The sequence below is a fragment of the Bubalus bubalis genome, chromosome X, assembly GCF_019923935.1.
Source record: "Bubalus bubalis isolate 160015118507 breed Murrah chromosome X, NDDB_SH_1, whole genome shotgun sequence".
Taxonomy (NCBI): domain Eukaryota; kingdom Metazoa; phylum Chordata; class Mammalia; order Artiodactyla; family Bovidae; genus Bubalus; species Bubalus bubalis.
In genome coordinates, this window is record NC_059181.1 from 141,954,999 (window position 1) to 142,027,087 (window position 72,089).

The window sequence follows — 72,089 nt, forward strand, 5'->3', positions numbered from 1 at the left end:
CTTTGTGAGGACAGATTGCCCTGGACTAGATCCCTGGGGCTTTGAACTGAGAACTTCATCAGGTTTCTGCTGCTGCTGCTGAGTCGCTTCAGTCATCTCCGACTCTGTGCGACCCCATAGACGGCAGCCCACCAGGCTTCCCCGTCCCTGGGATTCTCCAGGCAAGAACACTGGGGTGGGTTGCCATTTCCTTCTCCAATGCATGAAAGTGAAAAGTGAAAGTGAAGTCGCTCAGTCATGTCCAACTCCTAGCGACCCCATGGACTGCAGCCCACCAGGCTCCTCCATCCATGGGATTTTCCAGGCAAGAGTACTGGAGTGGGGTGCCATTGCCTTCTCCGTTACCTGTCTATATGATACATGGTCTAAAAGTGAAAAAGTCTTTCAGGGGAGCAAGTGATTGTTTGATTGATAGCAAACAGTTTGGTTTTCTGTTGTTGTTGTCACTGTCATCTGCCAAGGTGAATGGTTGTTCCTGTTGTGTAAACACATACTATCACCTCCTTTTCCTTTTTCACTGAGTTGACCCCAAAGTGAGCCCCCTAGCTGGGAGACAGTATGCTCTGAGCAGTAAAATTATAAACTCTGAAGCCAAACAGATCTAAGTTTAGCTGTGGAGGTCTTTAAAAGGCCGAATAATATCTCTGAGCTTTAGCTATCTTGTCTGTAAATTGGGCATGATAGCATCTGCCTTGAGGAGTTGTTGCAGGATTCTTAGGATGCTATGGTAAATGTCTACCCTGGACCAAGGAGTCAGTGTGTCTAAACTTTTTGGTTACCTACAGATCACCTGGGGGATCTTACTAAACTCCTGACCCTGATTCAGAAGGTCTGAGGTGGGGCCAGAGAATCTTCATTGCCAATAAGCCTCAGGAGATGCCCACGAGGCTGGTTCATGGACCACACTTGGAGTAGCAAGGGTCTAGATAACATTTGCAAAGTACCTTAGCACAGTTAATGCTTAATACATGGTCACTCCAAAATAATTCAATCACTTGCTTAAAAATCACTGAGAAGAAACTATTTTCCCCCAAAGATAATACCAGTCTGCTTATAGCTCCATTCTCATAGCCTTTGCAAAAGTGCCTCATTGGGATTGGCCATGGTTGGTAATTTCTGAAAGCAGATAATGGGTAAATGGGAGAGGTTCATTATACTATTATCTCTGCTTCTGAACATGTTTAATATTTTCAATAATATGACTTTTTAAATTAAAAGAGATTTTTAGGGTAGTGACATCATTCTATATGATACTAAATATATATGATATTATAATGGTGGGTACATGGCATGAATTTGTCCAAGCCCATAGAATGGACAACAAGAGTGAATCCTATTGTAAACTATGGACTTTATTTGATAATGATTTATCAGTGTAGATTGATCCATTATAACAAATGCATCTTTGTGGGATGTGGATGGTGGGGGAGGCTATGCATGTGTTGGGGGTTAGGACAGGGATATCCAAGAAGTCCGTACTTTTTATTCCATTTTGCTGTGAACCCAAAATTTCTCTAAATAGTAAAGTCTATTAAGAAAACTCCACAAACAAGAACACCTGTTTTCTAACAGCCTGTGCACAGTAGAAGATACAGGTGTAGAAGTACAGTCATTAGCTAAAAAATCACCTTCACTAGGGGAGAGAGGGAGCTTTTGTTTCAATTCCCCCAAATAAACTCATTCCTAACCTGGCCTGCTATGACTTAGGATTTTGCAAAAGTAATTTACCCATCCATCTCAGGGTTTAACACTTTTTTCCCCCTTAATATTATCACAGTTTACACTTTATTTTGTCAAAATGGGTTTTGAATTGTTTTTCTCTACCTTGGACTAAAATCTGTCTATGCATGCATGGCATCACCGACTCAATGAACATGAGTTCGAGTAAACTCTGGTAGTTTGTGATGGACAGGGAGGCCTGGCATGCTGCAGCCCATGGGGTTGCAAAGAGTCAGACACGACTGAGAGACTGAACTGAACTGAACTGAACTGACTGATGCATGCATGGTCAGTCGCTAAGTTGTGTCCTACTCTTTGCAACCCTATGAACTGTAGCCCACCAGGCTGTCTGTCCATGGGATTTTCCAGGCAAGAGTAGTGGAGTGGGTTGCCATTTCCTCCTCCAGGGGATCTTCCCAACCCAGGGATCAAACCCGCGTCTCCCGAGCCTCCTGCGTTTCCTGCATTTACAGGCAGGTTCTTCACCACTAAATCACCTAGGAAGCCCCCAAATCTGACTATATCCTCAGGAAATAACTTTATTTACTCTTTTCACTTTATTGAATCAGGGCTTTTCCCCACCTGCCCAGCTTGTGTGTTCATTAAGTCGGTGATTCACGAAGCAACCTCCCAGCTAATTGTAAGATACATTTAGTGAGCTGGACATTCCCCATCATCATCTTCCTTGACCTGGGCCCAATTTTTATTAGGTACTGAGCTGACTTAGCTCAGGGCAGGTACCACTTTAGATTTTTAGACATGTTTTGATAACAAGGTGACAGGGGAAAATTAGGAACTAAATGAACAAAATAAAGGAACCAGCCAGCTTGAGTTTAGTCTATTTGCATTTCTTTGTCCTCATGGTCACATGAAGCCTCTCCAAACCAGTGTCCTAATTGAATCTTCTTTTTTCTGCCTATGGCTTACTTAAAGAGTCTTTGATGTGGTAACTGGACAAGGTATCATCCCAATGGCCCGAAGCTGGGTCAGCTCTTTGTTATTTTGTTTGGTATTTAATCCTGGAGAGTAATGTTCTGCTCTGGTATGTTGTTTATCACTTCAAGATTATAGGTGTAGCAAATATTTTCCTAATGAAATAATCACTAACTTGACATTCTGGTGCTGGGACAATACGGTGAGTTTCCCTCCATTTGAATCTTCTGCATGCATGCAAGTATAGCTACGAGTTCCCAGGTGGCGCTAGTAGTAAAGAACCCACCTGCCAATGCAGGAGATGTAAGTGACGCCGATTCTATCCCTGGGTCATGAAGATCCCCTGGAGAAGGAAATGGCAACCCACTCCAGTATTCTTGCCTGGAGAATTCATGCGAATGGTCTCAAGCCTACCCTCAACTCCAATTTCCTTTACTGCTGCTGCTGCTAAGTCGCTTCAGTCATGTCCGACTCTGTGCGACCCATAGATGGCAGCCCACCAGGCTCCCCCGTCCCTGGGATTCTCCAGGCAAGAACACTGGAGTGGGTTGCCATATTTTAGGCCTGTTCTCTCAAATGTCAGGGTTTTAGGTGCTACTTGAAATTTTCTATATCCTTCATAATAGCAAAACTTGAAACCTCAGAGTTGTTTCCATGTTCTTGTCAAAACCCTGTATGTGTCTCCTTGGCAGCTGTTATGCAGTCTTTTTAACTTAACTGTTCCCTGAATGAAAATATCAAGGAGATGCTCATTTCCAGAATCCCTTCTTGAAACCTGAAGCTTTTCATGCTGACTTTGTGTAACTCCTTCTGAAGTGAATTCAGGTGGCAGAATTGTTAAGGCCTAACCATTTCAAGGTGGCAAAACACCTACGGTGACAGATAATTACAACTATTGCCGTGCTTCTTGCTGTGCATTTCCTGTTTGCTAACTGCCTTCACGATGAATCATACTCATTTTCACGATGACAACTTCTTTACTTTGTTCCTGATTAAAATTTGTAATGCCAGTGGCCCCTTGGCAAGCTTGGGTCTTTCCTCTCTAGTCTGTGATCAGCCTCTTTAATCACAGCAGAGAAAAAAGTTTTCTTCATAATAGACAGGAAGCAATCACACACACATCACAATCTCAAATATCTCCACAGAAATTGTTTCAAAACAACTCCCCCCACCTCCTGGCACACTCATCCTTACCTTTGCTTGTGAACCCAAGCCCTCTTCGTGTATCAAGCAAGCCCATCATTTAAGGTCAGTTCAGGCCTCTTCAGCTCCGGCAGCATTTGTCGAGTACGCCATGCATTTCAGCACCAATTGGATCAAAGGGTGTTTGAGGCGCATTTTCTTTTCTACCCTTCCTCCCATGCCACCACACACTCAGATATGGACTGTAAATCCAGACAGTGCAGACACACAATGTGTGATCACTTGCCAGTCACCCAGTTTTGTTAATTACAGCCTGTCAAAATGCAGCAGACTTGAATTAAAAGGGAGAACTTAAGTGAGTTCAATCAAGTCATCTCTAAAAGAGAAAAATCCAAGTATTTTTATGATTCTGGGGATCTAACATTGAAAACTAGTTGGCGGGGGGGATGTTTGTACAAAACTGGGAAATTACACACTGAAGATGGGAGGATAAATAACTACTGTCAAGGGGTGACACAGATTACCAATTTAGTCTTTGATATGAAATATTGTTACTGAATCATCAAGAATTAACCCATTCTGAGTCTGGGGGAGAATGGATATGTGTATATGTATGAGTCCCTCTGCTGTCCACCTAAAACTATCACATTATTAATTGGCTATACTCCAATATAAAACAAAAAATTTAAAAAATAATAAAGAATTAACCCCTTCCAAGATTATAAAGAAATTAATTCTCCATACTGTTGCCTAGCACCTTGATGGTTTCATCTTTTTACATTTAAATTTTTTATTCATTTGGAGTTCATCCTGTTGGAATGCATCAATCCAATTTCATTTTTTTTTCTAGATGGCTATCCAGTTTTCATGCCATTTATTGGCCAGTATATTTTTTTCTCCACTGTTTGGAGGTGACACCTCTACCTAAATTCCTGGGTATATTTGGGTGTATTTCTGTACTTTCAGTTATTTTCCTTTGGTCTGTTCAAGGACCAATGGCACATTATTGCAATTATTGGAGTTATATAAAAGCTTTAATTTCTGGAAACATTTCTCCCTTTACTCTTCAAGATTTCCTAGTTATGAGCATTTCTTTATATGAACTCTAGAATCAACGCATCTAGGTGGAAAAAAAAACACCAACACTTTGTGGTATTCTTTTTGGGATCATGTTAAATTTATACAAGTTAGAAAGATAGGAAATGTTTATGATGTTAATACTACAATTTCCATTTGTTCAGGTCTAGTTTTGTGTTTCCCTGGATTGTTTTATTTTCCTTATAAAGGTTTTGGGACTTTAAGTTTAAACCTAGGTTTTTTTTTTTTTTTCCTGATATACTTTTTTTCTTAATTGAAGCATAATTACTATACAATATTGCGCTGGTTTCTGCCATACATCAACGTGAATCAGCCACAGGTATACATATGCCCCTTCCCTCTTGAACCTCCCTTCCACCCCTCTAAAACCTAGAGTTTTAAAAATTTTTGCTATTGTAAATGGACTCTTCTTTATATATGCTAACTGGTGCTTGTATGCATGTGTATCTATGATTTGTTACCTTGGTGTGGGGTAGTGTTTTCTATGATTCAAAATCCAGAAGTCATAACAGATTCATAAATGCAACTACCCCAGAATAAGTTTTGCATGGTAAAGACACCATAAGTAAAGTCAAAGAAAAATGATAAACTGAAAGGAAATATTTGCAACTCACATCACAAAGGGCTCCTATAAGCCAATAAGGAAAAAAAACACCCACTCACCAGAAAGCAGGGGATGGCGAACCAAAAAGGTAAATAAATAGCTCTATGAAAAGATGGTCAACCTCACTTTTAAGTTAATAAAAATTAATAAGAATGAGGATACTCTTTACTGATATAGAAAGTTCTTCCGGGATATAGTGTTAAGTGGGAAAATAGCTGGGTGCAGAATAGTATTGGGTTGGCCAAAAAAGTTTATTTGGGTTTTTCTGTAATAGCTTATGGAAAACCTGAACGACCTTTTTGGCCAACCCATATAGCGCATGTTACCATTTATATATAAAGCACTAAAATAAGAATCTGTATTTGGAGAAACAAAATATATTTAAACTAATAAAAGTGGTCACTTGTACAGGGCTGAGTGGATAGGCAATGGGGTGGGCAGGGATGGTGAGCAGAGTTTTCACTGTATACCTTTTTAGTTTTTTATTTTTGAAGCACGTAACTGTTACCTATTCAAAAATTTTAATAACAAATTAACTCCCTTGGTAAATTTAAAAACTTAAGACATTTTGGCTCACATATTTCACTTCTCATTTTTGCTTATTTAACTCACAGAAACAGGAGACACCTTTAGGATACAGGGCTTCCCCGATAGCTCAAGCAGTAAAGAATCTGCCTGCCAATGCAGGAGACACAGGAGACCTGGGTTTGATCCCCGGGTTGGGAAAATCCCCTGGAGAAGGAAATGGCTACCCACTCCAGTATTCTTGCCTGGAGAATCCCATGGATAGACAAGTCTGGCAGGCTACAGTCCATAGAGTTGCAAACAATTGAACACAGAGACAAAAATTTTGAGTTCCTCACAGACATACCCAAACAAAATGTGTAAATCAATGTGAAACTTCAGGTCTCCATTTTCTTTTATTTTTTAAAGTAATTTCTGTTCTTTACAATGTGTGATCACACGCACACAGGCACGCACGTGCGCCTGCACTCGCACACATACACATATACACGATTTGAGATGGACAGAGAAACAAGGATAACTTTCAAACACAGACTTCCCTGGTGGCTCAGAAGGTAAAGTGTCTGCCTATAATGCGGGAGACCTGGGTTCAATTCCTGGGTTGGGAAGATCCCCTGGAGAAGGGAAATGGCAACCCACTCCAGTATTCTTGCCTGGGAAATCCCATGGACAGAGGAGCCTGGCAGGCTACAGTCCATGGGGAAGCAAAGAGTCGGACACAACTGAGCGACTTCACTTCAAACACAAGGGTAATTTTTTTTTTTAACAAAGTTCAAAATAGATTACATTTATGTGCTTTTTAGTCATTACACAATGTACAGACATGATCCATTTAATGATTTATGCTCCCCAAATGGTTAAACAATGAAGATTTTCTATGAAAGAGTATACATAAAAGCTTTGACTTTAGAAGCAAAGTACTGTTTCTTGCAAAAACCAACATCAGGCATATATCTTGTGTTTATCCTTGAGAATACTACAGTAGCAGTGCATAAATTCATTCTGTAAAAAGATCTGAAACATGATTTTCAAGAGACTCAATGCATTGTGCTCTCAGATAAAAATCCTAAGTCAAAAGATCAATTACTACAACACTAACAGTTAAAACTGCATATATATGTTAGAGATCAGAAGAGCTATAAAGAAATGTAAATAGTTGTGCTTCAGGGGACTTTTTTGGTAAAGTTGTTTTAATAATAAATACAAACTTATAAATACAACTTAAAAAATATCTCAGTGACTGGTATAAAATAGACAGATATCAAGGATTTTTTATGTTGATGCTTGGCTTAGAGTTTAAAGGTGAAAAATCATCTCCACACAAACCACCTGGCATTGGTAGCCCCAATCTGGGCTAGTACCTTACAGTCAGGCAGAGGGCTATGGAGAAAAGACAAGGGATTTTCCTCCCATTACCATAAAGCATTATCCAGAGGTAAAGCTAGGGTGTACCAAGTAACTAAACGAATGTCTACCTTCCTTTAGAATTCTTAGACCAAATAGAATGGTCACCCTACTTCTTGGTGGCTGGACCACAACCTATTCTGCAGTTCATCAAATGAATTAAATATGTCTTCTGTGAGAGACTAAGCATGATCCCTCAGTACTTTATCCTTTTAATTACTCTCTACATATTGACTGTAAAACTCGTATTTTAGAAACACCATGGCAACTGTTTATAATGGTAAAGGACAAGGCATAGTTTACATAGGAACACTGATGTTCGTACCTAGGAAGTAAATGTACTTTTACTTTTAGGCTGGTCAGTTTGCTCTTTTAGGCCTTTAACTTTGAAGAACACATGACTGCAACAATCAAAGTGAATTAGAAAAAGGATGAGGAAATAACAAATGTCTTAATTAAGTCTTTTGCATGGGTGGCTTAGATGTAAAAAGAATTTCTTCAAATAATTTCCTAAGTGTCACTCAGAAGCCTCCTTGCTATCTGTAACATAATGTGCTGGAGTCCTTGGAATAAAATTATAGAGTAATTTAAAATATATATTATACATTTGAAATGATTGTAAATCATTCAATAGTTTGTAGCATGTTAATGGGGTGAAATAGAGATAAAAGGCAGTCCACATTCATATTTTCAAGATAAATGTACTTTAGAAGTCAACTGAACTCCTTGTTCATGTTCTAAATATAGCCATTGTGATAAGACCTGAAAGAAAAAATTGGAGCACAGTTAAAGACATGCATTTTACAAAATCTTTACAGCACAAAGCCAGGCACTCTACCAAGAACTCAAAATAAATTTGAATTTTGATACTATACAGATACTATAGCGGAAGATATCCAATATATAGTAATTGGCAGTCATTGGATAGATTTAAATAAATCACTAATGTCTGGCCATAGCTAATTTTTTAACCATTAAATATATCTCTCACATTTTCCAGTCACATCAGCTATAATAATAGCAGACATGGCAGTTTAAAGTGTCAGTAGACGCAGCCAACTTTATCAACAAAAACAACGTAAGCCTATTTGTATTCCAGTGTCCTAGAGCCACAGAGAGACAAAAGCATATATTTCTGCTTAGCTTGTTCCTTTGGAAGAGACTCCATACATAAGAATTTTAATAATATAAGAATATACTCGGTCCTAAATGGTTCTTAAAAAGTGAGTGATAAAGTACAGAGAAGGAAAATAATCTCATAGGACTTGGGGCAAAGATGCCCCAAAAGGTTAGGCTGAAGTAAGCCTAAAAGATGAACAGGAAAGACAGAAAACAGTAAGATGGGCTGGCATTTCAGGTGAGTGAATGGCAAGAACAAGGGCATAGAGGTAGGACTGGGGCTCCAGATGAGCTTTGGGAGGTCAATAAATAACCTAACGGGCTCTAAACAAGGATTTACATAGAGAAGCAGCTAGACAAGATTAACTCAGAGAGGACTCGGAGCATGGAGTCTTCAGTGTCAAACTATGGAGTTATACTTCATTCTATGGATTATGGGGAATCATTGAAGGTTGTTGAGTAGAGTGGTGGTGGTGAAACCAACCCAGAATTGAAATCAACCTGACAGTAATGTGATGGGTGATTTTGGTTGAGGGGGAAATAACGGGGATAAAAGGGGGAGGAATAGGAAGAGAAGGGACACAGATAGAAGTCAGGGAGACAACTCAGGAGACAATTTTGAAGTTTAAAAAAAGTGAGCACACCAAGGAACTGAAAAGAGTTGGCATCTCAAAAGAGGTGAGAGGAGACAATGAGGAAAGAGTCATGCATCACCAGAATCCTAATCTTTGACACATGGTAGGTATTGAATAAATGTTTGTTCATTTGAACTAATTAACTATAAGATTTCAAGCCAGGATGACTGAAAGAAATGATTCAATAGCAGACAAGGGAACTAGTTTAAAGAGAAAGGACCACAATATTAAACAAAGCTGCCTTGGTTCATCTTTATCACTGTATGTGCTTTGTGTGTTTCCCTAAGGTCAATTCCTAGAAGTGGAAATGCTGTATAATGGAGTGTATGCAGTTTACATTTTATACATGTTTTGCATGCATGCTAAGTCACTTCAGTTGTATCTGATTTTTTGTGACCCCATGGACTGTAGCCCGCCAGACTCCGCTGTCCATGGGATTTCCCAGGCAAGAATACTGGAGTGGGTGACTATTTCCTTCTCCAGGGGATTTTCCAGACCCAGGGACAAACCTGTCTCTTGTGTCTCCTGCATCGGCAGGCGGGTTCTTTACCACTAGCGCCACCTGGGAATCCCATACAGTTGTAAATCAGCAAAAGGACAATAATGGAATAAATATAGTATTTGGTACTAGATAAATAAGTTCGAAAGAACCAAATGTAAGCCAACAATTAAATCTTAAAATACATTTTACCTCAACATGCTTCTGAAGCAATATTTTTTTGTTTTTCTTTAAAAAAAAAATCAAGCCACCACCATCACCCCATATACACATAAACCACCACTACCACCTCCAGGCCATAAAAATTGCCTACATAGGGAGGGGCAACATAGGCGTAGAGGACTAGGAAGTACAAACTGTTGGGTATGAGGCTCAAGGATGTACTGTATAACACAGGGAATGTAGTCAATATTTGTAATAACTGTAAGTGGAAAGTAATCTTTAAAATTGTGTTAAAATTTTAAAAAATTAAAAAGAATCAATTATAATCAATAGACCTTAGGCGAGCCATTTAAAGATTCTGGGCCTTGATTCATGTTAGGAATGCTTGCTTTAGGTTTAATATTAGTGTTTCTATAACTTTCATGTTTCTACAATGTATACTTTAAGTGTTTAGGATACAATTTAGTCCAGAATAGATTTTTTTAAAGAAATAATGGGATAAATAAAGGAATAATGTATTCTTCTTTTCAAGAAAAAAACCTGCCTATGCTATGCCCTGGTGGCTCAGAGGTTAAAGCGTCTGCCTGCAATGCGGGAGACCCGGGTTTGATCCCTGGGTCGGGAAGATCCCCTGGAGAAGGAAATGGCAACCCACTCCAGTATTCTTGCCTGGAGAATCCCATGGAGGGAGGAGCCTGGTGGGCTCCAGTCCATGGGGTCACAAAGAGTTGGACACGACTGAGTCAAACTAGTACTAGTAGTATGCTATGCCCCAATGCATCTTTAAAACACTTACCTAAGATATAAGCAGCCACTAATTTTTGATTCACACTTAAGTGGAGGTAGAGAGGCACCAGCGATTCCACATCCCCCAGCGTGGGAAGCATCAGAGCTGTAATACACACCACTGCCAGGAAGACAGTCAGTAAACTAGGTCCTGAGGAGACAGTTCTGTTTTCTGTAAAAAGACAAGAATTCCTGAGATTTCTTCTAAAAACAACTTAGATAAAAGTTCATTCATATAGACTGGCCACCACTCACCAGGATTCTGGTTTTGTCTAACTTCTCTGATACTTTCTCCATCATTCCCATCCCATGGGACCTTATCTGTTGGACTTATCTGGAAGCCCATTACAGGATGGAATGTTCTAGTGGCCATCATCCTTTCCCCACCACCCCACTGGAATTTGTAGAAAGTGTTTGAGCATGTATCACCTGTGTATGTTTACAAATTATAGGCATAAGTACTGTACTATTACATTTAATATGAAATATGCAAATAGAATTTTAATAGAATGGGCTAAACACAGATAGAAATTGAAGTTCTAGCATTGTCTTCCCATATCCCTCATGCACTACTTGTGTGTCCACTTTGGAGCCCACTGCAGTAGAGCTACACTACCTTCTGGGAGTATCTTTGGTAGACCTTGAGACAGGTTTGGTCCTAATAACTGCAGCATCCTGCTACCATTTTGGAAAATGTTAAGGCACCAGAAAAGGTTCAACTTTAATGTTATTAAAACTGCCTATGAAAATTCTTGCCCTCCACTCTACCTGCATTTATAGTACAGAAGAAAACAGCAGAGACAATATCCGGCAAATAGTCTGCTAAATGAAATAACTGAGTCACAAAAGGACAAATACTACACGATTCCATTTGTATGAGAAATCTCAAATAGACAAACTCATAGAATCAGAGTAGAATGTTGGCTGCCAGGGGCCAGGTTGCTAATCAATGAGCATAAAAATCTCAGTTATGCAAGATGAGTAAGTTCTAGAGATCTGCTGTACAGCATTGTACCTACAGTCCACGATACTATATTGTACACAAAAAGTAGTTAAAACAGTAAATATCATATTGTGTTCTTACTATAATAATATAAAATTTTTAAACATTTATTATCAGGTCTGCCCTTCTATAGATCTGGCTGTACAGAACTATATAGTATTCATACCCATATTTTTAAGAAACCCACCAGAATTTTCTGTCTTACAGCTTTTCCCACTACCCTTCTTTTCATTAAAAGAAATAGCCAACAGCAACACAATCTTTGTGTTTTATTAATGAAAAACACTGTTCATTTTATTATTAGATGCAGCTTTTCTAAATTATTAATACCTTAGCTGTTGTGTGAAGCTTAATTGAGCCTCACCAAAGCCAGATAGCTGAAAACAAATTCAAAGTTTACAGTGATTATTGCTTGAGATGAAACAATAGCATAAATGCCTAAAAACAAGTCTGTCTTTTGCTAATGAATATAGTACTTTTTGTCCTTGTTGCAAAGGTAAGTTTTCAAGGCAAATATTTCTGACAACTACACTGCTCAATGCAAACCCACAGTTTTATTCCTTGAAAGATAATTTCAAGAAATTTTTACTGTTTAGAGAAATTTCAAAAACATTCACATAAATGCTTGACATTTTTCAAAGTGGAGAGTTTTTCTGATACTACAGGGTTGTAAAAATTTCACAGATACAGAAAAAAATAAGGGTTCTTCAGTAATCCCATCTTCTTAGAGATAACACTGTTAATAGCTTGGTATATAGATCCTTGCAGATTTTATAAATGCCCATATAAACATGTAAAATGATTTTTTACTTAAATGAGACCATATTATACATACTGTTCTTAACTTTTTACTCTCACTTGGAAAAATATTTGACTCTCTTTTTATGTCAATAAAGGACCATTCTATTGTGTTGTTGTTTAGTCACTAAGTTGTGTCCAATTCCCATGGACTGCAGCCCGCCAGGCTCCTCTGTCCATGGGATTTCCCAGGCAAGAATACTGGAGTGGGTTGTCATTTCCTTCTCCAGGGGATCTTCCCCACACTGAGCCACCAGGGAAGCCCATTCTATTAAATCCTTGTAAATGTCTGCATGACATTCCATCTTTTGAATATTTGTAATTTAATCAATCCCCAATTTATAGACTTTTAGGTCATTTTCAATTCTTTATTATTATAATCAGTAATAAAGAAAGTAGTTTTCTTAAGCCAAATAGCACTAGCTCAAACCTGGCATCAGGCATAGCAGTTTTTTAGTAATATAATTAAGATAAACCCACTAAGATTCAGATGAATCCTTTTAAAACACCTTTTTAATGACCTGGGCTTTGGTATTTTGTGAAAGTATGCTTTGTGGGTTTCTCTTCAATTTCTGTTAAATGAAATATATATATATGTATATATTTATATTTATGCTCATAGACAAGGTCTAGAAAGTAACACGGAACACATAAAGGCAGATTTGTTAAGTGTGTGGGATTATAGGTATTGTTTCCTTCCTTTAATTTGTTACTAAGATGTCTTTTATACAATACATAAACTTGAGAAGAATTCCTCATTTTTACTGCCTTTCACTACATTTTAAGATCCAAATATCTTGAGATATAGCCTCTAACCATTTTTCCAGCAAAACTCAAAGAGAGAACCTCACAATATTGTTGTGCCTATAACATACCTAATAAACATTTTCTACAGCTAAAGACATGCAAAAATAATGACTCCCATAGAACAATTGCAATTTCTTTCAACATTTTGATTCAGAGAAACATAATGAAAAACCTAGAATTCCATATACTGGAAACCATACATAATTTACTATTAATTTAATAAACAAGAGAAGCTAAAAATATCACTCTGTGAGCCTAGATTGAATAAGTTACTCTTACACTCTATTACTTTACTCAATTTCCTGCCATATTATTAGAAGCATTGGGGTAACTACCCACAAATGGGACTTGCTGGCCGAGACTGTGGGGAGTGAGGAGCTCTACTGTGGTATTGCCCTTGCTCTACAAAGGAGCAGGAGACTTGGAAACTTTTTAAGATAAAGAAAAACAATCCAACAGACTACCAGGTGAGAAGTCCAGCCTTTCTACTGAGGCCCATGTACATATTTCCTGTATAACTACTCTGTGCCGGGCACTGTGCTAGGTGCCAAGGACATAATGATGAACCAGACAAATAAGGTGCCTGCCTTCTTGAGCTTCCTGACAAGGATGGCTTAGAGAGGTGTTTTTCCCCCCAAAAACAGAGACTACCATGTACTATGCCAATATCACCGATTCTATTCATCTACTTACTCCAATTTTACATTAGAACAATTCTCTAATGTACCTGAGATACAAAGGTTTGTTACACACATAAAATAAGAAGAAAATGTTCAATTAATACACATTTGTATTTTAGGATGATTTTCACTTGAATTCTAACAAATTTAAAAATAAAAGAAAAAAAATATGTAAAACACTAAACCCTCTTGGGCATCACACCAGTCTGTTAAACACAAAAGTGATCTCCAATGACCACTTTAAATTACAAAATTAACACCCCAAACCAAACACTCAGATGGCCTTTCTTCTTCTATAGAAGGCATTTTAAAAGAGGAATCTTGCATTTCACATCTATTTATAAGTCAACTTCACAGTACCGATTGGACATCAAAGTGTCCATTTGACGTCATCAAATGTCATCAAAGTGACATTTGACAGAGATTCTCTTTCACCTTCAAAACATGAAAAACTAGTTCTGTCAGTTAATAACAGTTGCTGAGAAGAAAACAATCTACTAACTACTACCTAATTCCTAGTCTTGGTATCACCAGCGAACCTGGGCACTCCCTGCATGGAATGAGAAGACACTTGCCTCCAGCCAATGCCTGTCTTGTCAAAATAAACATTCTAAGATGAACAAACTGATAGGGATTTAAGAATTAATGTAATGACAAGTAGATGGTTTTTATTCCTTTATATATAGTGTTGCGATTTCAAGAACAGGTGCTATCACATTTATATATCATGATCAAAAAGTCACCATGCTTTTCTATGGAAAGTTTTCTCTTCCTCCCTTTATAATAGGGTTGAAGGGAGATAAGAAGAAGATCAAAGAATGGGGGAATGATGTCCAAAGAGTTGAATATGAGGATACTGTCGATGTTGAAAGAATATATCATAGCACTCCTGAATATCTAAGCTGGAAGGAAATGAGGAATGGAGAGGGATTCAATTAACAGTCCACAGGGGAAGGGGATATTATAATCTACTTAGTTTAATTAACTTCAACTTTAATGAGGTTTTTTTTCCAAAATAATATGAAAAGTGCACCAAACTTGGCCTACTGCCAAGCACAATTTCTCTCCTTCTTCGAATTAATTCAATGAGAAAGGATATAGGAAAGTCACAGAAACAAAAGTACAGAATTGCCAAATTGTGCTAGCATTGTAAAGTACAGTGCCTGCAGTCTCAGGTTTTATAGACTGAAAAGCTCTGGCAATGACTGCCCCTGCCTTACAGCCCTGTCTCAGTTCAGTTCAGTTCAGTCGCTCAGTCATGTCCGACTCTTCGCGACCCCATGAATCGCAGCACGCCAGGCCTCCCTGTCCATCACAAACTCCCAGAGTTCACTCAGACTCACGTCCATCGAGTCAGTGATGCCATCCAGCCATCTCATCCTCTGTCGTCCCCTTCTCCTCCTGCCCCCAATCCCTCCCAGCATCAGAGTCTTTTCCAATGAGTGAGCTCTTCGCATGAGGTGGCCAAAGTACTGGAGTTTCAGCTTTAGCAGCCCTGTCTAGTGGAGTTATTTTCTCCCCTAAAAGGCCAGCTTGAGGTCTCTTGTTCAATTCTAGGTACCTGATCTCTACATTCACTTTTGAAGTAGTCAACTAGGTTTAGAGTGGCAGGTTATTGTTCTAGTAATTATTCTTTGCTCCCTGATTCATTTAAAGTAAGAAACATGTAAGACCTCAAAAGGACTTTAACAACCCAAAGTAAAACAAAACAAAACAAAAAACCAACACAACGCAGTTACCTGGTTGAAACGACTGCTCAAAAAACAAACTTTCAGTTAAATGTTCTTTTATTCTTTTTTCCTCCTCTTCCTTTTGTTGTTCTTTTGCGGACGGGAGAAGAGTAGCCACAACCTCTTTCCTTCCTAAAGCCTTCCTCTGGCTTTGCTCGGAAACTTGGAGACGGAATTTGTCTATTACGCCATAGTGACAGGATCGGACATCTCTATGACGAATTACACTGAAACATTGAAAAAGAACAAATGCGGTTTAGGTTTCAAACAGAATTCTGCAAGAGATTTCATACATATTTACTGAGTGTAACCAAATACTCAAATACAGAAACTTGTTGATGATGTTTTTTTAAAAAAAAAAAAAAATCACAGTATAACCCCAAAAGAAATGGGTAATTCTTAAATATTTGATGAATAAGAGTCTAAAATAAAAGGATAGGTAAAGGAAATTCCTTTCCACAATGACATTTTTTCCTGGATATCTCTGTGTAGCAATATTTACTAAAGAGGATTATATATGAAATTGTTTCTTCCCCACAAAAGTCTCAAAAATTCCTATTGCCACTTATTTATTGTTCAAAAAACAAAATAACAAACCTCACCCTAGACTTCAATTAAAATTGAAGTCCATGCACAAAGGCAAAAATAAGCAATCGAATAAGTAGGTAATCCAGTAAGACCAATGCAACAGAAGGCTAACAATACATTTCTGTATTTCTCTGAAAAGAGTATAAAGCAGTGTAATTTTTTATGAAAGTTATCTTCAGTGCCATTCATTTTTACTTTATTCTTAATAGAGAACACAAAACAATTAAGTCAAAGGTAACACATTTATGGGGCAAGATACTATATTTCTTTGGAATAGTCCTTATCATGTACACAGTGAAAATCAAAGAAATATGCAAAAAAACATATCATCAAAGATACATCATTTTATGGCTCTGAGATGATGAAAATATATGCCAGAGAAAAAACTTCTGCTTCTCATTCTCATGGAAGATTTAAAGCAATACAGTTTACTTGGTAGCTTAAATTAAGGGCTGGTCATTAGATCCATCTGGTCACCTCTAGTTTTAAAGTGAAAGTTAAATATGAACAGCTTGAACAAACAATCATTTATCTGACACTTTAAGGCCAAATTATCTGGAAGAGCTCAGCTAACATTTTCCAGATGAGTAGTTATACACTTGCTTCCTGTTTGTATAGACTAACTCAGTTTTATTACTGAATCATTTCAGATGAATTTATATTACTATTTTTCTCAGAGTGTAGCATTATTAGTCCCTCAATTGTCACTATAATAGCAAGATGTTCCAAAGAAGACTAAATTCCCTATTATAGCTAGAGAAATGTACAGGATTAAGTTAGAACTTTAATTTCATAAATCTCTCTGCTATGACTAAACGCACAACCACGAGGAAATGTTCATGGAAATATTAACACACACCTTGGCTCCAACATAATGAATTATTATGTGGCCAACCTGTTTAGAATTTCTTAGAAACTTCTTAAAAAGAATGTTGACAGACAAACTCTCAGCAAAAATTCAAAATGTAATGAGTGCCAAGGTGGAGCAGCTTTAAGAAAAGATCTTTTGCAAGTTAAACACATAAATATCAACACACTGAAAATATATTACCAGGAAGTGCTTTTGACTTACATATCCATACAACACTGAGGCTTTACTGCACCTGCAGCGTCAACGACAACATACTTATTTGGAGTAGTACACAAAACTGAAAGAAAAAGTCACAATGGCCATTAGTGATTTTTAAAAAATTAGTTTCTACAAGTCAAAAATTAGTAGGGAGTAGTTCAATCCATACAACAGACCTAGGAGACTCACCTTTGAACTTCAAGGCAAACTCATAGGGATTATAGAGTGTCAACACTTGCTTATGTGTTGACTGGTCATCTGCATAAAATATTAGCTCTGTGGGAAACACAAAGACAGGAAGATTTCCTTCCACTAACTCTGGCTGTCTTTTTTGTTGATGCATTGGCACTAAATCCCCCTCGCTGAGGCGTCGGTTTTTACAGTCTCAAATCTACTTGGGGTTTTTCTTAAAAATCAGTTAAAAACTCCAAAGCATTTTGGCAATCTGGAAAGAGAAGAGAGAAAGCAAGCTGAGTGATAACTGTTTTTCATGAGCTAGCTGTGACTAGCATGGTTAGCATACATTAAAACAGTCCCCAAATCATTTAAACATGCCTTTGACTTTTCCTCTTGGTTTACTTATACAGGTTCTACTAAACTCTGCAAAGAAACTTATACATGCTCCTTTCACATTTGGGATATCAACCTATGATAAGTTACTTACAAACTTGAATACAGGAATAAAGAAGGCTTCCTATTTAATCACCCTCAAAGAGGTGCGACCAAAGGGTTGTCAGTATTTTAAAACCTCAGATTAAAAAAAAAGAATACATTTTGTTACAACATATTTTATGTGAGCCAATCAGAATTCTTAAAGAAGAAAAAAAAAGTAAGCTTCCATGATTTACAGGGGAAAAACACAAGACTCACTTTTTTAATACTCATTATTTAGTCGCTAAGTCATGTTCGATTCTTGGTGACCCCATGAACTACAGAATGCAAGGCTTCCCTTCACTATCTCCTGGAGTTAGCTCAAATTCATGTCCATTGAGTCAGTGATGCCATCCAACCATCTCATTCTCTGTCACCTACTTCTCCTCCTGCCCTCAATCTTTCCCAGAATCAGGGTCTTTTCCAGTGAGTCGGCTCTTCGAATCAGGTGGCCAGAACATTGGTGCTTCATCATCAGTCCTTCCAATGAATATTCAGGGTTGATTTCCTTTAGGATTGACTGGTTTGATCTCCTTGCTGTCCAAGGGACTCTCAAAAGTCTTCTCCAGCACCACAATTTGAAAGCATCAATTCCTCAGCACTCAGCCTTCTTTATGGGCCAACTCTCACATCCATACAAGACTACTGGAAAAACCATAGCTTTGACTATATGAACCTTTGTCAGCAAAGTGATTTCTCTGCCTTTTAATACATTGTCTAGGTTTTTCATAGTTTTTCTTCCAATGAGCAAGCTCTTTTAATTTCGTGGCTGGAGTCACTGTCGGCAGTGATTTTAGAGCCCAAGAATATAAAATCTGCCACTGCTTCCACTTTTTCCCCATTTATTTGCCATGAAGTGATGGGACCAGATGCCATGATCTTAATTTTTTGAATGTTGAGTTTTAAGCCAGCTTTTTCACTCTCCTCTTTCACCTTCATCAAGAGGCTTTTTAGTTCCTCTTCCCTTTCTGCCATAAGGGTGGTGTCATTTGCATATCTGAGGCTGCTGATCTTTCTCCTGGCAATCTTGATTCCAGCTTGTGCTTCTTCCAGCCCAGCGTTTCTCATGATGTACTCTGCATATACGTTAAATAAGCAGGGTGACAATATACAGCCTTGCCGTACTCCTTTCCCAATTTTGAACCAGTCTATTGTTCCATGTCTGGTTCTAACTGTTTCTTCTTGTGCATACAGGTTTCTCAGGAGACAGGTAAGGTGGTCTGGTATTCCCATCTCTTTAAGAATTTCTCACAGTTTATTGTGATCCACACAAAGGCTTTAGCATAGTCAATGAAGCAGAAGTATTTCTGGAATTCTCTTTGTTTTTTTCTATGATCCAACAGATGGCAATTTTATCTCCGGTTCCTCTACCTTTCCTAAATCCAGTTTGTACACCTGGAAGTTCTCAGTTCACGTACTGGAGAACAGTAATACCAAAGAAGTTCTCGCATTATTGCGGATGTTCTAGGCCCCATATTAGATTTCCCAACCTGGGGATCCAGCAAAGGGACTGGAAATCCCCAGGGAATCTGACTTTGGAGGTCAGCGGGATTTGATTACAGAGCTTCCACAGGACTTGGGGAAACAGAGACTCTTGGAGGGCACAAACAAACCTTGTGCACACCAGGATGCAGGGGAAAGGAGCACTGACCCCACAAGAGACTGAGCCAGACATGTCTGTGAGTGTTTGAAAGTCTCCTGCAGAGGAGTGGGTTGGCAGTGGCCTATCGCAGAGACAGGGGCGCTGGCAGCAGCAGTCCTGGGAGGCGCGTGTTGGCATAAGTCCTTTTGGAGGTCGCCTCTAGCCCTACCACAGAGCCTGTAGACTCCAGAACTGGGCCTCCCCAGGTCAAACAACCAATAGGGAGGGAGCACAGCCCCACCTATCAGCAGACAATTGGATTAAAGATTTTTTGAGCATTGGCTCTGCCCACCAAAGCAAGACCCAGTTTTCCCCATAGCTAGCTAGTCCCTCCCATCAGGAAGCTTCCACAAGCCTCTCATCCTCATCCATCAGAGGGCAGACAAAGGAGTCAAGAACTACAATCCCACAGCCTCCAGAGCAAAAACCACAATCACAGAAAGCTAACCAAAATGATCACATGGATCACAGCCTTGTGTAACTCAATGAAGCTATGAGCCATGCTGCGCAGGGCCACCCAAGAAGGACAGGTCATGGTGTAGAATTCTGACAAAATGTGGTCCACTGGAGAAGAGAATGGCAAGCCACTCCAGTATTCTTGCCTCAAGAACCCCATGAACAACATGAAAAAGCAAAAAAAAAAAAAAATCATCATTACAACAATGCTTTAGTTAGTGCCTCTGGCAGCGTGGGTGGGACAGTTCTCTTAATCATTTTTCTATTGAAACCCACAAACAGAAATGTCTTGAAAAGAAGCCGAATATCCAAACTTGCTGAGTTTTCTATGCAAATTCAAGTCAGTTAGCAAGCCTTGGCATGCAAGTGGCACAATGCCTCCCCTCCTACATAAGTACACAAGCTTTGTGAGAGCTATTTTCTTCCAACTTCAGAGACCTTTTTGGATTCCTTCTGGGGCTCTTGAATATGTTCCAGAAAGTTGTAGCTGGCAGAAGTCTGCCTGTCTGATAAGTAATGTTTCTGCATTTATTTCCTAATCTAATTTTGATCAACAACATTCTTAGTTAGCACCCCAAATATGGCTTTGTAAAATAAAATATGAAAGCAAAAATATACAATCACAGAAAATGTCTGAGTTTTACCTTGTAGATCACAGCTTTAGAATAGGCCACAAACCATTTAATACTTTGCACTCAAGTTCTCATACACTCAAAGAGAAATATTAACAAATGATTACATTGTTTGATTTCTACCAGCTATCAGGGCTGTGATTCTGACTGGGGCTTTGTCCACTTTTATCAAATAGGATACTGTATAATCATGTATGCACATTTTTATTCTTTTTTCCCAGCTGAACATTGTTGTTCAGTCGCTAACTCATGTCTGACTCTTTGTGACCCCATGGGTTGTCCTTCAACATCTCCCAGAGCTTGCTCAAACTCATGTCCATTGGGTTGGTGATCCCATGCAACCATCTCATCCTCTGTTGCCCCTGTCTCCTCCTGCCCACAATCTTTTAGGTGAGGAACTATGTCAAGAGCTGCACAGAGATACAAAAATGAATAATGCACTGGCCTTGCTCTCCAGAGACTCTAGTCTAACTGAAGAGACAAAACAAATATTTAAGCTACTTTTATTATAATGCATACTGCTGTATATAAAGTGCTAGGGAGTTAGAAGACTGCCTGGATAATTCTACCTGGAAGAGAGGCCAGGAGATAATATTTGGGGTGGCCCTTAAAGAAAAGAAAGGCTTCTGTGTTGGGGGGAGTGAGCAGGGAGGGCATTCATTCCTGGGGATCAGCATAAGCAAAGACACAAGACTGTGAAAGCAAGGCAGAAGCTTGGTAAGGTCAGCATCCACAGGCTGCCCCAGAGCCCACTTTCTGTTTGTACACTTACGGCATGCCTATAGCTCATATGTGTTAGGTTGTTGTTACTGTTTTGACTAAGCTCAAAGCACTCGACATTTTTATTAATAATAATATTTTACATAGGTTTAATTTACAACAAATTACAAACTTCTTATTAATTATATATACCGAATGAATTGATATATGTAAAGCCTTTAGCACTTGCTATAGGCAAGGTGCTACTCTAAGTATTCGTTGCTATTACTAAATTAGGAAAAGACCAGACAGACAAAAAAAATGCCAGAAGGCCTCTCTTTGTCCAGTATTCTTTCCACTATACCAAACTAACTGTCCATTTCAATAAAAGAAAACTAAAGTTATTCTGAAAAGCATCTGATAAAATTATTTTACTTCTAAGTTTTTATTTGCCATAAATTTCATTCCTTTGTTAAGAGCTATACACATTTCTATTTGGATAATGTACTCCTGGAAGTTTGGGATACTTTTTTGAATAGAAAATGATAAGCTCTACAATTACTTTCTTAATAAGCTTAGCTATCAGGAATAGAACAACCAAATTTGGCATCACTAAATAATATTCAACATCTTACTCTAAAATTCAAGGTGAGAATTTAGCTTATGATAAAAGGTAGCATCTCTAATTTGTGGAACATAGTTCAGTCAAATGTTGATAAAATCAGGTATCCACCTAGAAAAAAAGTTGATTTTATGCCTCACTCCTTATAAAATTCCAAAATTTAATTGTAATAAATCCCAAATGGTACAAAGCTTTAAATGTATTTTTAAAAACATAAAAGCACTAGAAACCATGGGAAATCTGTTGTTTTTTTTTATATAATCTTAGGCTAACAACCAGAAACCAAAAAGATAATAAATTCAACTATACAAAAATTTTTAAAGTTCTGCATGGCAAATAAATTTTATAAGTAAAGCTGAAAGAACATTTTAAATTCATATCACAGGCAGCGTGTAACTCCCCTACTATATACAGAGGACCCATAAATCATTAAAAAAAGATAATGCAATATAAAAATGAGCAAACACTGTAATATTTTATAGAAAAGGACATACAAATTGTTTTTAAAGTTACAAAAGTATGTGTAACTTCACTCACAAGAGAAATACAAACTAAATCTATACCAAAATACATGTTTTTACCTGTCAAATTGGCAAAAATAAAAATGTTTGACAGTACATGGTGGGAGCAATCAGGCATGTTCTTACATTGCTTCCAAGGATATAAATATAAATTGGCACATCCACTATACCTGCTAAAATTAAATGTATATAACTCTCAGATCTAGAGATTCTACTTCTAGGAATGTGTTGGGCATAAATATTCCCAAATAGTCCCCTTGTGTGAAATCCTGTATGAGGAAGGTTTGAGGGATTCTTTTTTTTGGAGGGGTTTTTTTTTTTTTTTTTCTTGCAGCACTGAGTATTAATAAAATAATTTATGTGAGGCACATAGAATGAAGCTTGGCATGCAAGAAGGGCTAGTTGTTGCAACAGCAGAAGATTGGAAACAGCCCAAATGGTCATTAATAAGATTTCATTAAATTAAGTATGATAAAGTCATTTGCTGGGATACCAGCTATCTATCAAGAAGAAAGGGGAAGCGCTTTGGCAGGGCGCAATGCAGACTATAGGATATGCTAGTTTTGGTGTGGAAAAGGGAGATAAAAGACTATGTAAACCTATTTTCTTGGATATGGGGAAAATATCTTTGGAAGGACAGCCAGGGCTGCCCCTGGAAGGACAAACTGAATGGCTGAGGACAGGGGTGAGAGGGAGTTTTCTCTGAATACTGTTTTATATCTTTTGAATTCTGAACCACATGAAGACCTAATTTAAAAGTAAAAAAAAAAAAAAAGGTTGAATCAAACAATAACTCTACTAGAGGCTAATTTGAGAAAGGTGCCAGTTTTGAAACATAAGGTATTTAGAAACCATGTGTGAAAAATCTGTTAACTGCTCTTTCCAATTTATGATCTTTTAATAACATTGAAAACCTTAACCTATGTGTTAAATAGAATGATTTTAATTATTTAAGATAAGTTAATATGCAACAGAAACTCAATACAATGAGAAAAAGTAAGATTTATTGAAGATGACTTGCAAACCTAGGAAAATATAAAACTTTGTCACAAAGGAATATGAGGCGGTTTGTAAATCTGACTGAGAAGTCAAAATTAAACACACAGAACAAGTGCTAAACTCTTGTTTCTAACCTCAAGAAGTTAGTTGGCACAGGTCAGAGTAGATTATTAGCTTTAAATGATGGCTTAGTAGAAATTCTTATTTTTGAATTTTGAAGCTTTCTCTTTATGAGTTAAATATTTTCCCATGTATCGTGAATAGGCTGGCTGTCCCCTGGTCACCATTTTCAGCAGTTTACTATTTCTTTTCAGATTTCTGTTGCCATTTTTCACTTATCTTGGCTAAGATATAAATCGCCTCCCAAACTCCAACCAGTGGAGATGAGGGAGGAATTAGCACCAGGTCACCAGTGCAATATTATAGACTCTGCCAACAAACACAATGGAGTGTGACACCTGCCTTTAATGAATGGTTTTCCGGAGACCAACACTTTCTTTTTGCTCTAGTCAACGTTGCAAAATGATAAAATGCAAAAATTCTGGGGACAGATTATACATTAAGCTGGTAAAACCTCACGGCAAATCAGTTAATAAGGTTGCTTTCTGAAAGTCAAATACACACAGAGTCAAAGAATGTCAGCTCCTAATCCTTCTCATTTTACCAATAAGAAAAGCAGGCCCAGAGTGGTTAAGGGTCTTACCCAAGGTTACACAGGATATTGGTGGCAGAACTCTGGTCTTCAGACTCACACTTCCCTATACAATAATCATCTCCTCTGTGTCTCAGTTCAAAAATCCTGCTTCCCTGATGCTGATGGCCATTCATGCCCTCATCTCTAGAAAATTCCCCTGCTTTTCCATAAAAGAAGAATTCTCAAAGGATGACCCAAAATTCAAGTCTTGATGCATGTGTTTCCTTTTTGGTTTTATCAAGGAAAAAAACACAAACAGAGAGACAATTTCACTTACTAAGTTGCATATAGTTTCTTTTCCTGATTGTGAAAGCAGAGCTATGGCTGTCAGTAACCCAAGTTCGAGCTTCCTTTGTGGTTCAGATGGTACAGAACCTGCTTGTAATGCGGGAGACCTGGGTTCAATCTCTGGGTTGGGAAGATCCCCTGCAAGAGGCCATGGCAACCCACTGCAGTATTCTTGCCTGGAGAATCCCCATGGACAGAGAAGCCTGGTGAGCTACAGTCCATGGGGTCTAAGTTGGACACGATTGAGCGACTAAGCACAGCACAGCACAACCAAACTTTACTTTATTCTTCCTCTCTGGACGCCAAAATTTTACACATTCTTCAAAGCCTACTTCAAATGTCCCCTCTTTGTTGACTTCATCTACTGCTCTAATCTACAAGGATCTCAGTAATTTTATAACATTATTTTTTAATGTACTTATTTCATAGAGTGAATAATTTGACATTTGTTTTATGTGGAGTAATTATGACTCTCCAGATTTCAGGCATAATGCTATATTGTTTTTCTCTGGGGTTGTGCTTGTTTTGTTTTTTGCATGTGAAGACTAGAGATCAATGTTAGGCATTAGAAGATACTGAACTCAGCAGTTAACCTACAGGTGTCCACTAATAACTGGCTCCTCCATCAGCTCCCTTTCCCCATAGCTGAACACCCTTTATCCGCAAAAGACAGGCAACTGATCCCAATTAGAGGAACAGTAAATCTATGGTGGCTACCTGCCACGGGCTGGGGTAAGAGGAGAACAGAGAGCATCAGCACTCCCAGCTGCCTCTCCCCTCCCCCCTCCCTCCCACTTCCCTCTCCTCACCATCCCTGCCTCCTTCCCCCTTGCCCAACTAGGCCAGCAGGGTTTAGAAATCTGAGGCTCTGATATACCCCGGACACTACAGAAAGACAACACCACTCAGAGCTCCTGGTACCGGAAACTGCCTCATCCTTTTCCTCTGTACCCAAAGCACAGAAATGCAAACATGAATGAAATTTGAAAGAAAACCTTATGTGTGCACACCACCTTGTGACCAGTTTGCAAACTACTCTCCCTCTAAAAAAAAAAAAAAAAAAAAAAAGAGAGAGAGAGAGAGAGCCTCAACACACTGAAATCGGCACCTATACTTTCTACCCGCACTTCTGGGAGGAGACCAATACTCCAAAGTGTGACCATTTGCTGTCCTTCTCACTTAGGATGGACCAGAGGAAGGGGAAGACAAGGCTCTGAGATACACAGGGACATTTGCCCTCCCCACCCCCTGCCCTTTTTGTGGGGGGGATAGGAGGCTGCAAGAAAAATGAAAAAAGTAATTCTTGGGGATTCTTGTATCAAACTGGTTCAAAGTTTGAAACAGTTATGCATGATTCGAAGTACAGCCTGCCCCAGACACTAGTGAGCCATCTGCGTGGCTACAGTGCACCGGCTACTTCCTACCTGTCCCTGGCTCTTGTGTTTACTGATTAGGGGACCCAGCTCCACCTTCAGGCCAGTCCCCTTTTATCTGGGCATAGGGGCTATCTCTTTCTTCCATACATCGTGCAGTCTCTGCCAATGGCCAACTAAATAGTATATAGTGAACAGCAATATGTTCTTTTGCTTTACTCTCACTGGTATCAAAACCTCTCTTTCCTTCCCATTTCATAAAGTCAGCTTTCCTCATCTCTGAGCTTCTGGTATTATCTGTTAGGCTCTTTAATGGCTGGTCTGTTCCTAAAACTGACTCTTTCACAAGCAATGTTCTAATGTTCATGCTATATTAGATGGTTCACTGCTCAATATTAGGCAATTTTGTTTTTATACACTTTCTGGTTTTTTTGTATAATTTGATATCTTACAAGATTGACTGCTATAAATGATATGTATTGCTAGGCTATTACATATTTAAGATGTAAAAGTTAAGTAGTGTACGTTTTAAGGTTTAAAAGAAATAAGGATGGGGAATTCCCTGGTGGTCCAGTGATTAGGCCTCTGTGCAGGGGGCATGGGTTTGATCCCTTGTCAGGGAACTAAGATCCTGCATGCTGTGTGGCATGGCCAATAAATAAAAGAAATAAGGATGCCCTCCAATAATGTCTTTTTAAAAACATTTCTTTCTAACTAGTTATTTGCAACCTTTGTTTTACAAAATCCAAATATGTCTTCAGTTATTTCAAGATGTATGTACAATTCTCAAAGTCCATATTAATTAACTATATGAAATACATATGTTGCTATGAAGAACACTCTCAGAAGTTTGAGGATCACAAATTATTTCAACAAACATTTACTGAGCACTTATTATATACCAGGCACTGTGCTAAGGAATATGGAGAAAAGATGAAATCATGGTCTCAGCCCTCCAAAAACTCAGTCTAGTACAAAAAATGGATATACATAGTAATTAGGATAAGATGTGAGAGAGTTAAAATGCTGATAGATACAAAATACTCTGGGATCATAAAGAAAGTGACAGTCTGCCTTAAATAGGGGTTTGCAGTAGGAGTGGAGGGAGATGGGGGTGAATTCCAAGGAAGAGTATTTGTGGAGGCATGAAAGGGACTCTTAAAATGAGCTTTAGCATTGCCTATGGTTAAAAAATAGCATGTGTGGGGGAGCAGCAAAAGAGAAGGCTGGAAAGGTAAGCTGGAGCCAGATGGTGAAAATCTTCTAAGCCAAGTTTGAGAGGTTTAGACTTGATTCTGGATGCCAGCGTTTCTCAAAATGTGGTACCAGACCAGCAGCTTCACCTGGGAACTTGCTAGAAATGCAAATACTTGGGTCCCACCTTAGATCTACTGAATCAGAAATTCTGGGGTTGGGGCCCAGCTCTCTGGTTTTAGTAAGCCCTCTAAATGATTCTGATGCACACAATGCTTTGAGAACCACTGCTGCAGGCCAAGGGAAACTTGGAAGGATTTAGAACAGGGAACTGACTGGATATGATCAGAAGGAGGAGACTGGTTGCCACTCACCACTCAAGCACAGGGCCTGACTCCAAAGTAGCTACCATAAAAAAAATATTAAATGAATGTGGCATGGAGAGGTGAGGGGCTACACTAAGGCAGGAGTAATGGAGAAGAAACAGATTGTAGAGATGTTTTTTAGGTAGCTCAAGTTGAATCAGGTGACTAGGATATATCCATACAAGAGTGACCAAAATGGTTTTTATATAAAAAGCAAGCTATAATCTTGTCGACTGTATCAATTACTGAATGTTTTAAGAAGTGAGCCACACAGACTCTAGAAAAAAGGGGAGGTCAAGAGCAATTTCTATGTGTTCCCACAGGGTCAAGAGCAAAGGGTGCCCTGGCATGTACATGAATTTTCTGATCTGCTTGGCAGTTCTACATCTCCCTTGAAGTTAATAAACTGGTATTCATATTAACATAGAAATCTTTTGTGAGTTTGGTTAGTATGAATCAATCCCTGAGACTGACTGATAGTTTCTGAATGTGCTGGCAAAATGCAATTTTGAAAACCTGATTCTTGTTCTGATGATCTAATCAAGGTACTGCCAAGGGGAAAACCTGCTACAGCCTTTTTACGCTACTTTCATCACTGATCACATAGCCCATTTAATTCAGGTAGAAGCTGGAAAGAGTGAAAGAATCAGACTTTGTACTATGCCCTGAAGGTCAAGAAAGTCAGGTGAACTGTTATTTCTAATTTTGGAGGCAGGATTTAGCTGAAGCAATCTTCAATTTCCTGACAGAGAGGAGGGAGAGAAAGGTACAGGTCAACCTACATGGTTAACTTACCTAATTACCTAATGAGAATAGGACTCTAGGTACTTCTTGTCACATACTGTATGTTCCTTTCAGTTGATAACCAACATCTTGGCTTATTTAACCAGCTTATTTTATCCAAGAATAGTGCCCAATCAAAAACTGCACTATTTTGTGGAATTTGAGAGCTATAAGGGGCTCTGGAGATTAAAACAAAACTTTCAGATTACAGATGAAGAAATGGAGGGCCTCAAAGAGTAAATCACTTAATCTATTTATTGTAGGGCAAGGTTCTCCACAATGCTACAAAGTGGCAAAACAAGATTCAGAACACTAATAATCTGTTTCAGACAAGATTTAAAATTTCTCTTTCATTTTAAACTTTTTAAAATCAGAAAAAAAATAATTACTTTATTGAGCTATTAGAGACATGGGAAGCTTTTCTTGCAGTTTCTTGTTTTCTGCTTTTCAGAAATTGGAGTTAAATGTAAAAGATCCATAAGAAAAAAAAATTGAAAGCAAAAAATTTAGGAAGAAAATGTGCAAGAGTAAGTTAAGGGAAGAAACATGCATTATGTTATAAGCTATTTGTTCTATTTTCTATCTTTGCCTATAACATGGTAATTTTGTACTGAATACTGTCCATTACATTTAAATATATTTTATAAATAAAAGGAATTCAAAAATTTCAAAGATCCTGGTATGTGAGTAAATGTCTTATTCTGAGAGTTCTAGAAATGCTTCAGAAACTACCTTAATCTTGAATCCTGTTTGGATAAGAAGACGTGAACAACTTGAAAGGAACATTTGGCCCTGTTTCCTGTTTTCCAAACTTCCCACTGCTTTATAAGCAAATATATGTGTAATCTAAAAGCTGGTGTCCATCCCCTATTCAATATCCTGTATATGGTATTTTCTCCGCAGAGATTTCCCAGCACTTAGAGGAAACAAGTGGACAAGAATTTCATCAAGAATATATTATTCCCGTGTGTGCCCTGCCTGAAGAAGTAGATTTTCCCCTTCTGCCTGCAATTCACATTAACACAATGCATTCTGAAAGTACACTACTGTTTAGGCAAGATCCAAAGGACCCAATTTTTCAGGTTTATGTCCTCTTTAGCGCCCTCAAAGATTAAAAAAAAAAAAAATCCGGACTTTTTCCCCCCAAGTTAGGTCTCCTCGATTCTACTGGGACAGAAATGCTACTTCAGTCTAGAGAGGAGAGATGTCAGCTACTTTATCCAGGGGGGACACCACAGAGCATTGACGAAGGGTTGGAAGGCTGAGCAGGGAGATCAAACGGTCCATCTTAGGACTTCAGCTCCACCAGGTTGGGGCCCTGCCTTTCCAGCCCTCGTCCCCACACCGGCCGGCTCCATGTGAAACCGGTCATGTGAGCCTGTTTACAGCCGAGCAGCTGGTGCAACCATCAGGATCCGTGCGGAGGTCCAGGAAAGGAAAAGATACAGGCCACGTACCCCTTACCAACCCCCCCCCCACCATTATTGATATTTCAAGAAGGCGTTTCCTGTCACTCCCAGCCTCTCCGCCCCACTTTCATCGCCCTCCAGCGATCCCGGGACTCCTCTCTCCAGCCCAGCCGATTTCCTTCCAATTGCTCGCCGCGGGGACGGGCTGGGCTGGGAGGAAGGACGAGGACGATGACAGCCCGAAGGTGTCGACCTCCCTCCCCTAGCCCTCCTCGAAACATCCGCTAAAGAGTTGTCCCTGGAGTCTCATCCCCGGGGCAACCGAACTCTGTCTGGCAGGCACCGGGAGGATCTCGAGCCAGCTGCCTCCGCCCGGGCAAAAGCGAAACACACACGAGCCGGCCCGACCCTGGGGCGGAGATCCGCGATCGGCGAGGCAATTGACAGTCAGAGATGGGACAGCAAGGACTCCATCTGCCTTCCCCCCACCTCCCACCCGCGTCCCGGCGCCGCGGAGCCCGGCTGTCAGTCACAGAGCCAAGCTCCGGGTTTGGGTACGGCTCATTCTTTCCGCCGGGTCTCTCGGCAACGTAACTTCCACGTCTTCCCGAAGTCGGAGAAAGTGGGTGACGGGACGGTGGGGGACTCTCACCTCGGCAACACCGGCTCCTCGGAAAGCAGCTGCGATTGCTCCCTCCGGTCCTTTGTCAGCATCTCTAAGCTGCACTGCCTGCTGGGATACCGGAGGACTCAAATACCACCTCTCTCCGCCCTCGAGGATGAGCTGCAGTTGCAGGGTGGGTGGGAAGAAGGAGAAGAGGTGGAGCCGGGGGCGGGGCCGGATCCAGGGGCGGGGCTTCCTTGCTTGCTACCTGGTCTCTGGGTTTCTCCCGGCTCTCTCTGACCTGCCCCTCCTCTCTTTCCTGCTGCCCCTTGAGGAGAATGTGAACTCTTACAGAAGACAGTCTCTCGTTGCATTTGTTAGGCAGTGATCCTTGACTTATTCCCCTACACACACACACACACACACACACTGAGGACAGAAGCTAGTTAATTCTACCTCTGAGGCATCTTATTAACCACCTCTTTCTCCAAGCCATCCTCAGTGCTACAGGCTCTGTTTCAGCCCCATGATTTTTTGCTTGAATCATTGCAGTAGCCTTCTGATTAGACTCTCTCCTTCCACTCTTGTCTTTGTCTAAACCACCTCCCAGACAGCAACCAGAGGGATTTAAGATGTATATGCAACATATTACTCTTCTATTTAAAACCTTTCAATGTCTCAACAGTATCTACAACCCCTTAGCATTTTATATGAGGTCCTCTGCAACCCTTTTCTGATAACTCAATACATGAGCCCATCAACTGCCATTCCTGGAAGATAGTAGGGCCTGGGACAACTCAACCAGCACTGGCTGCCCCCAATACTCCCCCTTGAGAGGCCACACTGTCAGTAATGCTCATAGGCCCCTTTTGTTATTGTTCAGTTGCTAAGTCATGTCCAACCCTTTGCGATCCCATGGACTGCTGCACTCCAAGCTTCCCTGTCCTTTACTATCTCCTGGAGTTTGCTCAACCTCATGTTCACTGAGTCAGTGATGCATCAAACCATCTCTCCTTGGAGTATCATTAAAGAGAGAATTTTCAAAATTAAATTTTAATGATGTCCATTAAGGAGAATAAGGTACAGCCACTCTGAGCCCCCTCCCTACAAGTATAAGGCCCAAAGGATTTCTCCCAATTGTCCTATCCAAGCAATGGGCTGCCAGTAGATTTCCCTTGGGCTCAGGCTTCGGATGCCTTTGCTCCAAGATTCCCACAGTTATAATGCCCTTCTGTCTTTGCAGTACCTATCTATCTTTCAACACCCAGTGAAAATGTCACTTCCTCCAGTAAACCCTCCAGGATTGGCCATGATCACAATAAACTCTTGCCCCACCACCATATAATGTTACTTATTCTGCTTTGGAATTCTTTCTGACTTAGGTAATCACTGGTCATGTATATGTCTTCCTTTCTCTCCTGCCTAGACCAAGAATTTCTCAAACCCACCCATAGCTGGCAGCAGAATGCCTGATCCAGAAGAGACATGATACAATTGGATGAAATCCTTCAACTTCACTGCATCTGAAGCCCTAGGTAGGCCTAGAAAGGATCCCAGGCAAAACCTCATATAACCACCACCCTCCCTTTACTAGGACATCTCCATCTTGACCAGATCACGTGCCATTTTGCAAATACAAACTGGTTAGGCAGCAGAGCATTGCAAAAGGACCAAAGCTTATACTTCCCTTGCAGGTCAGACTGGTTTGTGGTACAATATATGGTTGTGGAAAATGTAACTGGTATAGTTCACATGACAATGCGATGTAGAAAAACTTCATGGTGCCATAGAAAATAACTGAGTTTCCAAATACAAATATCCGTGTCTCCTACTCTGGGGAAGCTTCAGACTCCTATCTGCTTCAGTCTACTGTTGGGTTCCATCCACATCCCTTCGGACCTTATAAACCATGTTACAAAGTATCCTTCTACAAAAGCAGGCATCTTACTTTGTGTTGTTCTTGCATCATTTAATGCATGTTTGTTTTCTCTCCAGTTACATTACAAGCTACACTCTGGTGTGGTTTCCTCATCCCTAAAATTGGGACAAGAATCCTTGGCCTACCTAGTTTACCAGGCTGCTAGAAGGTTCTCATCTGCTAATATTTATAGTATATGTGATAATGTAATTATGGGATGCTCTTCCAGAGTACTGTCTATTTTATTATTATGTTTTAAAACCTTTATACTCTATCACTCAGATATGTGTGTTTGATATTCCACATTAGGAACCAAAGCCTTTATTGTGAATTCCTGGAGACAATGCTTTAAATCATGGTTTCCCAAATTTGCCTAAAGAATTACTTGAAACTCTTTTTTTTTTAACCTGAAGCTCTTGACTTAAAGAAAGACATACAACATAAGAGTCGTGAGTTTAAGTTTTATTTATTGTTTTCCTGAGGACTATAGTCAGGGAGACAGCCATTCACTTGAGGAAAATGCTCCAAAGTGGTAGGGGTGAAACCAGTTTATCCACAACTTTCAGCTAGGAGACATGGGCAGTCAAGCATACATTCTTGATAAAAGATTATTGTTATTCACAAAGAATGGATATCTCAAGGTAATGATTTTAAGCATGCTTTCTTATGTATGAGAGATGGAAGAATCTGGGGTCATTGACATTCTTCCTGAGACATGCATCTAATATCCACGGTGTCTGCTTGTCCAAAGCAAAGAGTGCCTCATTCTGTTCTAATCCTGATTTCATCTCAGGGTACACTGTCCATCAGCAAATGCAGTGGGTTAAACGCTTGTAAAACTGAGTGGTGAGCAATGCTCTTTGTTCTACTTTGTTCACAGAGCCCTTAATAAAAAATGGATTTGCAGAGTCAAACAGAAATTTCCCATTGGCTATTTTACATATGGTAGTATATATGTTTCCATGTTACTCTCTCCATTTGTCCCACCCTCTCCTTCCTTCCCCCAACTCACCACCCATGTCCATAAGTCTGTTCTCTATGTCTGCATCTCCACTGATGCCCTGCAAATAGGTCCTTCAATTAAAAATAAATTTTTAAAAATCTCTAGGAAAATACACACACACACACACACACACACACACACACACAAACAAAAAACCAGACTTCCAGAATGTACCCAGACTTACTGAATAAGAATTTCCAGGTAAGATTCTGCTCCAAAAATTCTCAAGTGTGGGCTTTTCCATACCACTGACCAATTGCCTGACACCAGCTGGGTGTCCTATAATTCAATCCCACTCGGACACTGTCTATCCACAATTCAACTCAACTCTGATACTACCTACCCAGAGATTCCATCAGATCCCACAGGTTAAGAGATCAGTCCCATAAGACCACACTCCACTTCATATATCAATCACAAGTCCAGGTTATCACCTGTACTTCTCACCAATTGGCTATAAAATAGAGGTTCCAACGACCCCCTCCTTTGGGTTCAATTAATTTGTTAGAGCAGCTCACAGAACTCAGAAAATCAGTTTAGTCACTAGATTACAAATTTATTACAAAGGATACTAGAGAATATGAACCAATGGCCAGATGAAGAGATACATAGGGCGAGGTCCTAAACAAAAAAGAGCTCCTGTCCTCATGCAGTTTGGGACCCAGAATGGTGGCACATGGAAACGTTCTGGTTCACCAACCTAAGAGTCCTCTGAACCCTGTCCTTTAGGGTCTTCATAGAGGTTTCATTAAATAATCCTGATAGACTAAATTATTGGCCACTCGTGATTGACTCAGCCTCCAGCCCCTCTTCCCTCTGGAGGTCCCCATCCTTAGGAGTTTTCCAAAAGTCACCACATTAACATAAACTCAGATGGGTTGAAAGGGGTTTGTTATGAATATCCAGACACTTTTATTGCTCTCATCACTTAAGATATTTCAAGAGTTTTAGGAACTCTGAGATCAAATTGCCAACATCTGTTGAGTTATACAAAAAGCAAGGGAATTCTAGAAAAGTATCTACTTGTGCTTCATTGACTACTCTAAAGCCTTTGATTATGTAGATCACAACAAACTGTGGAAAATTCTTAAAGAGATGGGAATACCAGACCACCTGACCTGTCTCCTGAGAAACCTGTATGCACAACAAGAAGCAACAGTTAGAACCGGACATGGAACAATGGACTGGTTCCAAATTGGGAAAGGCATACGTTAAGGCTGTATATTGTCTCCCTGCTTATTTAACTTATATGCAGAGTACATCATTTGAAATGCCAGGTTGGATGAAGCACAAGCTGGAATCAAGATTGTCAGGAGAAATATCAATAACCTCAGATATGCAGATGATATCACTCTAATGGCAGAAAGCAAAGAGGAACTAAAGACCCTCTTGATGAAGGCGAAAGAGAAGAGTGGAAATGCTGACTTAAAACTCAACATTAAGAAAACTAGGATCATGGCATCTGGTCCCATCACTTCATGGCAAATAGAAGGAGGAAAACTGCAAACAGTGACAGACTTTATTTTCTTGAGCTCCAAAATCACTGCAGACAGTGACTGCAGCCAAGAAATTAAAAGAACTTGCTCATTGGTAGAAAAGCTATGACAAACCTAGAGAATGTATTAAAAAGCAGAGAAATCACTTTGTTGACAAAGGCTCATATAGTTAAAGCTATGGTTTTTCCAGTAGTCTTGTATGGATGTGAGAGTTGGACCATAAAGAAGGCTGAGTAACAAAGAATTAATGCTTTCAAACTGTGGTGCTGGAGAAGCCTCTTGAGAGTCCCTTGGACAGAAAGGAGATCAAACCAATCAATCCTAAAGGAAATCAACCCTAAATATTCACTGGAAGGGCTGGGGCTGAAGCTCCAATGCTTTGGCCACCTGATACGAAGAGCTGACTCATTGGAAAAGACTCTGATGCTGGGAAAGATTGAGGGCAGGAGAAGAAGGGGGTGATAGAAAATGAGATGGCTGGATGGCTTCACTGACTCAATGGACATGAGTTTGAGCAAACTCTGGGAGATAGTGCAGGACAGGGAAGCCTGGCGTGCTGCAGTCCATGGGGTCACCAAGAGTCAGATACGACTTAGTGACTGAACAACAACAGCTAGAAATGGGAAGGAAGACCAAATATATATTTCTTATAAGTCACAATATCACACCACGAGAAAAACAAGATCAAAAATACAATTTGGAATGACACCAGGTGATTCTTACTCTCAGAGAATCTGGGAGGCACTGCTCTTACCAGTTGTTCACATAGAATGGATTTATCTAAGCTTCTTTCTGGAAAAGGCCTTTCAGATAAGGAGAAATTGCAACTGGAACAATCCTGGGAGGAGGCTCAGGAAGGGCAGACAAACTTTAGTTTGCGTCACAATTGTGCCTGCAGATAGAAAAGCAAAATCTTCTCCTGAGTTTCCTTGTCCTTGCTCTAAGCGCCCAGAAACTGGCCTGAGGCTCTGTGGCTGGCAGCTAATCTGATTTCTCAGTGGAAGCACAGAACAGTGACCTTTACTGCCTCCATCCAATTGGTGATTTTCCAGGACTTTCTCAGTTGTTGTGACCAACACTTCCTTTAGACCCCTCTCTTCAGAGTTCCCCTAGCTCCCCAAGCAGATCTCTTTCCCAGTAGTTAAACCCATTACTGTTACTGTTTTCCTGTGTGTCTGTGAGGTGGTGAGTGCTGGACGGGGTCTTATCCACCTTCTCACCCCTGTGCCTGATGTATTGTTGGGGCCTCTGTTGCACTGACCTATGGCATTGTTTAGTGTCTGCTTCACCTACTTGACTGGGAGCTCACTAAGGGCAGCCACAGTTTAACCCCGTATCTTCATGTCCTAGCTTTGTGACATGCACAGAGTCATGGGTCAGCAAATGTTTGTTGAAGAGCAAATGGTCTCAGGAGAGAGGCTGTCAGCAAGGTACTGGCGCTTGGTAGTCTTGGGATTAGGATTTGGGCACGTAGCCTGGATGCACACTCGCTCCTTCTGACCTGAGCTGTGCTTGAGAAGGGGCTTTTTCAAAATAATTTTTAAAATATTGATTTGGCTGCCCTAGGTCTTAGTTGCGGCACATGGGATTTTTAGTAGAGGCATGCAGTGAACTCTTACTTGTGGCATTTGGGCTCTAGTTCCCCAACCAGGAATGGAACCTGTACCCCCTACACTGGGGGCATGGAGTCCTAGCCACTGGACCACCAGAGAAGTCCCTGAGAAGGGCCTTTTGAAAGGAGTGGGGAATATGGCCTAGTTCTCACAACACCTTGAGGCAAGCACTGAGACTGGAAGATGTGGCTAAAACAGGACTGAACACTAACAAGGTTTCAGCAGTATTCTCATTCACTGACAGTCCAGACACCTGTCAAATCCAGGCATGCTGCTTCTGCTAAGTCGCTTCAGTTGTGTCCGACTCTGTGTGACCCCATAGACAGCAGCCCACCAGGCTCCCCCATCCCTGAGATTCTCCAGGCAAGAACACTGGAGTGGGTTGCCATTTCATACAAAGGTATTAAAGGCCGTACCACTCATCCTAGATTGTTCAGCCATGTTCAGCTATGTTGTATTGCTATTCCATTTTGGAAACCTTTGCCCAGAGCTCCCCTCCTGTTCTTACCATAGCTCATTTTAGAAAAAAATTAAGCAATAGGAATCATAATTGCAGGCATTTGGTCGTGGAGCGACAGAGTTTTAATTGCCTAGAGCACTGTTTGCAAAAGAAGGAACTGTCCCACTAACTAGCTCTATGACCTCAGGCCAATCCTTTCTTCAGCCTGGGCCTCAAAACTCACCCATTTGTACAATGAGATTGCTGGACTATGACGAGTCTGTGGCAGGCCCAGCAGGCCTGGCCAGAAATCTTTGTTCAAAGCCCAGGAAACAGATCTCCTGCCCTGATTCCCCACATAAACTTACAGAATCAACCACAGAAAAATTGTCCTATATTTCTCCTCCACTCCACCCCACAACCCACATTATAAAAATAAAAATTACTACATTACCTATTAGTCAAGACCACCCCCTCCAGTATTCTTTCCTGGAGAATCCCATGAACAGAGGAGTCTATGGGCTGCCATCCTTGGGGTCACACAGAGTCGGACACGGCTGAGCAACTAAGCACGCACACGCACACAAGACCACTTAGTAAACTACCTGCTAGATGTCAATACTATGTATGAATGATTTTGTTTTATTCTTTAAATAGTAGGAACATTTTCCATGCTCCAGAAGCTTGAGATGGCCTCAGTGATACCAAGAGCAACCTATGACTTAGTGAGTCTGTGGGCAGAGGTAAGGATAGTTTGTAGCTTCTGTCATGGCAACCAGGGTACCTGTGTTCTTTGCACCTGTTGGGTTACAACAGTTGACAGAGGGTCTCTATTCATGATGCTAGAAAAAAGCTGACCAAGATAAGGCGATGATGTTAGGCAGAGTGTTAAGGGGAAAGAAGCACAAGTCAGCAATTCTTTTGAAAATAGAAGACAGCTGTAGAAAGAGACATGTGAGGCAGTGTACTTTAATAGAAAAAGCATGGAGTCATGAGCTATGGAAACTGGGGTAAGTTGCTTATTAATAACTTCTCTGAGCTCAGATCCTTCAGCTATAAAGCCTTTTTTCAGATGTTGGCCTGAATAGAGGAAATAATGCATGGTTGTAAAGAGCCTAGAACATAGAAGGAAGGTGCTCAGTACACGTTAGTTATCATTGTGAAGAATCTGAGATCTGATAAAGAAAGAAAGGCCACTGCCTAGTCAACTTTGTTTCACAGATTCAAAGGGAGTCCATACTGTCTAATGATGGCATAGCCCAGATATGGGGTTGGTGTACCCGCCATTCTAGCCCATGCCGCTGCACTCTGCAGAGGATTTCTGTGCTTTTACATCTGCATACTTCAATGCCTCATGCTCTTGGATACTTGTGCCTGCCATTTTGTTTGTCCTGTGTCCAACCCAGAGAAGTTTTGCTATTTCCCACCAGAAATCCAGATACTCAGCATTTTCTAAATTTGGTAACTTAGACTGAAATTGTTCAAGGTTGTCAGGGAGGTCCTGGGTAGCTATCTGCTTTCTTGTCTCTACCCTTTCACTCTGTTCCGTTCCAAAGCCTATACTCCCCACAACCCTACCCTTCATGCTTAGCTCTTCGGCTTGTCTCATAAATAGTAGAGTGAGCTGAGATTTTGTATCTAGTAACATTGTAGGTGCTCAATAAAAATATATTTATATTTAAAGCTTAAAACTGCACTAAAACTTCTGGGACACCCTGTTGAGGGACTAAGCCAATGTTTTTGTTCAGTCGCTAAGTTGTATCTGACTCATTGCAACCCATGGACTGCAGCACACCAGGCTCCTCTGTCTTCCACTATCTCCTGGAGTTTGCTCAAACTCATGTCCGGTGAGTCAGTGATGCTATCTAACCATCTCATCCTCTCCCTCCCCCTTCTCCTTTTGCCTTCAATCTTTCCCATGGGCAGCCCTAAAATTTCATCAAGCATCCAAGATGTATAACTTGTCACACTCACCTACTTATCTACTCATTTCATGGGGAGACTTGGAAAGCAGACTGAACTCATATACCTGAAAACAATGTTGAGGTAAGTATGCATGCCACAACACATCTGAGAATATTTCATCATGGAAGCATAGATGATTTCAGTGACTGGTATGAGTAAGCCATGGCAGGTAGCTCCTGAAATAACACATACTTAAGATGTAGCTTATATATAATCATACTTCACATCAGCCCATGTGATTTTGTGCTTCAAAAGTGACCAACCCTATAATCCAGTTTTAAGTATTTTCCAAATGTCCACACAGAAGACAGATATACTGTACTAAAGTGCACTGGTTTAAGAGTGTGAATAAGAAGCATTTAGATCCGGGTTAAAACCTCATCTTTGACACTTACCAGCTGTGTGTGACCTTGGGCAAGCATGTCTCTTGTAGTTTCAGTTTTCTTACCTGTGAAATGAAGTGAGTATATAAATGTTGAGGTTCTCAATATGACTATACAAAATGCATTTTTAATGTTGACATTTGGAGAAAATTCAGAGTCTAGATATATGTTCAGAATCAGTAACTTTACTAAAAAAGTGAAATTCAACATTTAAAACACCCAAGCTCCATGTTTAAGAAACCAATTCTAGTTTAGTCTGGTTACAGACACCCAAACAAGTTCCTAGTGTTTGAAGAAACCTCCTCCCAAATAAAACCATACTTAACCAATAAAATCTGTTACAAATGATTGTGTCATCAAAATACACTTTGATTGGCCGGTGGTACTTTTAAGCTAAGCCACTACTCCCTGGTGGCTCAGAGGTTAAAGCATCTGCCTGGAATGTGGAAGACCAGGGTTTGATCCCTGGGTCAGGAAGATCCCCTGGAGAAGGAAATGGCAACCCACTCCAGTACTCTTGCCTGGAGAATCCCATGGAGGGAGGAGCCTGGTAGGCTACTGTCTATGGGGTCACAAAGAGTCGGACACGACTGAGCGACTTCACTTTCACTTTTAAGCTGGGCTATTGGAGCTTGCATAACTATATTCTTAGCAGTAATGGAGAGCCCATGATGGCAAAGAACCAAGGAGTTTTGGGTTCAGTGGTACTCCTCTTTGTCTCTTTGTCTCTCACACTAGGCAAGCCTCTGACAATAGCTAAGAAAACACTGCTATGGCAATTTTTCCTATCAGCAACATAAACCACTTCCTTGCCTTTAGTCAGCTGCCAGTGCCACAGGCTTTTAGGTAAAACTGACCCCAATGGAAGTGACTAGCTGTAGTCATATTCCCTTAATATATGACAAACCAAGAGACATTAAAACTGTAGAGAAAAATAAAATTTAAAAAAAATGGTGATTAAAGGTAAAAATAAATAAATAAAACTATAGAGATATGAGAGATAGGTATACGTAACAAACCTCTTTATTTTGTTTGGAGCAGCATCTTAAAATATTTAAACCAAGATCAATCCTGGCTCTTTATGGTCCCATTAATAATAGTAATCCCATAGTCTGGTGGGCTGCCATCTATGGGGTAGCACAGGGTTGGACACGACTGAAGCGACTTAGCAACAGTCTCTCTTGGTGCTTCCCAGGTAGCTCAGTGGTAAAGAATCCACCTGCCAATTCAGGAGCTGCAGGAGACATAGATTTGATCCCTGGTCAGAAAGATCCCCTGGAGGAGGAAATGGCAACTCACTCCAGTATTCTTGCCTGGAAAATCCCATGGACAGAGGGGCCTGGTGGGCTACAGTCCATAGCGTCTCAAAGAGTCAGACACAAATAAGCTCATATACATACACACAGTCTCTCTTTTTAAACTAAATTTGTGTTCTGTTTATAACACTTGATAATGATTCTTTGTAAGTAAATAGATGCTCTGGTAGAAGCCCCTACAATTTTAAATAATTTGAACGGGATGGTTAGAAACAAAAAGTTTATTTCAAAGCTGCAAGCATTTTCCATCTCTTAAGAGGTATGGATTTGCAGATTTTTGAGGCAAACATTCCTTTGTTCTGAAAAAAAAAAACAAAACTACCTGAGGTATCCTTCAGTCTAATAAAATACAAGACCATGACGTCCTACCCACCCCATCCCATCCCATCCCTAGTATCCTCAGGACTTGATAACCTTGTGGAGTTGTTGCTGTTGTTTTCAAACCTTAGTTGAATTCTGGAAGTCTAAGTCTGGTGTTCCCAAAGGCCAGCAGAACAAAATCTAGGGTAGTTGATAGGCTTATGTTTAGAGGTGTTTTCTCAACTTTAAGCCCCTCTAGTCAAATATTCCCCCATCTCCCAAGTATTGTTGTTGTTCAGTCACTAAATCATGTGTGACTCTTTACAGTCCCATGGACTGCAGCACACCAGGCCTCCCTGCCTCTTTCATGCTACCAGAACCCCCTTTTTTCCACTATTCACCCCTCAGGGAATGTGACTGTATTCACCAGGTTGTGGTAAATCCTGATTAAACTAAAAGGATGATTTTCAAATTGTGGTTCCTGGAAGTCCCTTTCCAAGGTCTCACAAGGTCAAAACTGTATCATCATCATCATTTGCCTTTTTTTCCTGTGTGAACATTTTCACTGATGGTGCAAAAGCAATGGTGGGTAAAGCTGCTAGTGCACTGGCACAAATCACAGCAGTGATATTAGAGTGTACTAATAGTCATTGTACTTTTCATCAGTACACGCCAGGAGGAAGCAGAATCCTATTTTACCTAAGGAATCAGTAAGAGGTATTAATTTTATTCAATCTCAACCCTTGAGTACAGGACTTTTTAATATCCTGTTTGACAAATAGGAAGTATGCATAAAGCACTTCTTCAGAAAAAAGTGTGATAGTCATCTCAAAAAAAATTAATTTGCCAGTTGAGTTATGAACTAAACTATCTACTTTTTCATGGAAATCCATTTTTATTTGAAAGAATGATGGGCAATTTATGGTTATTTAAACTTATTATTTGGCAGCTATTTTTTTTCCATAACTGAGTGAAGTGAGCCTGGGGCTTCAAGAGAACAACCTTTGTTTTCAACTGTAGTCAACTGTAATAAATGCTCCTGAGACATCAGGGAAGATGAGAATCAAAAAATGCCCCTTAGGTTTAGGAACATGAATGTCCTGCCAACCTTCTCAAAAGATTTCAATGGATGGTAAGGATGGAATACAGATTGAGATAAACTGAGAAGTGCCTGCTTAGTCGCTTAGTCATGTCCGACTCTTTGTGATTCCCATGGACTGTAGCCCGCCAGTCTCCTCTGTCCATGGGACTCTCCAGGCAAGAATTCTGGAGTGGGTAGCCATTCCCTTCTCCAGGGGATCTTCTTGACCCAGGGGCTGAACCCAGGTCTCCTGCATTGGCAGGTGGATTCTTTACCATATAAGCCACCAGGACAGCCCAAATTGAGAAGTGAGTGGGAAGTAAAAAAAAAAAAGAAAAAAAAAATGGAGGCAGTGAGAACAGACAACTCTTGGGAGAAATTTAACAGTGAGGAGGGCAAAGATAAAATAGCTGAAAGGGGACTGGAGGGGTCAAGGAAAATTGTTCTAAAGATGGGAAAGGCTTGAGCATGTATAGGAGATGATGGAATGGAGGAAATAAAGGAGGAGTGAATGAAGAAAGAGGAGGGGGAATAGTGGGCAGGATTCAGGAGAAGAGATTGGGATCTAGGTCTCAGTTGATGATGGTGGTGGTGGTGGTGGTGCTGGATGTTTGTGTATTGGCTGAATAGAAGTGAAAGAAGTTTTGAAGAGGGTGGAGAAAGTATGAAATTGTCATTTCAGAGAGTGGGAGAGCAGACCAGAGAAACAACACAGTCTTGCAGGCATTGTTGATGTCATCTACACCCCTTGTTTCTACCACTTCTATGTTGCTGGTTCCCAGATCTATATCTCCAGTCCATGCATGTCCTCTAACCTCCTTGTGTCCTTGTGTTAGTTGCTCAGTCTTGTCTGACTCTTTGTGACCCCATGGACTATAACCCTTGAGGTTCCTTGGCCCATAGGATTTTCCAGGCAAGAATACTGCAGTGGGTAGCCATTCCCTTCTCCAGGGGATCTTCCCCACCCAGGGATCAAACCTGGGTCTCCTGAACTGCAGGCAAATTCTTTACCATCTGAGCCACCAAGGAAGTCACTTCTAACCTCCAGATCCACGTATCTAATTGACCACTGGATAACTTCCACTTGTGTATCACACAGGCATGTTACTCACTGCATCCAAAATCACACTCATGATCTCTCCCAAACTGGGTTCTCTTTTAAGGTTCCTTATCCATCATCCTTTTCATACTGTTCATGGGGTTCTCAAGGCAAGAATACTGAAGTTGTTTGCCATTCCCTTCTCCAGTGGACCATGTTTTGTCAGAACCACCTTACCTGCCTCCTGAGAAATCTGTAAGCAGGTCAAGAAGCAACAGTTAGAACCAGACATGGAGCAATGGACTGGTTCAAAATTGGGAAAGGAGTATGTCAAGGCTGTATATTGTCACCCTGCTTATTTAATGTATATGCAGAGTATATCGTGCGAAATGCCAGGCTGGATGAAGCACAAGCTGGAATCAAGATTGCCGGGAGAAATATCAATAACCTCAGATATGCAGATGACACCACCCTTATGGCAGAAAGCGAAGAGGAACTGAAGAGCCTCTTGATGAAAATGAAAGAGGAAAGTGAAAAAACTGGCTTAAAACTCAACATTCAAAAAACTAAGATCATGGCATCTGGTCCCATCACTTCATGGCAAATAGATGGGGAAACAGTGGAAACAATGACAGACTTTATTTTCTTGAGCTCCAAAATCACAGCAGATGGTGACTGCAGCCATGAAATTAAAACACACTTGCTCCTTGGAAGAAAAGCTATCACCAACCTAGGCAGCATATTAAAAAGCAGAGACATTATTTTGCTGACAAAGGTCTGTCTAGTCAAGGCTATGGTTTTTCCAGTAGTCATGTATGGATGTGAGAGTTGGACCATAAAGAAAGCTGTGCTCCGAAGAATTGATGCTTTTGAACTGTGGTGTTGGAGTACTCTTGCCTGGGAAATCCCATGGATGGAAGAGCCTGGCAGGTTGCAGTCCATGGGGTCGCTAAGAGTTGGACACGACTGAGCGACTTCACTTTCACTTTTCACTTTCATGCATTGGAGAAGGAAATGGCAACCCACTCCAGTATTCTTGCCTGGAGAATCCCAGGGATGGGGGAGCCTGGTGGGCTGCCATCTATGGGATTGCACAGAGTCAGACACGACTGAAGTGACTTAGCAGCAGCAGCAGCAGATGGAGAAGACTCTTGAGAGTCCCTTGGACTGCAAGGAGATCAAACCAGTCAATCCTCAAGGAAATCAGCCCTAAATATTCATTGGAAGGACTGATGCTGAAGCTCCAATACTTTGGCCACCTGATGCGAAGAACTGACTCATTGGAAAAGAGCCTGATGCTGGGAAAGAAGGCAGGAGGAGAAGGGGACAACAGAGGATAAGATTGTTGGATGGCATCACCGACTCGATGGACATGAGTTTAAGCAAGCTCTGGGAGTTGGTGATGGACAGGGAGGCAGTCCATGGGGTTGCAAATAGTCGGACACAACTGAGGGACTGAAGTGAACTGACTGATCCATCATCCATCTTGTCATGCAAGACAGAATCCTAGGAGTCATCTGTGTTTTGCTCATTCAATCAGTCATCAAATGCTATTGATCCAGTTTCTTTAGTGTTAGTTACTCAGTTGTGTGTTACTCTTTAGGACTCCATGGACTGTAGCCTGCCAGGTTCCTCTGTCCATGGATTCTCCAGGCAAGAATACTGGAATGGATTACCATTCCCTTCTCCAGGGGATCTTCCCAATCCGGGGACTGAATCCGGGTCTCCTGCATTGCAGGTAGACTCTTTACTGTCTGAGCTACAGGGAAGCCCTTATTGATCCAATTTCCTTAGCCTACCTTCAGTCTACCCACATCATCCCAACCCCCTATTTACCACTCTAGTTCAGGCCAGTATGACCTTGTATCAGACTGTTGCCAAATCCTCCTTCCTCCCTTCCCCCGCCTTTTATCTTCAGTAAACAGAGTGATCCTTTTCAAAAGCATGTATCCTGTCATACTTCTGTTTAAAACCCTTCAAGAGCATTCCACTGTCCCCAGGCTAAAGAACAGAACTTGTAACTCCCTCTTTCCTTCCATCCTGACCTCTGCCTTCTATCACACCATTTGTATTCTCAGTCCCCTCATCCTTCTCCTTTTTTTAAATAGCACTTACCACCTTTTTACTTATTGTGACTGTTTATTCTGTCTCCTCCCTCACGGAGACCCCCTCCATGAGAACTTGCATCTCTTTTTTTGTGCATATCTATTATCTGTTATGGGCTGAACTGTGTCCTCCCTAAACTCCAAACACTGAACCCTAACCCCCAGTACCACAGATCATGGCTGTCTGGAGGGAGGACTTTTAAATAGGTCATTGGAAAAATAAAGTCAGGTGGGTGGACCCTAATCCAGTATGGCTAGTTTCCTCAAAGAAGAGGAAATTAGGACACAACACATATAGAGGGAAGATGATGTGAAGATACAGGGAGAAGACCACCATCTAAAAGCCAAGGATCGAGGTCTCAGAAGAAACCAACCCTGATGATGCCCTGACTTCTAGCTTCCAGCCCCTAGAACTCTGAGAAATCAGATTTCTATTGTTTAAAGCCCACCCCACCCCACCCCCAGGCTGTGGTACTTTGCTAACACAGCCCTCAGTTCAGTTCAGTTCAGTTCAGTTTAGTCGCTCAGTTGTATCCGACTCTTTGCGACCCCATGAATCGCAGCACGCCAGGGCTCCTTATCCATCACCAACTCCCGGAGTTCACTTAGACTCACATCCATCGAGTCGGTGATGCCATCCAGCCATCTCATCCTCTGTCGTACCCTTCTCCTCCTGCCCCCAATCCCTCCCAGCATCAGAGTCTTTTCGAACGAGTCAACTATTCGCATGAGGTGGCCAAAGTATTGGAGTTTCAGCTTTATCATCATCCTTCCAATGAACACCCAGGACTGATCTCCTTTAGAATGGACTGGTTGGACCTCCTTGCAGTTCAAGGGACTCTCAAGAGTCTTCTCCAACACCACAGTTCAAAAGCATCAATTCTTCAGTGCTCAGCTTTCTTCACAGTTCAACTCTCACATCCATACATGACCACTGGAAAAAACCATAGCCTTGACTAGATGGACCTTTGTTGGCAAAGTAATGTCTCTGCTTTTTAATATGCTTTCTAGGTTGGTCATAACTTTCCTTCCAAGGAGTAAGTGTCTTTTAATTTCATGGCTAAAATCACCATCTGCAGTGATTTTGGAGCCCCCAAAAAGTAAAGTCTGACACTGTTTCCACGGTTTCCCCATCTATTTCCCATGAAGTAATGGGACCAGATGCCATGATCTTCATTTTCTGAATGTTGAGCTTTAAGCCAACTTTTTCACTCTCCTCTTTCACTTTCATCAAGAGGCTTTTGAGTTCCTTTTCACTTTCTGCCATAATGGTGGTGTCATCTGTATATCTGAGGTTATTGATATTTCTCCCGGCAAACTTGATTCCAGCTTGTGCTTCTTCCAGCCCAGCATTTCTCATGATGTACTCTGCATAGAAGTTAAATAAGCAGGGTGACAATATACAGCCTTGATGTACTCCTTTTCCTATTTGGAACCAGTCTGTTGCTCCATGTCCAGTTCTAACTTTTGCTTCCTGACCTGCATACAGGTTTCTCAGGAGGCAGGTCAGGTGGTCTGGTATTCCCATCTCTTGAAGAATTTTCCGCAGTTTATTGTGATCCACACAGTCAAAGGCTTTGGCATAGTCAAGAAAGCAGAAATAGATGTTTTTCTGGAACTCTCTTGCTTTTTTCATGATCCAGCAGATGTTGGCAATTTGATCTCTGGTTCCTCTGCCTTTTCTAAAACCAGCTTGAACATCTGGAAGTTCACGGTCCATGTATTGCTGAAGCCTGGCTTGGAGAATCACAGCCCTAGTGAATTTAAATAATCCAAACCACCTAGAACAACTCCTGACATGTAATAAGTGAAAATAAAATGAAAGTGAAGTCCCTCAGTCGTGTCCAACTCTTTGCAACCCCATGGACTGTAGCCTACCAGGCTCCTCCGTCCATGGGATTTTCCAGGCAAGAATACTGGAGTGGGTTGCCATTTCCTTCTCCAGGAGATCTTCCCCACCCAGGGATTGAACCCAGGTCTCCCACATGGTAGGCAGATGCTTTACCATCTGACCCACCAGGGAGGTTCCTGACATGTGATACTGCTACTGTTAAGTTGCTTCAGTCGTATCTGACTCTGTGCGACCCCATAGACGGCAGCCCACCAGGCTTCCCCGTCCCTGGGATTCTCCAGGCAAGAACACTGGAGTGGGTTTCCATTTCCTTCTCCAATGCATGAAAGTGAAAAGTGAAAGTGAAGTCGCTCAGTCATGTCCGACTCTAGCGACCCCTGGACTGCAGCCTACCAGGCTCCTCCGTCCATGGGATTTTCTAGGCAAAAGTACTGGAGTGGGGTGCCATTACCTTCTCCGTGACATGTGATAAGCAGTCAGCAAATATTTGCTGAAAGAATAGATGAATGTGAGGCCCCATGTGATCTGGCCTCTGCTGCCCTCTCTGACCTGATCTCCTGCCCCTTTCCCCTTGGATCTCTCCTTCCAAACAGGACTCAACTTCTTCCAAACAGGACTTTTCTGAACCCCTCAAACATGCCATACCCTTCCACCTCAAACTTTGCCCTGTTCTCTCTCCCTGGGGTTCTCACTTCCCCAGCCCACCACCGCTCCTCCCAGGTCAGCACTGCAATTTCACACTATTCATTCTTCTGGTCTCAAATTCAATTTTAAACACTATTTTTCAAATACATTAACTGAACTAGAATGGACATACAACAAATTACACATATTTAAAATGTGCAATTTGATAAGTTTTAACATATGTATATACCAATGAAATCATCACAATCAAGATATATATAGATGTATAGATATATAGATACATGCATGTGTGCATACTCAGTTGCTCAGTCATGTCCAACCCTATGGACTGTAGCCCGCCAGGCTCCCTCATCCATGGAATTCTCCAGGCAAGACTACTGAAGTGGGCTGCTGTTTCCTTCTCCAGGGGATCCTCCCGACCCAGGGATCAAACCCACATCTCCTGTGATTCCTGGATTGGCAGGTGGATTCTTTACCACTAGCGCCACCTGGGAAGCCCCATATAGGTATATAGATACATACATATAGATATATATCATGGTTTATGCCCCCAGAAGTTTTCCCATAGTCCTGTTTATTCCCTGACTCCCCACCTTACCCTCCTCTCAAGTCAACCACTGATCTGCTTTTAGTCACTGGGAACTGCATTTTTGCACTTTATTGAGTTATGATTGAATCACAAAAAACTGTATACATTTAATGTCCAGAGTTTGCACATTTAGTTTTATATGAATAGAATCATATACTATGTCCTTTTTATTTGGGTCTGGCTTTTTTTAAACTCAGCATAATTTTTATATTCATCTGCATTGTTATGTGTATTAGTAGTCCATTCCCTTTTATTACTGAATAGCATTCCATTGTATGTATCACAGTTTGTTTCTCTGTTCAACAGCTGATGGACATTTGTGCTGTTTATAGTTTGCAACTATTACAAATAAAGCTGCCCTGAGCATTTGTATACAGTCAGCTTTATTTCTATTATTTTCTTAGGGAAGTATTTTCCATCTTCCAAAATAAGTTAGGTCCTCCTGCTCTCTCATCTATTCATTTCTTTCTGTGTAAGTGTGTATTTGCTTAGGAGGAATGTTCTGTTAGTTTGGAAGAATGATTTTGATAAATTGCTCAGGAGAGAGAGTGAGACCCACAGAGAGACAAGAAGAATTAACTTCTCTCTTGAGTGGAATGGGGATAAGGAGGGTGGAGAGAACAAAATCTTTGGATGTGTCTGTTATAATTTGATGCATACATACTTTTGTGACAACCTCAAGTGTATTAGGCTTCGTTTGAGATATTGGTAAGAAACAATAAGATCGATTTTAAATTGATATACATTATTTTAGTTAAGAAAGGGTCTAGTGCTGTGATTTCTGCTTATTAAGGCAATGGCACCCCACTCCAGTACTCTTGTCTGGAAAATCCCATGGATGGAGGAGCCTGGTGGGCTGCAGTCCATGCGGTCACTAAGAGTTGGACACGACTGAGCGACTTCACTTTAACTTTTCACTTTCATGCATTGGAGAAGGAAATGGCAACCCACTCCATTGTTCTTGCCTGGAGAATCCCAGGGACGGGGGAGCCTGGTGGGCTGCCGTCTATGGGGTCGCACAGGGTCGGACACGACTGAAGCAACTTAGCAGCAGTAGCAGTAGCAGAATTAACACAGTTTCCTGTATCCTTTGTTCAAATATCCACTAAGACTTCTACTCATCCCATTATCCCTGCATTCTTTCCCTGAAAACAAAGAAACCCCATCCCCTTTTACTATTGCAGCCTGCTCCTTTCAGAACTCTCTCTCCTCTTCCATGCCTGGCTGCTGGATCTGACCCAACAATTCAGGACCTAGCAACCCAGTGGAGGTGAGAGACCCACCCAGCAGCCTGGCTCAAGTTCCAGGCATACAGAGCCCTGTTTCCAATCCTGCTGGTCCTAAAAATATCCCAACCATTGGCAGGTGGCTAGGCTATTTTCAACCTTGGGGGCCTCAGGAATCAAAGGATCTTTGCCAGGCCAGGAAGCAAAAGAGCAAGTTCTTATTGGTGGGCTTCAGATAAAAACAGCTGTCTATGGCACTAGTTCAACTCATTCTCAAATGTCTAACTGGCATTGCCAGTTGTTTCACTTTTTAAACTCAATCATATTTCCCATTTCCACTGTAAAACATGAACCCAGGACAGCACATGCAGATATTGGGAGGATAGGGTGGAAGGCCAGAGAAATGTTTCTTTCTTCAACTTGCCCAACTCTATGTTACTTTCGAGTTACAGAGGAACTCGGAAATAAGTTACAGAAGAGCTCTAAAGTTTCTCTACAGTTTCAGCCTTAAACATCACACGTATCTAGAAAGTGGGTCATGGTGTCTGCTTCTTCTGCTGGCAAAATTAAAGTACTATTATTATCATCCCCATTTTATAGAGGAGGAAACCCAAGGAATAGAGAGGTTAAATAACTTGCAAACTAGAAACTGGCAAAGCCAGAGCCAGGAAAGAAACTCAGATTTTTTGGACTCCAAAAGCTTATGCTCTTAGTCTCTAGTGTTTCCAAAAATGTGGTCCTGAGATGCCTCCCAGAATTGTATTAAGTGGATGACTGCCTCATACCCAAGTCCTGTCATGAAATTTCAGCATCGGAATTTGCATTTCATTTACAGTCATAATAGTACAAAGAGTCTTCTTTTATATCTTTTGGATCCAAGAGAAAAGAACAGAGGTGGACCTAATGCATAAATGATGTATTTGTTCCAAACAAAGACAGATAATATCATAGTTACTTCAGAGGAAGTGTTTTAATAATGCACATACCAGTATTCACATTGAGAAAAGTGATTTAGTTTCAGAAAAGCAACATCATCCATCATATTGAATTAGTGTTTATGATTTGAATTTTATTGATTTTGTAGTTTTGTTTGCATTTAATATGCAAAATCATTCCAGTTTTATCGTATTTTAACTACTATAAGTTTATATCTCATTTTCTGCTACCATCTATTGGGTTGGCCAAAAAGATCATTTGGGTTTTTCCATAACAGCTTACAAAAACCCAAACTTTTTGGCCAACATTCAAGTAATATTATAATAAAAGAGCAACATTGAGGTTCTGAAGGAACCTTTTTCCAACAGAAAGCCGTCACACATTGCTCATATTTGACCAACTGCTGAATAGGCAATTGAAGACTGTAAAGAGCTGCATGACTATCCTGGGATTCCTGTTATTGGAATTTTGTTTTTGTTGCTGTTCTTACCTTTGAGGCAGCTCAAAGGTTCAAGGTGACACTGGCCTCCCTTTAACCACTTGTGCATGTATGCAACAAAGCTGTGGGCCTTTGGCATTCCTTGACTATTCGGTCTAGCTACTATATCATAGACATTTGTGTTTTATGCCATTGTTAGTAGATTGTTTATACTATTTTCTCGGTTGTTTCTCCAAACAAAAATGATGCAGTGACAGGACTAGAGGCAAGAAAAGAGAAAAAGAAAGGAAGAGCTCCTGTTTTCTTTCACTTCCTCTAAGTTGCCTGTTACTTCCTTTCTCTCTACTTCTATTTTCTTACAAACCTGGAAGTAGTTATGAAATTGAGCAACATGTGGTACAGAATGATTCTCTACTCCCTACCTTCCTCAAAAAGAAAAAGACAGAAGCAAATCAAAGTTCTTTAAGGGAGAACTGGAAGACCCCATTCCATCTCAAAAGTAAAGGGAAATAAATGTTTGGGGTGATGCAGACTGGGACTCCAATTCTGGCTTTGCAATTTATAAGCTATGTGATCTGGAGTCAGTAAAAACCTCACTGAGCCTCAGTTTTCTTATACCTAAGATGGGAAGAAGACAATATTTCCAACTCCATAGAGTTGTCATAAAGATGAAAGTAAATGATGTAATGTATGAATATCATCTAGAGAGTGCTTTTAGATCTCTTCAAATCTCTTCCCCAGCAGCATTGCACAAACCTTTTATGAACTTAAATTCCCTCTAACCTACAGAGCTGATTTTATTCTCTGTCCTCATTCTTTCAGGGCAGACACATGGAAAAATGTTTAGGATATAATGTTAAGCCAAAAAAAAAAAAAAAAAAAAACAAAACTGAGGGGAAATAAAGGTGCAAAGTGCATGTACACAAGGCTTGCAACCAGGTCTGGGACTTTGTTGCCAACTCAGTGAGTGAGTGAGAGAGAGATCAGTGAGTGACTGCTACATGGTATGGCCCAATAAATACCTGTGGAATATATGGATGAACTGTGGAAAAATCTGGAATCAGGTGAACAAGGACTGAAGAAAGCATCTGGGAATGAAAAATATTGGGGTTGGGTTAAACCAAAGATTTTCTCCCTCCCTCCTTTCCTACCTTCTTCCTCTCTTCCTTCTTTCCTTCTTCCTTCCTTCCTCTCCCTCTTTCTTTCTCTCCCTGAAAAACTCTTATATTTCCAAAGAAAACATGGGAAAATAAATGACAATTCTGTTGGCCTTGCAGAAAAATGCACATTACATATCTCAGTATGTGTGTTCAGTCGCTTAGTAGTGTCCGACTCTTTGTGACTCCATGGACTGTAGCCCGCCACGCTCCTCTGTCCATGAGATTTCCCGGGCAAGAATACTGGAGTGGGTTGCCGTACCCTCCTTCAGGGGATATTCCCAACCCAGAGATCAAACCCAGGTCTCCCACATTGCAGGTGGATTCTTTACCAGCTGAGCCACCAGGGAAGCCCAAGAATACTGGAGTGGGTAGCCTATCCCTTCTCCAGGGGATATCCCTGACCCAGTAATCGAACCGGGATCTCCTGCATTGCAGGCAGATTCTTTTTTTTATTTTTTAATTTTATTTTATTTTTAAACTTTACAAAATTGTATTAGTTTTGCCAAATATCAAAATGAATCTGCCACAGGTATACATGTGTTCCCCATCCTGAACCCTCCTCCCTCCTCCCTCCCCATACCATCCCTCTGGGTCGTCCCAGTGCACTAGCCCCAAGCATCCAGTATCGTGCATCGAACCTGGACTGGCAACTCGTTTCATACATGATATTTTACATGTTTCAATGCCGTTCTCCCAAATCTTCCCACCCTCTCCCTCTCCCACCAACTGAGCTATGAGGGCTCTAGGCCCTTTAATCTTGCTTCAGGTGGTTTTGTGGCTGCTCCTCTCTTGATTAGCAACTCTTCTGCCCTTTGGAACTCAGAGACGGTTATGGAAGCTGGGGTCTTGCTTGCAAGAAATGGGGGACAAAAAGGCCTCCGTGCCTGTGGGTCCCATAAGGCCCTGTTCAGCATCACTTGTGATTCTGACCAGTTGGCTATAAACATATAAATCTGAGTTTCCCATTTTTCCGATTGCATCTTCTGGGAAGGTGACACAGCTCACCTCCATGGGGTAGAAACTGCTGCACTCAGGACCCTCTGACTTTACCCTGTGTCTCTGTTCATCAGGCTGTTCGTCTGCATCCTTTATCATATCCTTTTATAAATTGGTAAACATAAGTCAGTGTTTCTCTGAGTTCCTTGAGCTACATGAGTATATTAATCCAACCTGAGGAGAGAGCTCTGAGAAACTCAGATTTATAGCCAATCTGTCAGAAGTCCAATGGGAAGTCTTGTGGGACTGAGCCCTTAACCAATGGGATCCGATGCTCTCTCCAGGTAGATAGTGCCAGAATTCAGTTAAAGTGTAGGACACCCAGCTGGTGTCACAGAGAATTGCTTGGCAGGGAAAAACCAGCCACACACTTGGTATCAGAGTGATCAGAGTGTTATGAGTGTTCTATGTCATAGTCAAGAAAGACACAAGAGGAGAGCTGTAGATTTTTTCAAACTCATTTTCTCCCTCTCCCTGTCTCTGTTTCCATGGAGAATCCTGACTAATACAACCACCAAAGTCCAATAACAATAACATATACAAGTGCAAAAGCTTCAGCTCTAACAGGATTGAGTGGACCTAGAGCCCCACCCATTCAGAGCCTCTCTCTTTTCCTGTGTTCCAGAGTTTTGATGAAAACCATTTATCTAGGGTCACCTCTTAGCTCTTAAACTCAAGGAATTTTTTTCTTTTTCTCCTAAAGAAAGGTGTCAATTGAAAAGTAAAAATATTTCAGCATATACTCTTAACTTCAAAGCTAATTACATTATTTACAGAGCTATTTACATTATCTGTTATTGCCACAAACTTAATGGCTTAAAACAACACAAAATTAGGGACTTCCCTGGCAGTCCATCCAGTGGTTAGGACTCCACACTTTCACTGCAGGAGGCACAGGTTCAATCCCTGGTCGAGTAACTGAGATCCCACATGCCATGTGGCACAACCAAAAAAGAAAAAATCTCCACAGATTTATTATCTTATAGTTTTGTAGGTCAGAAGTCCAAAATGGATCGCACTGGGCTAAAATCAAGGAGAGCAGGGCTACAATTCCTTCTGGAAGCTCCAGGGGAGAATCTGTTCACTGGCCTTTGCTGCTGCTCCAAGCCACTTACATTCCTTGGTTCATGCATCTCCCTCCATCTCCAAAGCTAGAAGTGAAGGATCTTCAAATGTCCTTCTGACCCTGACACCTTACTCTCTTACCTCCCTCTTTCACTTATAAGGACTCCTGTGATTACACTGGGCATGACTGAATAATCCAGGATAATACCCCCTCATCTTACAGTCAGCTGATTCAGTTCAGTTCAGTTGCTCAGTCGTGTCCGACTCTTTGCAACCCCAAGAATCGCAGCACGCCAGGGCTCCCTGTCCATCACCAACTCCGGGCGACCATAATTCCATTTACAACCTTAATTACCCTTTGCCATGTGCAAAAGCATATCCACAGGTTCTGGAAATTAAGGCATGGACACCCTTGAGGGCACATTATTTTCATTAGCACACTATTCCTTAGTTGTAGCCACAGAGAACAGTTTTGTTTTTTTTTCCCCCCAGAAACACTTATGACCTCTGAGCCACCAGGGAAGTACTTATGTATATGCAAGTGTTAATTCCTGTATAATCCTCTCAATTTGTTTATACATGCAGATGCTTTTAAACATGATATTGTTCTGTAACTTTTTCTTCAATTAAAATATATTTTGATCTTTTTTAATATCATCCCCTATAGGGTCACCTAATTTTTGGTCCACTTAAACAAGAGGATAATTATTGCTGTTAACCATAAAGGGCATTGGTTACAGTAAAAATATCCATCAGAGATGAGTCCCAGCTTGTGTGATCCTCTACAGGCCATCAAAGTCTCATCCAATGATGCAAAGCTCAGAGTCACTCTGCAAAGTGCAGCAAAAGAAGACAAATCAAATACCAGTACTGATGATAATGTGGCATGTCTGATTCCAGTGACTACAAAAATTTATTTGCTTCAACAAATTTTCCTTTAAAATTAAAAAGAAAATATGTGCATTATTAAAATAACTTAAGAGTATAAAAGGATGTACAGTGAAAACTTGATCTCCTTATTAACCAAGGGCCCGCAAAACCACTACTCTTAACTGTATCCTGTGTGGCCTTCTAGAAAATTTTTATGCATATATAAGCACAAATATATATAGATAGATAGATATAGATATAGATATGTATCCTTTTGAGGGCAAGATTTCAGAGTATACTATACTCAATGCTCTGTGAAACTTGCTTTTTAAAAAGACTTGTCACTTTGAGTTAATTGTAGATTTACATGTTTTAAGAAATAAAACAGAGAATCCCATATAGCCTTTACCAGTTCTCCCAATGGTCACATCTTACCTACAGAATACTGTCACAACTAGGAAATTAACATTGATACAATCCACTGACATTATTCAGTTTTCAACAGTTTTATATGCATTCCTGTTGTGTGTGTGTATTTAACTTTATGCAAAGTTGTCACATGTGTAGATGCATGTGATTACCACCATAGTCAAAATATAGAACAGTTAGATTACAAAGATCCCTTGTGCTACCCTTTTAGAGCCACAGCCATTTCCCTCCCTCCTCCAACACCCTTAAGCCTTGACAATCACACTTCTATTCTCCATCTCTATAGTTTTGTCATTTCAGAAATATTATATAAATAGAATCATACAGTATGTTACCTTTTGAGATTGTCTTTTCTCACTCATCATCATTCTCTGGAGATTCATTCAGATTGTTGTGTATCAATTTTTTATCCTTTCTTACTGCTTAGTAGTATTCCATGACAGTATGGATATACCTTTTTTTTTTAACCATTTAAAAGTTGAAGGACATTTTGGTTTCTTCCAATTTAGGGCTATGATGAATAAATGTTACTTCATTTCTTTACCAAAAAAACCCTGTGACTTAGCACTGCCTACATCAGGGATTTTTTATTCTGGGGTCCATGTACTCCTAGAGAGTCAATAAACTTCCTGCAATTATAAATTTGCCATTTTATGATGGCCTGATTTCCGTTTTTTCCAATTCTGATCAGAGGTTAATATGTTCAAGGTACTGAAAATAAATGACATGACCTCTTGCTCCATTTCTCTGTACAAGTGGCAAATATGCTCTGTGCTTCCTACTTCTGTAACCAGGTCAGGGCTTCTCCTGCTTATGACTAAGTGGCTAATTTTGTCTGATTTTAGAGGAAGGAGTAAGAAGTCCATTTTGGCCTTAAGATCATGCTACATTCTCCAACACAGCTTTATTATTAACAAAGCTCCTACTTTGATTCTGATTCACATGTATATTTCTCTTTTGGCTTAGATCCTATTAAGGGAGGGATGTGATTCATTACCATCCTTGACCCCCTCCCCCACCACATACAGAGTTTTTCATTCAGTGTTCAGAGGATTCCATCATACTACACACACTCCTTAAGAACCTACAGGATCAAGTCCACAGCCCTTCACCTGGGATTCAAGTTCTTCTCAAATCTGCCTCTCCAAATTTATCCCCCAGTGCTTTCCATAACAAACCATCTGCTTCTCTCAAACCAGTCCATCCATCTTTATTCCAACCACTGAATTGTTACTCAGCCATTTCCTCTCCAAGAGATGCTCCCCACAATCCTATCCATATTTCAGAGCCACATACTTCTCAGTGAAAACTCTCCTGGCTATTCCAGCATGGAATCTGAATTTACTTTTCTTCTAATGTAAAGTTAATGTCAACTTCCTCCTTCTTTGTCTACACATGTATTCTCCCCACAACTAGATCTGTGAGTCTCTGAAAAACAGATCACACCATCACTTCGTCCCCTCAAAGCTTAACATGGGTTAGAATCACAATAAATATCTGTGGCTAGAATTTATCTTCTCTTATTCCTCTATTCAGAGCACGAGCTAGAGGTTTTAAGGGTGTTAAATTGCTCTTATCCACCATTAATAACAGCAATGTGTGTGTTAGTCGCTCAGTTGTGTCTGACTCTTTGGACCTCATGGACTGTAGCCCACCAGGCTCCTCTGTCCATGGGATTCTCCAGGCAAGAATACTGGAGTGGATTGCCATTTCCTTACCCAGAATAATAGCAATAGATTGTCATAAAAAAATACATCAACAGCTTCTATTTATTAGGCACTTAGTCTCTGCGAGGCACCAGGCTTTATTGGGGTTATCATGGACTTTTCATACCCTTTTTAGAGATGAAGAAATTGAGGTTGAGATTCAGAAAGCTTAGGTAATTTATTCAAGGTCCATGAGCCCATAAGTGGTAGGGCCAGGACTAAACCTAGGTCTGACTGAACTTGGATACCACTGTTTCTCAACTTTGGCTGCACAACACAGGCTTTAAAAATACTGACGCCACCCCCAGAGATTCTGATGTAATCGGCATGGGTTGCAGCCTTGGCACTGGGAGTTTTAAAAGCTCCCCAGGTGATGCAAATTGCAGCCAGGGCTGGGCTATTCATTTCGACACTCCCCACTCTCCAGTCTCCAGCATGGGGAATATTGTCAGTGGGGGTGCGATAGTGAGAACCTCTGTTTACTGAGCTGTTTCAGCCCAAGCAAGAGCTCAGAGCCAGAGGTGTGTGATTTTAAAAAAATGCAGGTTCTCCTCCAGATATGCAGACTTGTACAGAGGCTCCTATGGATGGGTTTTAAGCTAATTCTATGGGCATCTCAGATGACAGGGTGACCCCAGTTGACATCTAACTTCACAGACACGCCCTGCCTGCCCCAGATGGTCATCTGTTTACCCTATGATTGCTATTTGAAAGCCTGGGCAAGGCCTCCTTTTTTAAACTGTCAAGCCTCAAGAGCTTGAAATGTTTAAATAAAATATTTTAAAGTTGTTGATGGAAACAGGGAGGCATCTTCCATAAGTAAGGCCTTATCATTTGGTCTCCTGAGTCAGCAAAATATCACAGTCTCCTCTGGGCCCAGAGCAGGCCCCCTGGAAAGGAGAGTCAGTGAGTCTGGTACAGGTCGAAGTCCCTCTCTGCAGGGCCATCAGGAAAGGCCATGCTGAGATGAGAGCCCAAAGGACCTGCCCAGCCAGTCTTCTGGGAGATCCTGGAAAGGTTTTCTTACTGCTCAGGAACTCGGTCCCCTCTGAGGGATTCTCTGCCTCCACCCAGGCTCTACTCCTTCAGGGACCCAGAGCAGGAATGCTGAAGCAAGCTCTCCCTTGGCCCAAGGCCCACAGACATAGGAACCTCACCAGTGTGGGTATTACTGGTGCCATAGTAGCAGCCATAGGTGATAGGCTAGCCTAGGAGAGGTAGCGATGGGGTGATTGGACTCATAGCCTGGTAACTGCAGCCTGCTGGCGGGGCTCCTGACCAGCTCTGGCCTTGCCAGGAGCAGTGGCTACATGGTACTGAACTCTGTGTGCCAGGCACTAGGCGCCTTACTGTGTGATACGACACTCTTAGTTGTCCAAAGGGATTTTTCTCCCATTCCCTGTTAGTAAAATTCACCCTTTTGAGGTGCACAGTTCAATGGATTTTATCACACAATCACCACCAGAATAAGATGTGGAATCTCTCCATCACCCCCCAGAGTTTCTGCAAATCCCTTCACAGTCAATCCCCTAACTCCTACCCTGAGCCCCTGGCAACCACTAATCTGATTTCTATCTCTGTAGCTTGCCTGTTCTCTTGGAATCATAGCTAAGGACCTGAAACTTAAAGCAAAAGACACTCAATACCCCACATTCTAAGTTCAAAGGACCAGCAACTCCTAGCACCTGCTACCAGCCCACATCACTGTGGGAAAATCAACTTTATGCCCCAAGGCCCAGTTGACAGAAGAGGTCTAGTTGGGGACTGTGAAATGTTTCCATTCCCTAAGCCAAGAGATGAGAAACTCTAAGAGATCTGCTCATAAAAACAAGGGTTATCAGAAGTCACCCACCATCTTACTAAAATGGAGACTGACGTCTGTCCTTCCTCTGAAAGCTGCAAAGCTCCCATGTTGGCACCCTGATGCTGCTGGGCCACACGGGAAGGGACATCAGGAGAGATGGAGATCTGGGACACTGCCAGGTAGAAAAGGGGCCAAAGCCTCAATGTCCTGATCTTGAGGAGTAGGATATATATGGCACTTGTCTGCAAGCCCAGGAATTGTCCCAAAATGATAGATAAGATTGGGACCCGTGATCTTGCCCAAAACTACCTTGTTATGGGGGGAAAGAGTTTCACACCTCAGTGGAATGTGGTCTTATGCCTGTATCAGTAGCACACTGCAATTGAGGGATATTTACTGGGAAATATGAAAGAAATAAAATGAAACTATTTAAGTATATACCCCTAATAAGTGGAGATGCCTCATTTCTCCATTAATCCTAAAAACACCCTATATGGTAACTACTTTTATTATTCCTATTTTAGCTGAAGCAATTGAAGATCAGAGAGGGCAAGTAATGTGTCCAAGGTCACACAGCAGGTAAATAAATGACAGAACCATGATTTGGACCCATGTCTGCGTGACTCTAAAACCTATGTGCCTTTCTTTACATCTGGCTTCCTTCTAGGTGTGTCTTAGGAAGGGAGGAGAGACATCATCACATAGTAGTAGTGAGATTCCAGAGGAGACTCAAGTGTCCAATATAAGTGTTAGATCCCTATATTCTTCCCATTGGTGACCTTCCCTCCATCCCCCACACTTTCACTACCAGAACCTTGGTTCTTCAGAATGACCCTTCCGAGGTTCTGGGTCACTTCTTGCTCTAAGGTTTTATCAATACTCTTCTTTTCACTTCACACTGGAACCTTTTGACCTACTCTGACCACACACCCAAACACCAAGCTGCCCCCTTGTCTAGGTCTCTGCAGCTATCTCCATCCCTCCATGCTTGGCTCTGCTCCTAATGAGAAGCCTCCAGCTCCACTACTAGGCCCCCAGTTCCCACCGTGGGAAACTGGGCTTTACTCTGAGATCTGACATAAATGCTTCCCAGCAAGCTTTCACCTCAGTATGAGAGTATAACTCAGTAAGAGCTGGTCAGTTTTTTAAACAATCATGTGATACTCAGTTTATGTACTTAACAAAACCTCTTCTTCAATGATACAAAATAATCATCTCAAACAGATGGTTACTGTAGCCCTAGCACAGGAAAGAAATATCCACCCTGAGCTTCTTGCTAAGTACTTGCCACATGAGTTGTGTCGTACTATGGTACTTATAGGAATTCCCTTAACGTCAGTACTACAATTCCTATCTTAAGAGCATTTATGTAACAAATAGCAGCAAACATTGAGCATTCATTTATGAAGATCTTAAAGCAGAAGCAACACTACATGCCAGTCCAGTTTCACAGGTGCTGCTAAAGCAATGCCAAGATTGCCGTATCAGGATTCACTAGGCCTAAGGATTTTCTATGTTGAAAGGTGGGTGTTAAGCAATGCAATGAAACCTTGTTACATTTATATGAATTTGAAAAAATGCTGTAGCCACTATTTATAATCTCTTTTTCTTTGATGAAAATATTGGCCAATCCAAATCCTCTTATGCTCGAGGTCTCTTTTCTCCAGTTCCTTGCATTTTAAATTAACAAGGTGATCTTGTTAAATGATGCTAATTGCTAGCTAGTTGGATCACCTTAGAACATGGCCTCATTCCAAAAAATGGAAAAATAGAAAGAATGCAAATGGTGTCAGCAATCAGGTATATACAGTCCAGGACACTGCTATTGAATGGAACCAAAAGATGGGAGATTGATAGAAAAGGATGTGTCCCTCATTGGTACATGCGTGCTCAGTTGCTCAGTCATGTCTGACTCTTGACAACCCCATGGACTGTAGCCCAGCAGGCTCCTCTGTCCATGGGGTTTCCCAGGCAGAATATTGGAGTGGGTTGCCATGTCCTCCTCCAAGGGATCTTCCTGACCCAGGGATCAAACCTGCGTCTCCTGCATTGGCAGGCAGATTCTTTACCACTGAGCCACGTAGGAAGCCCATCCCTTTTTGATATCAGCCTCCAAAAGATGAGGATTCCCTAGACCCCTTGAGATTCCTTTACTACTCTACCAAGCACCCAGGAATTCATGCCAATATTTTTTTTTAAGTTAAGCTTCAATCAGATGCTTAACCATGCCTTTTAAGTTTTTTGTCATTTATAGATAGTTACTTTTGTAATCGGATGATGTTGTAAAAAACGCTTCATCATGAAGGAGATTCATAGAAAGATTATGGAAGCAGTTACTACAATTCCACATCAAGATGATGGCTATGTGGGGATTCCAGCCTATACAGATTAAAACAAGGAGTTGTCCTCCCCCTGGTGTCCCTAGATGAGTCATCCAGAGATTTTTACTCCCTGACAAGCAGGGTCGACATCCCTACTCAGCCTTGAAGCAGTTACAGAAGACAAACCGCCACCCCTCTGCTTCCCATAAGAATATGAGAGTAAAATCTCTGATGGGAGGATGAAACAGGAGGGAAGGGTCAGGGCACAAACTTTGAAAGAATGACATAGCCATAGGAAATGACATAAACTGATTAGAACCAAATGGGTCCAAGATGGTGGATTGAGTAGACTTCCAGTAGATCTTGAGTCTCAGTATATGCTCAATGTAACACATCAGTAAGCTAAGTGACACACTCACCAGTGCCATGACAATTCTGAGGCAGACCATCAAAGATCAAAAAGTGGGCAGTGGTCCAATTCCTGAAAATCACCACCCCTTCTCCAAAATAATTGGAATAATCCTCCCACTCCCTATGAAATTACCCAGCTCATAAAAACTAACCAAGCCATATTTCAAGGCTGCTCTCATCTTCTGAGACAGATAGAGTCTGTAGATGGAGTGTTTCTTTCTGAATAAATCCACTTCTTACCTATCAAAAAAAAAAAAAAAACTTAACCTTCAACTGGTGGTGATTAAGCCACTAAGTCGTATCTGACTCTTGTGACCCCATGAACTGTGGCCCACCAGGCTCCTCTGTCCTCTGTCCATGGGATTTTCTAGGCAAGAATATGGGTTGCTATTCAGTCACTAAGTCATTTCCGACTCTTTGCGACTTCACGCACTGCAGCACACCAAGTTTCCCTTTCTTTCACTATCTCCCGGAGTTTGCTCAGATTCATGTCCATTGAGTCAGTGATGCCATCCAACCATCTCATCCTCTGTTGCCCCCTTCTCCTCCTGCCCTCAATCTTTCCCAGAATCAGGGTCTTTTCCAATGAGCCAGCTCTTCGCATCAGGTGGCCAAAGTGTTGAGCTTCAGCTTCAGCATCAGTCCTTCCAATGAATATTCAGGGTTGATTTCCTTTAGGATTGACTGGTTTCCATGGAAGCTTTCAGGCGATGAGTCCATAGCCCACTAGGGGAGGCGGTGCACTGGCTGGCTGTGATAGAAGCAAAGAAGCTGATGAGTGGCTGTCTTTGCAGTGTTGTCCAAAGCCTCAGTTAGACTCTTCTTTCTTGGGCAGACAAGGCACAGGGGCCTTGAAACTATCACCACCTTCCCTCCCAATACCTTTCATTACTCCTGCAGACTTGGCTGTGGAAGGTCGGGCAGCCACGTGAAGGAGAGGCTACAGGGGCTCAAAGTTCCATTTGGAATTGACTCTGGACCTATGTTAAGAATTCAACATCCATTTTCACACCCCACTTTTTGGATTGAGTTATGACTTGTATGCAGTACACAAATATGATTATAGCTCAGTGAATTTTTATGTGTGCATACCCTGGTTCGATTCCTAGGTTGGGAAGATCCCCTGGAGAAGGGATAGGCTACCCACTCCAGTATTCTTGGGCTTCCCTGGTGGCTCAGATGGTAAAGAATCCACCTGTGATATGGGAGACCTGGGTTCGATCCCTGGGTTGTAAAGATCCCCTGGAGGAGGGAATGGCAACCCACTGCAGTATTCTTGCCTGGAGAATCCCCATGGAAAGAGGAGCCTGGTGGGCTGCAGACCACGGGGTCACAAAGAGTCAGACATGACTGAGCAAGTAAGCACAGCATAGCAGATCTGTGAAATTACCACCTGGATCAAGATTGGGAATTGCCAGCATCCCAGAGCTGCCCTCACCAGTACCTGCTTTCCTGGCAAAGGGAACTATTATTCTATCTTCTCTCACCTACATTAGTTTCTGCTTGTTTTTGGTCTTAATTTCAAAGGACTCATATAATAAGTACTCTTGTGTCTACCTTATTTTGCTCAACAGCATGAGATACATCCATGGTTATATCAGTAGTTTATTTTTCATTGATATTTAATATTCTATTGTATGAATTATGGTACTTTATTTTTCATTTTATGATTGCTAGATTTGCTATTTCTAAGTTTTTTACTCTTATGAATAGCTTTGTTTAACTCAATGAAGCTATGAGCCATGCTGTGCAGGGCCACCCAAGATGGATGGGTCATGGCAGAGAGTTCTGACAAAATGTGGTCCACTGGAGAAGGGAATGGCAAACCACTCCAGTATTCTTGCCTCAGGAATCCCATGAACAATATGAAAAGAACACTGGCATGGGTAGCCATTTCCTTCTTTAGGGAATCTTCCCTACCCAGGGATCGAACCTGGCTCCTGCATTGCAGGAGGATTCAGGGAAACCCCAAACTTCAACTATTGGGTAAAAAAATTGACCAGAATTATGTCAGCTTCTATTTTCCTATGGATTAACTGGCTTTGACACACTACCTCACCTGGACATCTGATTTCTGGATACTCACTATTGATGACCTTTTTGTCATTGACATGTGTCTTAGTTTGGGATGCTATAACAAACACCAAAGACTTAGCAACTTAAGCAACAAATATTTATTTCTCTTGGTTCTAGAGGCTCAAGATTAAAGTGCTGGCATGACCAAGTTCTTGGTGAGGGCTCTCCCCTTGTTATGTCCTCATGTGGCCTTTTCTTGGAACAGGTTGAAGGAACAGAGTCATCACCTGTCTCTTCCTCTTTTTTTATAAGGGCATTAAGTCCATCATGGAGGCTCCATCCTCATGACCTAATCTAACCCTAATTATAGATACCTCCCAAAGGCCCCACCTCCAAATACTATCACATTGAGGGTTAGAGCATCAACATATGAATTTGGGAGGGGGAACACAACCCATTATGGTAATTCCTTCTGTCTTGCCTAGATCAGTTAAATATCCTCGTTAGCTTCTGCCATCCCAGAATCCTCTCATCTCCATTGATACTGGGGGAGGGGGGCAGTTCCACCACAGCATCTCCTACTGTCAATCCTGGTCTAGAGAAGACAGCTACTATTGATCTTCTCAGAGAAGCTAGTACTCCTGTTCACCAGTGCATTCCTGGTGAAGAAATATCTTCCAAGCCTTCCCAGCAAACATGACAATGTTTATCTGGCAGTTTATCTGGTCTCACATTGTAACTCTATCCTAACATTGCCACATCCCTGACACTTTGAACTTTCTGACTCCTTCCCCAATATCTAATCAGCTCTGGCACATCCACTTTGTTTGTTGTGACCATTGTTTGTCCTCCCTCTTCCCTTGTTCCTCAGCCTCAAGTTGCCATTCCAGCAGCAGGTTAGTACTGCTAACCATGGGTCCTTACCAGGGCATGAAACCCCAAGCCATAGGAAAGTGCTTCTAGGTCAGTGAGTTCTCCTCTTCCACCCTTATATTTATCCCCATCACCCCTGACTATCCAACTATCCTAACTAAGGTAGGGGCAGTCTTGGTCTCAACCCTGAGCCCAGTGCTGCTCATTCCCTGCTAAGGAATAAGTGAACAAGGAGAGGCCAGCTGGGAACCACTATTTACAAAAAAATTCTAGGGTCTCTCAGGGATCAACAAAGAGGAAATATTGGGTCCCTAAGAACTTGGAGGGGATGGGTGGCCCTTGACAATATAATGAGGTAAGATGTGTCTAGAAGGCCTTGGCTGCCTTGCTGGATTCACCGGCCACAGGGCTGGACCAGAGCTCCTATTGTTGTTGTTATTGTTACTGAATGATAAATCGTGTCTGACTCTGTGACCCCACGGAGTGCAACATGCCAAGCTCCTCTGTCCTTCGCTATCTCCCAGAGTTTGCTCAAATTCATATCCACTGAGTTGGTGATGCTCCTGACCTTCCCTGTATTCTGCTCCTTTCAGTTCCCTTGCAGATGGGACCTTGCAGGTGGGACCATTCCTCATTCATCCTGAGTGTTCTTCATGCCCACCCTCTTATTGATCTCCCACAGACAGTCACCAAATACATTCTGCCCTGGACTCTCACTTTAGTGGGTCCCCTCCCCTCCAACCCCAAGGCTGCCACCCCAACTCCAATGGCCTGCCCTCTTTAGCCTTCTGATGGCAAAGGCCCTGCCTCCAGTGCCCCACTGATCCCAAAACCTATTTCCCTCTCCCTGCTCCTGCTGTTTCTGTCTCATGGCAGCTGAGAGCATACTGTCACATGATCAGAGGAGGGACATTCAGAATTTCAGAACTTTGTTGAACTCAGAGAGATGGTGAGCCATAGTTGGGCCCTGGGATTAAGCCTGCAGCAGGCCCCTTGCTGCTGTTGCTGCTGCTAAGTCACTTCAGTTGTGTCCGACTCTGTGCGACCCCATAGACGGCAACCCACCAGGCTCCTCCGTCCCTGGGATTCTCCAGGCAAGAATACTAGAGTGGGTTGCCATTTCCTTCTCCAGTGCATGAAAGTAAAAAGTGAAAGTGAAGTCGCTCAGTCATGTCCGACCCTTAGCGACCCCATGGACTGCAGCCCACCAGGCTCCTCCACCCATGGGATTTTCCAGGCAAGAGTACTGGAGTGGGGTGCCATTGCCTTCCTCAGTAGGTCCCTTGCTGCTGCTGCTGCTAAGTCACTTCAGTCGTGTCTGACTCTGTGCGACCCCATAGAAAGCAGCCCACCAGGCCCCGCTGTCCCTGGGATTCTCCAGGCAAGAACACTGGAGTGGGTTGCCATTTCCTCCTCCAATGCATGAAAGTGAAAAGTGAAAGTGAAGTCACTCAGTCATGTCCGACTCTTAGCAACCCCATGGACTGCAGCCTACCAGGCTCCTCCGTCCATGGGATTTTCCAGGCAAGAGTACTGGAGTGGGGTGCCATTGCCTTCTCCTTGCCCCCAAACAGACAACAGCTACTTGAATGAGCCACCAGAGGGCAACAGCTGCTCTGTTCTCTAAACATTGTTGTTTTTCCCCTTATGACAGAGATTTTACAGTCATGAATACGCAATTGTTTGTAGAACATTTTAAAAAGCCATGTGACTTTGAGGCAGTGACTGGGTCTTTGATCGTTCCTCAGAGACCCTTCCCTCTCCTTCCTCCCTCTACGTTAGTGTGGCTACAGCTTCAAGGGTATGATGGGGACCCTCATCCCTCTGCCCTACCTGGGCCTTCTCACCTTTGGTATCTACTGCCCCTGTGTTCCCTGCTGTATTTTGGTACAAAACTTGGGATCTATGTATTATAGGCTAAACTGTGTCCTCCCCTAAATTCATATGTTGAAATTCTAAGTCTTGGTACCTCATAAAGTAACTGTATTTGGAGATAGGGCCTTTAAAGAGGTGGTTAAGGGTAAATGTGGGGAGGAGGGGGGCGTCATGAAGGTGGGTCCTAAACCAATCTGACTGGTGTCCTTATAAGAAGAAGAAATTTGGATACACAGAGAGACATCATGGATGCCCTCACTCAGAGGGAAGATCACATGAAGATACAGCCAGAAGGCATCCATGTGTAATCCAAGAAAAGAGGCCTCAGGAAAAACCACCCTGCTGACACTTAGGTCTCTGACTTCTAACCTCCAGAGCCATGAGGAACCAAATTTCTGTTGTTTAAGTCACTCAGTCTGTGGCATTTCATGATGACCACTCGACAGACTAATAAGCTATGTCACTGCTAACATTTTTCGTTTTCTCTCTCTCTCAGTCTGTGTGTGTCTCTCTCTCATTATATATACGTGTGTGTGTGTGAAGTGAAGTGAAGTTGCTCAGTCGTGTCCGACTCTTTGCGACCCCGTGGACTGTAGCCCACCAGGCTCCTCCATCCATCGGATTCTCCAGGCAAGAATACTGGAGTGGGTTGCCATTTCTTCTCCAATGTGTATACTATATATATATATATATATATATACACACACACATACACACACATATACATATACATTATACAGGTACAATTTGATGTAGCTCTGTGTCCTGCCCTTTTCATAATTCTGTAACATATTTATCCCATATTATTAAAAATCTGACAGAATATGATTTTTAATGTTTATAAATCTAAGTCCCTTGGGTATACCATAATATATCAAAATTTCAAAATTTCTTGTTGTTGTTCAGTCACTGTGTCTGACTCTGCAACCACATGGACTGCAGTATGCCAGGCTCCTCTGTCCTCCACTATCTCCTAGAGTTTGCTCAAACTCATCTCCATTGAGTCAATGATGCTATCTAACCATCTCATCCTCTGCCACCCCCTTCTCCTTTTGCCTTCCATCTTTACCAGCATCAGGGTCTTTTTGAATGAGTTGACTCTTTGCATCAGGTGACCAAAGTATTGGAGCTTCAGCTTGAGCATCAGCTCTTCCAGTGATTATTCAGGGTTGATTTCCTTTAGTTCTCCTTGTTCTCCTTGTTGTCCAAGGGACTCTCAAGAGTCTTCTCCAACACCACAGTTCAAAAGCATCAATTCTTCGGCACTCAGCCTTTCTTATGGTCCAACTCTCACATCCCTATATGACTACTGGAAAAAACATAGCTTTGACAATACAGACATTTGTTGGCAAAGTAATGTCTCTGCTTTTTAATACACTGTCTAGGTTTGTCATAGCTTTTCTTCCAAGGAGCAAGCATCTTTTAATTTCATGGCTGCAGTCACTGTCCACAGTGATTTTGGAGCCCAAGAAAGTAGAATCTGCCACTGCTTCCACTTTTTACCCTTCTATGAAGTGATGAGACTTTGCCATGAAGTGATGGGACCAGATGCCATGATCTCAGTGTTTTTGAATGTTGGGTTTTAAGCCAGCTTTTTCACTCTCCTGTTTCACTTTCATCAAGAGACTCTTTAGTCCCTCTTCCCTTTCTGCCAATAGTGTGGTATCATGTGCGTATGTGAGATTATTGATATTTCTCCCAGAAACCTTGATTCTGGCTTGTGCTTAATCCAGCCTGGCATTTCTTATGATGTACCCCACATATAAGTTAAATAAGCAGGGTGACAATATACAGCCTTGACGTACTCCTGATAGCTTACAGTGAATGGTGTTGGATTTGTAATCTCAGAAGAAGATTTAGCTTCAGAACCAGGGACCAGGCTTGATTACTCATAGTAGAGTTCTATTAAAGTAAGAAAAGGGACAGAGAAAGCTTCTGACATAGACATAAGAAGAGGGCTGGAGAGTGCCCCCCTCGCTAGTCTTATCAAGGCCTTATATGCTTTTACCAGACCCACTCCCACAACATAAGTCTTAAGATAATGGGATTAGAAATAACAATAGAAAGATCTTACCAGACCCATGGGCTTCCCTGGTGGCTTAGATGGTAAAGCATCTGCCTGCAATGTGGAGACCCGGGTTTGATCCCTGGGTCAGGAAGATCCCCTGGAGAAGGAAATGGCAACCCACTCCAGGACTCTCACCTGGAAAATTCCATGGATGGAGGAGACTGGTGGGCTAGAGTTCATGGGGTTGAAAAGAGCCAGACGTGACTGAACGACTTCACTTCACTCACCAGACCACTCCCATAATATTCATTTTAAGATAACAAGATTAGTTCTTGTTAAGGAGAAACATGTCCTTGAGCAAGATACATTGTTTTATTGACTAAGACAAAGCAGTGTAGATAAAACGTTTGTCCTTTTTTCCTCCTTGAGAGCCTGGGACCCCTTTCTCCTTCTCAAGGGGCCTGGACCCCTTCCTCCTCAAGGGCCCCGGACTCTTTATCAACCTACTTAGGAATTGACTCTCTCACTCCTTTCCCAATTTTGAACCAGTCCATTGTTCCATGTCCAGTTGTAACTGTTGCTTCTTGATCCACATACAAGTTTCTCGGGAGACAGGTAAGGTGGTCTGGTATACCCATCTCTTTAAGAATTTTCCATCGTTTGTTTGATCCACACAAGTCAAAGGCTTTAGTGTAGTCAACAAAGCAGATGTTTTCCTAGAATTTCCTTGCTTTCTCCATGATCCATGATTGCCATATGCTGGCAGTTTGATCTCTGGTTCCTCTGCCTTCTCTAAATCCAGCTTGAACATCTGGAAGTTCTTGGTTCACATGCTGCTGAAGCTTAGCTTGAAGAATTTTGAGCATAACCTTGCTGGCATGTGAAATGTGTGCAATTGCGCAGTAGTTTGAACATTCTTTGGCATTGCCCTTCTTTGGGATTGGAATGAAAACTGACCTTTTCCAGTCCTGTGGCCACTGCTGAGTTTTCTAAATTTGTTGACATAATGAGTGCAGCATTTTTTTTTTTGAGTTTTTGTTGTTTTTATTTATTTATTTATTTTATTTTTTAACTTTACAATATTGTATTGGTTTTGTTATGAGTGCAGCATTTTAACAGCATCATCTTTTAGGATTTTAAAATTGCTCAAGTGGAATTCCATCACCTCCACTACCATTATTTGTAGTAACGTTTCCCTGAGGCCCACTTGACTTCATACTCCAGGATGTCTGGCTCTAGGTGAGTGACCCCACCATCGTGGTTATTCCAGTCATTAAAAACTTTTTTTTTTGTATAGCATTCCCAAATTAGACAATATTAATTTGTTTCTAATTCTTTTGCTATTTTAAGGGATGCTATAATAAACATTTCCTTATATATGTTTATCTGCTTTTGTGCTCATGCTTTAGGTGAGAATTCTAGAATTGGAATCGTATCAAAGCCATGAACATTCTTCAGACTGTTGATAGATTTTCTCAGATTGATTTTTGGAACAGTTACATAAATTTTCACTTCTGTTAAAAAAGTATCAGTTCAGTTCAGACGCTCAGTCATGTCTTACTCTTTGCAACCCCATGAATCGCAGCACATCAGGCCTCCCTGTCCATCACCAACTCCCGGAGTTCACCCCAAATCATGTGCATCGAGTCTGTGATGACATCCAGCCATCTCATCCTCTGTCGTCCCCTTCTGCTCCTGCCCTCAACCCCCCCCCACCTCCGGCATCAGTGTCTTTTCCAATGAGTCAACTCTTCGCATGAGGTGGCCAAAGTACTGGAATTTCAGCTTCAGCATCAGTCCTTCCAATGAACACCCAGGACTGGTCTCCTTTAGGATGGACTGGTTGGATCTCCTTGCAGTCCAAGGGACTCTCAAGAGTCTTCTCCAACAACACAGTTCAAAAGCATCAATTCTTTGGTGCTCAACTTTCTTCACAGTCCAACTCACATCCATACATGACCACAGGAAAAACCATAGCCTTGACTAGACAGACATTTGTTGGCAAAGTAATGTCTCTGCTTTTAAATATGCTGTCTAGGTTGGTCATAACTTTCCTTCCAAGGAGTAAGCGTCTTTTAATTTCATGGCTGCAGTCACCATCTGAAGTGATTTTGGAGCCCCCAAAAATAAAGTCTGACACTGTTTCCACTGTTTCCCCATCTATTTCCCATGAAGTGATGGGACCAGATGCCATGATCTTCATTTTCTGAATGTTGAGCTTTAAGCCAACTTTTTCACTCTCCTCTTTCACTTTCATCAAGAGGCTTTTGAGTTCCTCTTCACTTTCTGCCGTAAGGGTGCTGTCATCTGCATATCTGAGGTTATTGATCTTTCTCCCGGCAGTCTTGATTCCAGCTTGTGCTTCTTTCAGCCCAGCGTTTCTCATGATGTACTCTGTAAAGAAGTTAAATAAGCAGGGTGACAATATACAGCCTTGATGTACTCCTTTTCCTATTTGGAACCAGTCTGTTGCTCCATGTCCAGTTCTAACTGTTGCTTCCTGACCTGCATATAGGTCTCTCAAGAGGCAGGTCAGGTGGTCTGGTATTCCCATCTCTTTCAGAATTTTCCACAGTTTATTATAAGGCAACCCATATTATTACACCCTTGCTAAAAGTAAACTATTACTTTATAACAATTGTATCTGACAAACAAGAAGGGTACCTATTAATGAATTTCATCTTCACTTCTTTGATTGCCAGTAAGGTGAAGCCTTTTTCATTTTTAGTATTTTTCTTTTGTCTTTCCATGTAATCTGTTCAATACCTTTGCATAGTTTTTCCATGACCATTATTATAAAGATATTCTGAAAGTTCTACTGTTTCACGTTTCACATTTAGATCAGCAGTTCATCTTGGAATTAATTTCTGTGTAAGGTAAGACAGGGATCAACATTCACTGTTTCTCTATTTGGATATCTAATTAAGGGTTCCCAGCCTCCGGGCCCCAGACCAGTACCTCCTACCTCCTATAAGATCAACGGTGGTATTAGATTAGCAATAAAGTGCACAATAAATGTAATGTGCTTCAATCATCCCCAAACCATCTCCCCACCCACCCCCGTATCCATGGAAAAATTGTTTTCCATGAAACCGATCCCTGGTGCCAAAAGGGTTGGGGACTGCCAAATTTACCCAGTACCACTGACTGGAAAAAGACATCCTTTCTTTGCTGCTGCTGCTGCTAAGTTCCGTCAGTCGTGTCCGACTTTGTGCAACCCCATAGACGGCAGCCCACCGGGCTCCCCCGTCCCTGGGATTCTCCAGGCAAGAACACTGGAGTGGGTTGCCATCTCCTTCTCCAATGTATGAAAGTGAAAAGTGAAAGTGAAGTCGCTCAGTCATGTCTGACCTTCAGCAACCCCGTGGACTGCAGCCCACCAGGCTCTGCAGTCCCTGGGATTCTCCAGGCAAGAACACTGGAGTGGGTTGCCATCTCCTTCTCCAATGTATGAAAGTGAAAAGTGAAAGTGAAGTCGCTCAACCGTGTCCGACTCTTAGTGACCCCATGGACAGCAGCCTACCAGGCTCCTCCTTTCTTTAGTGTCCTGTAATATCACAAATCAGATTATCTATGTGGGTTTGTTCCTGGAATCTCTGATCAGTTCTGTTGGTTAATTTGTCGATCCTCATACAAATACAATACTCATTTAATTATTGTAGCTTTATAATAGGTCTTGGTATCTCCTGGTATAAGCCATCCAGGACATGATTGTCCTGGTTATTCCTGGCCTTTGCATTTCCATATAAATTTCAGAAATAACATATTAATTTTCATGCACACATATGCATAAACTGCTGAGGTTTTCATTGGGATTGTGTTGCCTCTATATATTTATTTTGGGAGAATAGATCGCTTCATAATATTGAGCCTTCCAATTCATGATTTTTTGCATATGTATCCATTTAATTTAGGTCTTCTTTTTTAACATAGGTTTATTATTATTCAGGTATGGTAAGGCCAACAGATTAGGAGA

General features: G+C 41.4%; 1 protein-coding gene across 1 annotated transcript; it reads right to left on the minus strand.

Annotated features, from left to right (window-relative positions):
- Positions 1-6,398: 6,398 nt before the first annotated feature.
- MOSPD1 (motile sperm domain containing 1) lies at positions 6,399-30,420 on the minus strand. The gene is made up of 6 exons (XM_006042700.4): positions 30,283-30,420; positions 17,492-17,747; positions 17,306-17,381; positions 15,655-15,872; positions 10,638-10,799; positions 6,399-8,188 (listed from the first exon to the last, which is right to left on the minus strand). Exons 2-6 carry the CDS (start codon positions 17,643-17,645, stop codon positions 8,157-8,159), a joined length of 642 nt encoding a protein of 213 aa, XP_006042762.1. The 5' UTR covers positions 17,646-17,747; positions 30,283-30,420; the 3' UTR covers positions 6,399-8,156.
- Positions 30,421-72,089: the final 41,669 nt, after the last annotated feature.

Excerpts from the sequence above, each read along its gene's own strand:
- MOSPD1 (XM_006042700.4), bottom strand. The coding sequence starts at position 17,645 with ATGCATCAACAAAAAAGACAGCCAGAGTTAGTGGAAGGAAATCTTCCT. Across the intron at positions 17,382-17,491 it reads GTTTGCCTTGAAGTTCAAAG|TTTTGTGTACTACTCCAAAT; the intron begins GTGAGTCTCCTA and ends TTTTTCTTTCAG. Across the intron at positions 10,800-15,654 it reads TGAGCAGTCGTTTCAACCAG|AAAACAGAACTGTCTCCTCA; the intron begins GTAACTGCGTTG and ends GTCTTTTTACAG.